General features: G+C 48.6%; 9 protein-coding genes across 26 annotated transcripts in view; 4 read left to right on the forward strand and 5 right to left on the reverse strand.

Moving 5' to 3' along the window:
* Positions 1 to 18,244: 18,244 nt before the first annotated feature.
* On the reverse strand, positions 18,245 to 20,908 carry LOC137604185 (carbonyl reductase [NADPH] 1-like). Of its 2 annotated transcripts, none has more exons than XM_068328149.1 (7): positions 20,806 to 20,908; positions 19,754 to 19,868; positions 19,519 to 19,688; positions 19,052 to 19,159; positions 18,749 to 18,957; positions 18,561 to 18,614; positions 18,245 to 18,493 (listed from the first exon to the last, which is right to left on the reverse strand). In XM_068328149.1, the coding sequence occupies exons 2-7, from the start codon at positions 19,864 to 19,866 to the stop codon at positions 18,320 to 18,322; spliced, it is 828 nt and encodes a 275-aa protein (XP_068184250.1). In that variant the 5' UTR covers positions 19,867 to 19,868; positions 20,806 to 20,908; the 3' UTR covers positions 18,245 to 18,319. The 2 variants fall into 2 exon arrangements, with proteins under 2 accessions (XP_068184250.1, XP_068184249.1); XM_068328148.1 differs by lacking the exon at positions 20,806 to 20,908 and adding an exon at positions 20,225 to 20,380 and having other exon boundaries at positions 19,754 to 19,894.
* Positions 20,909 to 21,198: 290 nt separating this feature from the next.
* LOC137604184 (carbonyl reductase [NADPH] 1-like) lies at positions 21,199 to 24,623 on the reverse strand. 3 transcript variants are annotated; one of them, XM_068328147.1, is made up of 8 exons: positions 24,506 to 24,528; positions 24,170 to 24,210; positions 22,593 to 22,707; positions 22,358 to 22,527; positions 22,148 to 22,255; positions 21,792 to 22,000; positions 21,586 to 21,639; positions 21,199 to 21,518 (listed from the first exon to the last, which is right to left on the reverse strand). In XM_068328147.1, exons 3-8 carry the CDS (start codon positions 22,703 to 22,705, stop codon positions 21,345 to 21,347), a joined length of 828 nt encoding a protein of 275 aa, XP_068184248.1. In that variant the 5' UTR covers positions 22,706 to 22,707; positions 24,170 to 24,210; positions 24,506 to 24,528; the 3' UTR covers positions 21,199 to 21,344. The 3 variants fall into 3 exon arrangements, with proteins under 3 accessions (XP_068184248.1, XP_068184246.1, XP_068184247.1); XM_068328145.1 differs by lacking the exon at positions 24,170 to 24,210 and having other exon boundaries at positions 24,506 to 24,623; XM_068328146.1 differs by lacking the exon at positions 24,170 to 24,210 and having other exon boundaries at positions 22,593 to 22,733; positions 24,506 to 24,623.
* A 6,047-nt stretch (positions 24,624 to 30,670) lies between these two features.
* Positions 30,671 to 36,030, reverse strand: LOC137604182 (E3 ubiquitin-protein ligase parkin-like). Its single transcript, XM_068328142.1, has 11 exons — positions 35,879 to 36,030; positions 34,344 to 34,507; positions 32,646 to 32,889; positions 32,263 to 32,378; positions 32,088 to 32,171; positions 31,868 to 31,983; positions 31,648 to 31,784; positions 31,507 to 31,568; positions 31,208 to 31,438; positions 31,002 to 31,119; positions 30,671 to 30,895 (listed from the first exon to the last, which is right to left on the reverse strand). Exons 1-11 carry the CDS (start codon positions 35,883 to 35,885, stop codon positions 30,792 to 30,794), a joined length of 1,383 nt encoding a protein of 460 aa, XP_068184243.1. The 5' UTR covers positions 35,886 to 36,030; the 3' UTR covers positions 30,671 to 30,791.
* Positions 36,031 to 36,047: 17 nt separating this feature from the next.
* On the forward strand, positions 36,048 to 40,307 carry LOC137604183 (uncharacterized). Its single transcript, XM_068328143.1, has 5 exons — positions 36,048 to 36,251; positions 37,453 to 37,609; positions 37,937 to 38,289; positions 38,686 to 38,914; positions 39,067 to 40,307. Exons 1-5 carry the CDS (start codon positions 36,183 to 36,185, stop codon positions 39,186 to 39,188), a joined length of 930 nt encoding a protein of 309 aa, XP_068184244.1. The 5' UTR covers positions 36,048 to 36,182; the 3' UTR covers positions 39,189 to 40,307.
* Positions 40,308 to 41,670: 1,363 nt separating this feature from the next.
* LOC137603703 (protein quaking-B-like) lies at positions 41,671 to 51,203 on the forward strand. 4 transcript variants are annotated; one of them, XM_068327412.1, is made up of 8 exons: positions 41,671 to 42,420; positions 43,927 to 44,063; positions 44,170 to 44,286; positions 44,365 to 44,508; positions 46,238 to 46,340; positions 46,470 to 49,522; positions 50,280 to 50,578; positions 50,686 to 51,203. In XM_068327412.1, the coding sequence occupies exons 1-6, from the start codon at positions 42,282 to 42,284 to the stop codon at positions 46,811 to 46,813; spliced, it is 984 nt and encodes a 327-aa protein (XP_068183513.1). In that variant the 5' UTR covers positions 41,671 to 42,281; the 3' UTR covers positions 46,814 to 49,522; positions 50,280 to 50,578; positions 50,686 to 51,203. The 4 variants fall into 4 exon arrangements, with proteins under 4 accessions (XP_068183513.1, XP_068183511.1, XP_068183514.1 ...); XM_068327410.1 differs by having other exon boundaries at positions 41,674 to 42,420; positions 46,425 to 49,522; positions 50,686 to 51,202; XM_068327413.1 differs by having other exon boundaries at positions 41,676 to 42,420; positions 46,253 to 46,340; positions 50,686 to 51,202.
* Positions 51,204 to 52,095: 892 nt separating this feature from the next.
* On the reverse strand, positions 52,096 to 55,416 carry LOC137603619 (carbonyl reductase [NADPH] 1-like). Of its 2 annotated transcripts, none has more exons than XM_068327249.1 (7): positions 55,337 to 55,416; positions 53,878 to 54,023; positions 53,643 to 53,812; positions 53,453 to 53,560; positions 53,044 to 53,252; positions 52,894 to 52,947; positions 52,096 to 52,826 (listed from the first exon to the last, which is right to left on the reverse strand). In XM_068327249.1, exons 2-7 carry the CDS (start codon positions 53,988 to 53,990, stop codon positions 52,653 to 52,655), a joined length of 828 nt encoding a protein of 275 aa, XP_068183350.1. In that variant the 5' UTR covers positions 53,991 to 54,023; positions 55,337 to 55,416; the 3' UTR covers positions 52,096 to 52,652. The 2 variants fall into 2 exon arrangements, with proteins under 2 accessions (XP_068183350.1, XP_068183351.1); XM_068327250.1 differs by lacking the exon at positions 55,337 to 55,416 and adding an exon at positions 54,680 to 54,845.
* A 46-nt stretch (positions 55,417 to 55,462) lies between these two features.
* setd4 (SET domain containing 4) lies at positions 55,463 to 60,696 on the forward strand. Of its 2 annotated transcripts, none has more exons than XM_068327195.1 (13): positions 55,463 to 55,516; positions 55,980 to 56,081; positions 56,170 to 56,265; positions 56,480 to 56,517; positions 57,070 to 57,158; positions 57,416 to 57,652; positions 57,745 to 57,804; positions 57,926 to 58,055; positions 59,665 to 59,839; positions 59,912 to 59,990; positions 60,085 to 60,165; positions 60,286 to 60,436; positions 60,520 to 60,696. In XM_068327195.1, exons 2-13 carry the CDS (start codon positions 56,003 to 56,005, stop codon positions 60,694 to 60,696), a joined length of 1,392 nt encoding a protein of 463 aa, XP_068183296.1. In that variant the 5' UTR covers positions 55,463 to 55,516; positions 55,980 to 56,002. The 2 variants fall into 2 exon arrangements, with proteins under 2 accessions (XP_068183296.1, XP_068183297.1); XM_068327196.1 differs by having other exon boundaries at positions 60,286 to 60,412.
* A 296-nt stretch (positions 60,697 to 60,992) lies between these two features.
* cryzl1 (crystallin, zeta (quinone reductase)-like 1) lies at positions 60,993 to 64,145 on the reverse strand. Of its 10 annotated transcripts, XM_068327201.1 has the most exons (13): positions 63,708 to 64,142; positions 63,371 to 63,448; positions 63,223 to 63,295; positions 63,095 to 63,139; positions 62,900 to 62,968; positions 62,629 to 62,762; positions 62,434 to 62,545; positions 62,299 to 62,319; positions 61,851 to 61,934; positions 61,659 to 61,765; positions 61,444 to 61,549; positions 61,261 to 61,306; positions 60,993 to 61,129 (listed from the first exon to the last, which is right to left on the reverse strand). In XM_068327201.1, exons 1-13 carry the CDS (start codon positions 63,771 to 63,773, stop codon positions 61,033 to 61,035), a joined length of 1,038 nt encoding a protein of 345 aa, XP_068183302.1. In that variant the 5' UTR covers positions 63,774 to 64,142; the 3' UTR covers positions 60,993 to 61,032. The 10 variants fall into 10 exon arrangements, 6 of the variants coding, with proteins under 6 accessions (XP_068183302.1, XP_068183299.1, XP_068183304.1 ...); XM_068327198.1 differs by having other exon boundaries at positions 62,900 to 63,139; positions 63,708 to 64,145; XM_068327203.1 differs by lacking the exon at positions 62,299 to 62,319 and having other exon boundaries at positions 63,708 to 64,139.
* Positions 64,146 to 64,474: 329 nt separating this feature from the next.
* The window catches only part of itsn1 (intersectin 1 (SH3 domain protein)), a 31,367-nt gene continuing 29,205 nt past the window's right edge, over positions 64,475 to 66,636 (forward strand). Inside the window, exon 1 of the mRNA XM_068328294.1 lies at positions 64,475 to 64,799. The gene's annotated coding sequence lies outside the window, so the exon portion shown is untranslated. The remainder of the gene's footprint in view (positions 64,800 to 66,636) is intronic.

Below are 66,636 nucleotides of genomic sequence, written 5' to 3' on the forward strand. Positions count from 1 at the left end.
GACACCTGTAGGGACACCTGTAAGAACACATGATGACACCTGCACTGTGCCCCTCCCCGCGGCCCGTGGGGGCGGGGCCAGAGCGCTGCGGCGGCTCCTCTTCCATTATTCCAGCTCAGAGACTCGTTACATTAAACTCTGATAAAATGTGTCTGAAATTGAAATTTTATTGCCGTGAATTTAATTTTATTAAACCAAGACTCGCTGCGATTGAAGCAGCTCGGCTGCTGATGGGTCGTTTCAGAGCCGGGGTCACATTATGGATCGTACCCCCGTTAGTACTGGAGACATGAAGGGATAAAACAGGGGGGTATTTAGATGTGGTGAAACACAAACAGACAGGAGGGGTTGAGGAGGCGTGTCCTCCTGGGTGTCTCAGCTGGTCCACACGTCCTGGAGGCGCTCCTCCAGTTTGAGGGTTACATCCCATAATAGTCCCGCCGCCGCTGGGAGCGGCCCACATCTGCTGATGCTTCTGCTCGCCTCCTCCTGAAGCCCCCACCAGCAGGGAGACACACATCTGTCGGGACTCCCCCCCACCCCCCCACCCCCGTCTCCACCAGGTCGGGTTTCCAGCAGCTGTTGGTCGGTCCTGATCCTGGAGTCCCTCAGGACCCTGATCCTGGGGTCCCTCAGGACCCTGATCCTGGGGTCCCTCAGGATCCTGATCCTGGAGTCCCTCAGGACCCTGTTCCTGGAGTCCCTCAGGACCCTGATCCTGGGCGGTCTCGGGGGACCCCTTACCCATCATCACACAGATGTTCCAGCTCATAGCTTCCATCCTGGCCGTCGCAGTGGACTCCACCTCGTTCCTGGTCCTGATCTACAGATCTGGTGCTGGGGGGTTGCTCTTGTTCTGCATGATGTCCTTTGGGCCAGCCTTCGTCTCTCTGCTCCCCTGGGGGGTTCGGTCTTCGTCCCCCCTCCCGAGGCGTCTCTTATTGGTTCGTCCCAGAGCTCCGTCTTCTGGACTCGGTTCCATCCTGACCACCCAGAGTCCAGCCGTCCCTCTTTTGTTTGCTCCGGGCTGGACTCTGGGTGGAACCTTCTGTCCGTTGTGATGGTCTTACCAGCTGTCCTACCCTCTGGGGGGGTTTGAGGTCCTCATCATGGCTCCCCCAGGATACACAGGTAGTCCTGACGCCTCCTGGTGGCCAATCGATGCTTCAGGCCTGATGACCTTCAATCAATGACGCCAACAGGCTAGTATCCCTCTGGCGCTACGTAAGAGTGTCCCCCGGCTCCTGGGGGGAGGTGGGTGAGGGGGGGGTTAGCGGTTGGAATCGCACTGGCTTCAAAGGAATCAAGTGAAAGTTAGCGTGTCCTTATTTAGCAGACGCTAATTAAAGCGAGGCAGCTTTGTTGGGGTCAGCACAATCTGAAACAACGGCTCCTTTATCGCCATCTATTGACTGAATTAATCAGCTCTATTTACATATAAAGTGAGACTCAGATAATCACATTTCCAGCCGACGGCGCGGCGCCGGATCCCCAGTTTGAGCTCGTTTAGTTTTGTGAGACGAACAGAGAAAAGTTGGTTGTCCCAGCTTTAAGCGTCTCCGTGTTGTTCAAGCTAAAGGACTCATTTAGAGCCGAGCGGCTGTTGGTGGTCATTTATCCTCCATTTGCAGCGAAACACAAGTTTAATCAGGAAACTCACTCCATTGTTCATTATGTCCCCAAAGCCACGCCCCCTCGCCGCCGCTGTCCCCTCATTAGTCCTACAGCCCCCTTCCTTTACCCTCACAGCGTCCAATCACGTCCACCTCGTCTCTCAGCTGCACCTCATTTGATTAGCGGTTAGCTGTAGCTGCCCCCGCCCACCCCCGAGCCCCACACCGACCAGCAGCATCACAGCTTCATCATAGCGCTGCTTCAGTTCATGACTGGAGCCGTTCAGGCGGTGATAAAGTGAAACCCCGGTCTGGGTGGGAGGTGTCGGTGGCAACCGGAGCTCCGGCCGAGTCAGCCAAGATTTTAATAACATGTTCTGTGTCGTTTTGGGTATTTGTCACATGCTAATTAGCAGAATTTTCTCATTGTGCTAATGCAGGGTTGCCACTCTGCTCTCCTTAAAAAGGTGTGATTAAAGTTTGGTGCTGCAGGGCTTCCAGGAGACGCGGTTGTAACCGGAGACAAAGGAAGTCGCTGGAAGTAGCAGCAAAGCTAGTTTTTCAAATGTGTCGGGTTCAAAGAGCCCAGTTCTCCAGAACCTGACGCACAATCTGCAAAGTTGTGCTTAGAATGAATAAAACGGACCCGTTGACAAGTAAAACTTTAGACAAGGGTGCTGGGAGATCTCACCGGTCTCTGATTGCTGCAGGGAAATTATTTTCATTTTCTGTTTTCAAGAGATTTGAGGAAAAACATGCTCAGAATAAAGGAACCGGAAGCAACGAGTGACGATTAAAGATTGATCACATACGTGGACCATCTGTTCCAGGGATCTGCTTTGGTGGTATTTAATTGGAATAATAACCAGAGGCCAGGACAGGATCTTCATGGGGGATGGTTGGCTTTCAGAAGAGCAGAAGCATGAAATGTTTCCGTAGGTGGAAGACTCTGAATATTTCTCTGTAGTAATTTAAAGGTTTTTATGGACGTGCAGGAAAATAAATCCACAGATAATCCAGAGTCCAGAACAAACGTTAGTCGGTTCAGTCGGTTCCACTTCCTGAAGTTATTCTACATCATTCACACAAGATCCAGAATGTTATGATGCTGGTCTTGCCTAGTCTAGCCCGTTTTGGTCTGGTCTGGCCTGGTCTGGTCTGGTCTAGCCTAGTCTGGTCTGGACTGGCATGCTCTGATCTGGTCTAGCCTTGTCTGGTCTTGCCTAGATTGGTCTGGTCCAGTCTGGTCTGGTCTAGTCTGCACTGGTTAGCCTAGCCTGGTCTGGTCTGGTCTGGTCTAGCCTAGAGAGGTCTGGACTGGTCTAGTCTGGTCTGGTCTAGCCTAGAGAGGTCTGGACTGGTCTAGTCTGGTCTGGTCTAGCCTTGCATAAAGGTTTCTGATGAGTTCAGCCTTCATCCTTCAGCATCTGAGTCCTGGTCCCAGAGGAAGTTTGGATGGATTCTCCTGTTCCTGCATTGGTGCTGAACCTCCAGGGAGGACAGAGAGGTAAGCGTCACAGATAACCCCACGTTTGTAGCTCCATCAGTCACATGACCGAGGCTGTCCTCGGTCATGTGACCGTCCTCTCGTGTAGCTGTGCTCTTGGACGTGAACATGAAGAACACACTCAAAGTGTTTTTACTCTTTACTGTTTTATGAGATTCAGATGTTTTATTGCCCCCCCCTCCAAATGAAACCATTTGAAGTTGCGCGGCAGCGATTCATTTTACCAGCTAGATGAAATGTGCATTATGTTCGTCCGTCCAAACACGCATTAATCATCAGGAATAATCTCAACAAGTAATCCCCCCTCCCCCAACGAGCTTTGGAAAGAGATAAATATACTTAGAGCGCCGTCAAGGGGGGAGTCGGCCTCCTTACAAAATGATGTCATTAGCGCTGAGCGATCGCTCCCACCACGGCTGTTCGCCGCCGAAACAACAAGCCGCTTGTCCAATAAGCCGCCGCTCAAGATCCCAATCAATAATAATATTCTGGGGCAAAGCGGTCCAATGGCTGGAGAACCCTCCACCTGCTGGAGGCCTCCGGGCGTTGTTGTGAACGTCACCACGGTGTGAGGCACACACACACACACACACACACACACACACACACACACACACACACACACACACACACACACACAGTACGAGAGTCCAAATAAGCCTTGTTTTATTACGAGACAATTCCTGGAAAGCGATTAGGAATGGATCCATCAACCCGGCTCTGTCTCCCAGGAGGTTGGACTAACCCCCCATGATGACGGCTCAGACGCTCCGGCTCAAACTCTAACACCTCACCTGGATCGGCTGTGGGAGTCCATCACGACGCCGGCCAATGAGACGCAAGCAGACGTTTCCACATCGCGTTTTAGTTATTTAAAGCCTCACTTTAGTCACTTCTTCACTAATGAACGAGTGACTTCACTAATGAACGAGTGACTTCTTGTTGCCCTCAGATCATGGAAGCCAATCATCTTCCAGGCTTCAGGAGGCGAGCAGAGCTTCCTCCTCCTCCTCCTCTTCCTCCTCCTCCTCCTCCTCCTCCTCCTCCTCCTCCTCCTCCTCCTCCTCCTCCTCCTCCTCTTCCTCCTGTACTAACACCTTCACCACCTTCCTCACTCATCACTGTGTTGGTGCAGAGCTCTGAGGGGGGGGGTTGACCAGTGAAACCCCTGCCGGTGCAGGTTCCAGGTTGCGTTGGGGCGTTGGGGTCGTGATGAACGTCGCCTCCGATCAGCTGATTAGCACACGGTGCGGCGCTAGCGTAGCATCGCCGCTGACGTCTCGCTAATTGTTAGCTGTCTGACAGAAGATCATACTTATCGATGGGGTTGTTATGCCTCCACCGCGCCGGAGGAACCGGATCGTCTGATTGGTTCCAGCCGGGGGAACGTGGATCATTAATCCAGTGGAGTTTCTCCTCCTCCATGTTTCTATCTGGAGGCCGATGGATGCGTCAGACGCAGCTGCCTCGGCCCTGCAGCACACGTCCTGTTGGCGCTGACCTTCTTCCTGCTCTCTTTGCCTCCGTTAATTGAGCGTCCGCTCCAGTGAGAGCTCTTCTCCTGAGCCCGGCGCGGGGCTCCGCCTCCAGGCGCTCCTTCTCTTCACGGCCGTGAGCGCTGCAGATTTGACATCTCCTAAATTGTGTTCCGTCGTGGGCCGCTCCACGTGAAGCCTCCGCTCTCCGTGTTCTGACAGCGGAGTCGACGGGGGGGGGCGCCGGGGGTCTGGGCGGATTAGCATCACGACCTCGCTTCTTCCTCTTTCCTTCCCTTTTAACGCGCATCGATCACTCTTCTCGTGTTTTCCCGTCCCTCCACATCCTCCTGCGCTCCTCCGGTTCCCTCGCTTCCTCTGCCCCGCCCTCATGAAGGCCCCCCCCCGTCTCCTTCTCTTTGTACGGCCTGATGCTCAGGGACTGATGCTACTTCAGGGGATAAAAAACCACTGCCATGAAAAGAAGACAAGTCTCCATAGTTGAGGAACCCACGGGGTGGGGGGGTTGGAAAGGCGGAAACACCAGCCTAACAATCCGAGATGCTTTGTTCCGGGTTGGGGTCCTCCGGGGGGGGGGGCAGGGAAACCCTAGATCACTGCCGATGGGCAGGAATCAATACTAGTACAGGAGTGGAAATGCTCTTCACTCGTCACAGAACAGAGAACCGCAAAGAGGTCAGAACGTGTTCCTGGGGGGTTGGGGGGGTTCATTTCTTCTTGACTTGATTCACAGGAAGCCGGCGCCGGTCCAGAGGTAAACTGGATCTAAAGAACGTCACGTTCAGACTGGAATATCTGTAATTCTGGATGGAGACATTAATAATCCAGCTTCAGCTCCAGAAAGGCTTCAGTTCCTCATTCTGGTGTAATTAATCCTGTCCCCTGTTCATGTCCTCCAGACCTCCTTCAGAACAAGAGTAACTCTTTTATTTTGGAGGAGCGGGGGTGTATTGATCAGCACTCGCCTTGATTGATCACTTTTAGAGATTTCTCTCTATTTGTTTGCTTGAATTGATCAAAACTCTTCTTTTGAGGGAAACAGACTGAACGGGGCACCAGCTGGGAGGCGGAGCCTCCTCTGGTCACGGGTGTGTGTGTGTGTGTGTGTGTGTGTGTGTGTGTGTGTGTGTGTGTGTGTGTGTGTGTGTGTGTGTGTGTGTGTCCATCTGGGTTCAGTGTGTTAGAATCTGGTCTCTGTGTCTACTGGTTCCCATTCCATTTTAGTTCTGGTTCTGGTTCCAGTTTGGTTCGGGTTCCCGTTCCAGTTTGGTTCTAGTTCCAGTTTCAGTTTGGTTCTGGTTCCGGTTTGGTTCTGGTTCCGGTTTGGTTCTGGTTCCAGTTTGGTTCTAGTTCCAGTTTCAGTTTGGTTCTGGTTCCGGTTTGGTTCTGGTTCTGGTTCTGGTTCCGGTTTGGTTCTGGTTCCGGTTTGGTTCTGGTTCTGGTTCCGGTTTGGTTCTGGTTCCAGTTTGGTTCTAGTTCCAGTTTCAGTTTGGTTCTGGTTCTGGTTTGGTTCTGGTTCCAGTTTGGTTCTGGTTTGGTTCTGGTTCCGGTTTGGTTCTGGTTCTGGTTCCCGCTGCAGAGGGGTGTTCTGCTGATGTCACACGTAGATTTATCCGGCGTTCTGAGTCTTGATCCAGGAGCTCTGGTGAAAACTCTAAACCCCACGTTTCGCCGTCGCTGGAATGATCCGGACTGCATTAATCAGGGGAATGGAACGCGGCCCCAGCAGTACATCAGTTCCATTACAGCGGGGCGGCGAGCGGACGTCAGCGGCGTTTGGTGCTTCTGGGGGGGTTTTATGGTGGAATAAAGCAGAAGCCAACAGGATGTTTGTAAATCAGAACTCCCCAGGAGTCAGAGACGTCTGCAGAACGTCCAGATTGAAACTAAGTGTTTCTGCTGCGGGCGGGGCCACAAACACAGAAGAAATGTCTGACGCCCCCCCCCAGCATCACGGGTCAGGAGATGATGGAGATCAACTCATCAATAATTCACCGCCGTAAACACTTTCACTTTTCACAACGCAGCTTCACGGGGGCTGGGGGGGCCGTTAATCACCGGCTCACGCCGCCGTGGGGATCGACTGGCGGCGCCGATCGTCCCGTTCGCCGCCGCCGCCAACAGGTGGGATTACATCCTGAGAAATATTACAGTAATACAGAACGCATCTGCTGGGGGGGCCTAATGATCACCTGGAGACGGGGATTTGAATAGTCGCTCCCCCAGGAGGAAGACAATCACTGCTATTACACACACACACACACACACACACACACACACACACACACACACACACACACACACACACACACACACACACACACACACACACACACACACACGATGATGAACCATCATCTGTCACCTTCATGGACTCAACCCCAGAACCAAATCGTTCTGCCTCCAGCGTGGGGCAACAAACGGCACCTGAACGTTCCATCAGAGGTAACCACGGCAACCGTCAGGATGAGGCGGGTGGAACCCATCTGATGAAGAAAAACCAGGTCAGAACCGGACCGACTCCAGCTGGTCATCCTGGAACTCTCATGGATGAGGTTGTCATGGTTACTGAATGTTTCTTCAGTCTCAGCAGAGTCATCAGCCACCGCCACCATCCCCCTGGAGCGTTCAGAGAGACGCCTCAAGAAAGGAACACACACACACACACACACACACACACACACACACACACACACACACAGACACACACACACACACACACACACACACACACACACACACACACACACACGTTCTCTGCTAACAGGCTGAAGGGAATGGAGTAACAAATCAAAGCGAGTCTTTCAAAGGTCGCCGTATCGACAGTTTCCCAGCATGCTCAGCGGCCCACTCGATACCCATCTGGGTGGAGAACACAAACCCTTCGGGCACCGATCGCAGTAGCCGCTCAATCCATCACCGGGGGCGGGAACGAAAACCCATCGGGGGGGGCAGCGAACCAGGATCACGTCTAACAGAAGCCCCCCCCCCCCCCCCCCATCAAGCGTGACGTCTGAGTGGATCACATGACCAACACCAGATCAGCTCCTGCTGGTCGTTCACCGTCCCGATACTTTTGTCCACATCCTGTGTGTAAACAAGCAGACAGGTGACGGCGCCCTAAAATAGCTTCTCTCTGGGGGGGGGGGGGGGGGCGTGCCATATGGGACACAGGTCCAGGTTTAAGGTGTGTATGTGGGGGGGCACCTGCTGCAGGAGCATATGGACCAGGCTGTGATGAGATCGGGGGTGACAGCGAGTCCCGTCCCCGGAGATCACCTGAGCCCAGGTCCTGCCCCTCTGGGGGGGGGGGTGACGGGGGGGTGACGGGGGGGCAGAAGGAGTCCGCTGGTGTCGCCTCCATATGTTCACACACTCAGGTGTGACTTGAACACAGACGGTTTGGAACCACACCCAGAGGATAGACGGGCGGGGCCAGGACCGGGACCAGGACCAGGACCAGGACCGGGACCAGGACCAGGACCAGGGCCAGGGCCAGGGCCAGGACCAGGACCGGGACCAGGACCAGGGCCAGGGCCAGGGCCAGGACCAGGACCGGGACCAGGACCAGGACCAGGGCCAGGGCCAGGACCAGGACCAGGGCCAGGACCAGGGCCAGGTTTAGATCCAGATCCAGCTCCAGGGGGGGGTGTCCTGCTTGTATGACAGTATGTCGATGTTGGACAGACAAGCCCCGCCCCCCTGATGGAGGACACTCGCCTTCATCGCCGTGGCGACCTGCCTCCCCCTCCAACGTCTTCCTCAGGACGGGATAATGTGAAGTCTTGAAATTCATCCACTTCCTCCTGGGGTGTGTGTGTGTGTGGGGGGGGGGGGGGGCTGATTTAAATATTCCACTGGCTTTATCCCCTCTAATGAGGGGGGGGCTGTCAGACTTCCTGCCACCGCTCCAGAACCGGCCCCCGGTGATCCGGTGTCGGCGCCGCAGGCTAATGGGCGCCGTGTGGAACAGCAGCTCAACCCCCCCCCCCGGTGTGACAGACGCTGATCCTTCCTGACACACACCCCCCACCCCCCACCCCCCAGAGAGGAAGTGGGACCCGGGTGGACGGTGGCGGTCTCCTAACGAGACGCGGCCTGAATAATCGGACGGCTCCACCTCACGTACGGGTCAGCAGGTGTTCTCTGATTGGCCGGTCAGTGTTCCTGCTTAGCTTTGGCCACGCCTCCTTTCTGTGGCTCATAAAACCTTTATTTTATTTTATTTCATCACCACGTTCCCCACAGCGATGCTGTGTGGAGCCGTCGTTTCCCATCATGCCTCTGGATGTCAGCTGGATGCTGAGTCATTCCACAGATGGCGACTCATCATTTTTTTCTTCGACTGCAGGGTTTCCTTGGAGTTCTGCCACAAACGTGAAGATCATCAATGTTCACCGAGGTGTGAGAAGAACGAACCGGCGCCCGTCCAACAGAACTGGTTTCGCCCCGGGGGGCGTCGACCAGGGACGGGGCAACGGCTTCAGTTACAGAAGGAAACGTGACTGAAGCAGCAGTCAGGAGTTTAGAATTCTGGAAAAACTCCCAAATTCCCACGGATTGATTTGGATTCTCATGGTTTCCCAGAATTCCCCTGGAGGAGCGGCGCTCCTTTTCCCAGAGAGTCTGAAGGAGTTTTATCTCCGCTGGAATCAGAGCGCTGGTCCAGGAACCCCCCAGCTCCAGGTTCTGACTTCTGTCGTCGCTTCTATCGCTGCTGGTGCCGGGTTCAGAACCCGTTTCACTGATGGGTTCAGAACCCGTTTCACTGATGGGTTCAGAACCCGTTTCACTGGACAGGTTCAGAACCCGTTTCACTGATGGGTTCAGAACCCGTTTCACTGGACGGCTTCAGAACCCGTTTCACTGATGGGTTCAGAACCCGTTTCTCTGGACGGCTTCAGAACCCGTTTCACTGGACGGGTTCAGAACCCGTTTCACTGATGGGTTCAGAACCCGTTTCACTGATGGGTTCAGAACCCGTTTCACTGAACAGGTTCAGAACCCGTTTCACAGAACCCGTTTCACTGGACGGGTTCAGAACCCGTTTCACTGATGGGTTCAGAACCCGTTTCACTGAACAGGTTCAGAACCCGTTTCACTGATGGGTTCAGAACCCGTTTCACCGGGCGTCACACAGACAGATGATTTGATTCTGAGTCAGAGCAGTGAAACGTTTCTTTGCTCTACAACAGTACTGGTGGTTCCTCTGCTGATGTTCCTGTTTCAATGCGTTTTGTTCCTATTTTAATGCGTTTCGTTCCTGTTTTAATGCGTTTTGTTCCTGTTTTGATGTGTTTCGTTCCTGTTTTAATGCATTTTGTTCCTGTTTTAATGCGTTTTGTTCCTGTTTTAGTGAGTTTTGTTCCTGTTTTAGTGCATTTTGTTCCTGTTTTAGTATGTGTCGTTCCTGTTTTAATGCGTTTTGTTCCTGTTTTAGTGTGTTTCATTCCTGTTTTAATGCATTTTGTTCCTGTTTTAATGCATTTTGTTCCTGTTTTAGTGCATTTTGTTCCTGTTTTAGTGTGTTTCGTTCCTGTTTTAATGCGTTTCGTTCCTGTTTTAGTGAGTTTTGTTCCTGTTTTAATGCGTTTCATTCCTGTTTTAATGCGTTTCGTTCCTGTTTTAATGCGTTTTGTTCCTGTTTTAGTGCGTTTCGTTCCTGTTTTAATGCGTTTCGTTCCTGTTTTAATGAGTTTTGTTCCTGTTTTGATGTGTTTCGTTCCTGTTTTAATGCGTTTCTGGGCTGCAGCTCATTAACAGTTCAGCCTCGCTGCAGGTGGGTGTCGGCGCTCCAGTAAATAACGGATGAATCTCAGCTGTTTGTTGCTGCGTAAAGCGAGTTTATTGGAGTCTCTCTCTGAACACATAATGATGATTAGAGCGCCAAGAGTCCAAAGCAGCGACGCCTGGGGCCGCAAAACAACGTGTTTGTGGAAACGCTCAGTCGAGATGAGAAAATGCACGTTTGAGAGTCGCTCGTCTGGGGGTTTACCTCCAACTGTGACCCGCTTTGGATTCACGTCGGCGTTTGATCCATTGTTAGCGCTAAATATTGATTAGAGCTCCTGTTTAATGGCAGCCTGGATGTCGGTCCGGTGTAACATCTGTTCTGTTTCTACCCTCCAGAAAAGTAAACTGGAAAAGAACATAAAGAGTGGAAGGCCTGCTGGTGGAACATCTGCACCTTCAGTGCAGCGTGTCACATGACCCGCTGTCACCACGGAAACGGTCACATGCCAAACTACAGGTGGGATTATTATTATTATGAGGGATAGTAATCAGAGTTAATCCTCGTTACAGCTGCTCTGTTTCAGGACGAAGTCAGAATAAGAATAAAGAGCTGAGAATGGAGACAAAGGACTAAAGGAAGTCATGAACGTACAGGAGAGTAAATAGAAGATCAACAGACACAGAAACCAGCTTCACGCCTTCACTGACTGTCAACGTGAAGCATTGAACAACAACAACACTCCATGTCCCTACCTTCATCCACTGGGGGGCATCGTCCCCCTCCAACCTCAGTCATGTAGAAACATCGTGTTTTATGTAACCCCCCCTCCCTGCTGTGTGTTTTACACTGAAGTGTGCCCCCTCCCAGTCGGGCCCTTAGAAGAACTCGAAAACGATGTGAATGTGATCTGCTCCTGGGGGGACGGGGCCCTGGAGTCCTCGTGCACCCCCCCCCATCATTCAGGTCGATGTTCCTTCATGCACACAGACTGACTCCGTGTTGTGTTTGCAGACGCTGCAAAAGGGTCGGAAAAACCAGTTTGTGTGAGCAGGAAGAAAAGATCTGACGTTTAAAAAACCTTCACCCCCCCCTGCAACCGTAAGATGACTCGATCCTGAGATTCCTCTTCTGGTTCCCACCCCCCCACCCCCTTGGAGCCCCCCAGCCCCCGTCCGCCTCTCATCCATTTATATTAATGAGCCGTTGGCTTCAGCGATCACAGTGACAAAATGGAGGAAGCAGGAGGATCATGTGGAGACCTCGGATGAAGCAGGAGAGGCTCGGAACGCCGCCAGCAGGATGCTGCAACGAGGCGGCGCCGCGCTGCTTCACTGACACCTGGTGGCCGCTGCAGGAACTGCAGCATGGGCAGGCGGAGCGGCCCAGGCGGGGTCGGAGTAAGGCCAGCCGAGTACTGAGGGGGCAAATAGATGAACGGGTGGGGCAGAATGGAGGGGACCCCCCCTTGAGACCAGATCTAACACGTGGGACACCAGAGTGTGTGCTATTTTCTGGAAGTCTGTTGTGATGCAAATGTTTCGTCATGAAACTAACTGGATTGATCTGCACATCAATACGATCTGCAGCCGGCTGACGTTAATATAAAGGATCAGTCCGTTTCAGTGTATTGATATATCGTTATCGTTAATCAGGTGACGCCGTCTGAGCCTCGGCTGTGATTGGACGACATCCGTGAGGGACTTCTGTCCACACCTGGATCGGATCAGACGTGCAGCAGCTGCTTCAGATCGGATAAATTAGTATGTTTAACATTCTGCAGGGCGAACGCTGCAGCTATTGATCACTCTATCGATCGCCGCTTTCTTCCACACTGCAGGATCAATAGTGTAATTATATATATAATGCTAATGCTGCAATTACAACTAGTGATAATTAGCCCCCGTGATGACACACAGAAGGGATTGAACTTAATCCACGCTGTTCGCATCTCCTCCAGTGGGAGTGGACCGGCTCGTATCTCCACACGTCTGTGTGACTGAAGAACACCTGGACACCTTTAATCAGAGCTCAGGGTACCTCCAGGAAGCACTGCGTCCTGTGATGCGCTTCAAGACAAACATGTGCATCCCAACATGACGTGTATGCATCCCAAAAGTAACAACAGAATATATGGTTGGAGTGTATTCAAGGACTGAGTTTAGCCAATAGTACAACATAAAACTAAACAGTTCATTTAAATGGTTTTATTAATTACATTATAATTTAGTAAAAAGAAGAAAAAAATTAAAATGGTATATTTTATCAAAATGTTAAAGTCTGGTAGTCATTTAACAAAACAGTTTTAGAAATAAAGAGGTAATACAGGTTTTTTACTTGTTTTTTCACTCAATAGGTTTAGTTTCCTTTAATTCATGTTTTCTCCTGTGGGCACTGAACCAAGAACCTTCACACACATTTAGTACTATCTGTAGTAATATCTGTAGTAACATCTGTAGTAATATCTGTAGTAATATCTGTAGTAATATCTGTAGTAATATCTGTAGTAATACCTGTAGTAATACCTGTAGTAATATCTGTAGTAATATCTGTAGTAATACCTGTAGTAATATCTGTAGTAATATCTGTAGTAATATCTGTAGTAATATCTGTAATAATATCTGTAGTAATACCTGTAGTAATATCTGTAGTAATATCTGTAGTAATACCGTAGTAATATCTGTAGTAGTATCTGTAGTAATATCTGTAGTAATACCTGTAGTAATATCTGTAGTAGTATCTGTAGTAGTATCTGTAGTAATATCTGTAGTAATATCTGTAGTAATATCTGTAGTAATACCTGTAGTAATACCTGTAGTAATATCTGTAGTAATATCTGTAGTAATATCTGTAATAATATCTGTAGTAATACCTGTAGTAATATCTGTAGTAATATCTGTAGTACTATCTGTAGTAATATCTGTAGTACTATCTGTAGTAATATCTGTAGTAATATCTGTAGTAATATCTGTAGTAATATCTGTAGTAATATCTGTAGTAATACCTGTAGTAATATCTGTAGTAATATCTGTAGTAATATCTGTAATAATATCTGTAGTAATACCTGTAGTAATATCTGTAGTAATATCTGTAGTAATACCGTAGTAATATCTGTAGTAGTATCTGTAGTAATATCTGTAGTAATATCTGCAGTAATATCTGTAGTAATATCTGTAGTAATACCTGTAGTAATATCTGTAGTAATATCTGTAGTAATATCTGTAGAAATACTTGTAGTAATATCTGTAGTAATATCTTTAGTAATATCTGTAGTAATATCTGTAGAAATACCTGTAGTAATATCTGTAGTAATATCTGTAGTAATACCTGTAGTAATATCTGTAGTAGTATCTGCAGTAGTATCTGTAGTAATAAATGTAGTAATATCTGCAGTAATATCTGCAGTAATATCTGCAGTCATATCTGTAGTAATATCTGTAGTAATATCTGTAGTAATACCTGTAGTAATATCTGTAGTAATATCTGTAGTAATATCTGCAGTAATATCTGCAGTAATATCTGCAGTCATATCTGTAGTAATATCTGTAGTAATATCTGTAGTAATATCTGTAGTAATACCTGTAGTAATATCTGTAGTAATATCTGTAGTAATATCTTTAGTAATATGTGTAGTAATATCTGTAGTAATATCTGTAGTACTATCTGTAGTAATATCTGTAGTAATATCTGTAGTAATACCTGTAGTAATATCTGTAGTAATATCTGTAGTAATATCTGTAGTAATACCTGTAGTAATATCTGTAGTAATATCTGTAGTACTATCTGTAGTAATATCTGTAGTGATACCTGTAGTAATACCTGTAGTGATATCTGTAGTAATATCTGTAGTAATACCTGTGGTAATACCTGTAGTAATATCTGTAGTAATATCTGTAGTAATACCTGTAGTAATATATGTAGTAATACCTGTGGTAATACCTGTAGTAATATCTGTAGTAATACCTGTAGTAATATCTGTAGTACTATCTGTAGTAATATCTGTAGTAATACCTGTAGTAATATATGTAGTAATATCTGTAGTAATATCTGTAGTAATACCTGTAGTAATATCTGTAGTAATACCTGTAGTAATATCTGTAGTAATATCTGTAGTACTATCTGTAGTACTATCTGTAGTAATATCTGTAGTAATATCTGTAGTAATATCTGTAGTAATATCTGTAGTAATACCTGTAGTAATATCTGTAGTACTATCTGTAGTAATATCTGTAGTAATATCTGTAGTAATACCTGTAGTAATATCTGTAGTAATATCTGTAGTACTATCTGTAGTAATATCTGTAGTAATACCTGTAGTAATACCTGTAGTGATATCTGTAGTAATACCTGTGGTAATACCTGTAGTAATATCTGTAGTAATATCTGTAGTAATACCTGTAGTAATATATGTAGTAATACCTGTGGTAATACCTGTAGTAATATCTGTAGTAATACCTGTAGTAATATCTGTAGTACTATCTGTAGTAATATCTGTAGTAATACCTGTAGTAATATATGTAGTAATATCTGTAGTAATATCTGTAGTAATACCTGTAGTAATATCTGTAGTAATACCTGTAGTAATATCTGTAGTAATATCTGTAGTACTATCTGTAGTACTATCTGTAGTAATATCTGTAGTAATATCTGTAGTAATATCTGTAGTAATACCTGTAGTAATACCTGTAGTAATATCTGTAGTAATATCTGTAGTAATACCTGTAGTAATATCTGTAGTAATATCTGTAGTACTATCTGTAGTAATATCTGTAGTAATACCTGTAGTAATACCTGTAGTGATATCTGTAGTAATACCTGTGGTAATACCTGTAGTAATATCTGTAGTAATATCTGTAGTAATACCTGTAGTAATATATGTAGTAATACCTGTGGTAATACCTGTAGTAATATCTGTAGTAATACCTGTAGTAATATCTGTAGTACTATCTGTAGTAATATCTGTAGTAATACCTGTAGTAATATATGTAGTAATATCTGTAGTAATATCTGTAGTAATACCTGTAGTAATATCTGTAGTAATACCTGTAGTAATATCTGTAGTAATATCTGTAGTACTATCTGTAGTACTATCTGTAGTAATATCTGTAGTAATATCTGTAGTAATATCTGTAGTAATACCTGTAGTAATACCTGTAGTAATATCTGTAGTACTATCTGTAGTAATATCTGTAGTAATATCTGTAGTAATACCTGTAGTAATATCTGTAGTAATACCTGTAGTAATATCTGTAGTACTATCTGTAGTACTATCTGTAGTAATATCTGTAGTAATATCTGTAGTAATACCTGTAGTAATATCTGTAGTAATACCTGTAGTAATATCTGTAGTAATACCTGTAGTAATATCTGTAGTAATACCTGTAGTAATATCTGTAGTAATATCTGTAGTAATATCTATAGTACTATATGTAGTAATATCTGTAGTAATACCTGTAGTAATATCTGTAGTAATATCTGTAGTAATATCTGTAGTAATATCTGTAGTAATATCTGTAGTAATATCTGTAGTAATACCTGTAGTAATATCTGTAGTAATATCTGTAGTAATATCTGTAGTAACATCTGTAGTAATACCTGTAGTAATATCTGTAGTAATATCTGTAGTAATATCTGTAGTAACATCTGTAGTAATACCTGTAGTAATACCTGTAGTAATATCTGTAGTAATACCTGTAGTAATATCTGTAGTACTATCTGTAGTAATATCTGTAGTAATACCTGTAGTAATATATGTAGTAATATCTGTAGTAATATCTGTAGTAATACCTGTAGTAATATCTGTAGTAATACCTGTAGTAATATCTGTAGTAATATCTGTAGTACTATCTGTAGTACTATCTGTAGTAATATCTGTAGTAATATCTGTAGTAATATCTGTAGTAATACCTGTAGTAATACCTGTAGTAATATCTGTAGTACTATCTGTAGTAATATCTGTAGTAATATCTGTAGTAATACCTGTAGTAATATCTGTAGTAATACCTGTAGTAATATCTGTAGTACTATCTGTAGTACTATCTGTAGTAATATCTGTAGTAATATCTGTAGTAATACCTGTAGTAATATCTGTAGTAATACCTGTAGTAATATCTGTAGTAATACCTGTAGTAATATCTGTAGTAATACCTGTAGTAATATCTGTAGTAATATCTGTAGTAATATCTGTAGTACTATATGTAGTAATATCTGTAGTAATACCTGTAGTAATATCTGTAGTAATATCTGTAGTAATATCTGTAGTAATATCTGTAGTAATATCTGTAGTAATATCTGTAGTAATACCTGTAGTAATATCTGTAGTAATATCTGTAGTAATATCTGTAGTAACATCTGTAGTAATACCTGTAGTAATATCTGTAGTAATATCTGTAGTAATATCTGTAGTAACATCTGTAGTAATACCTGTAGTAATATCTGTAGTAATATCTGTAGTAACATCTGCCTCTTTTTCTTCATTAACTTTTGGTTTTACATTTAAGAAAACACTCATTGTCTCTCGCTTTTTCTCCAACCAACTTTTGCATCTTCTTCAGGGGCACGGTGATAATCAATCCATCAATCAATCAATCAACCTTTGTTTGTATAGTGCTTAATCCCACCATCAGACGTTCCAAAGCGTTTTAACAGACAGACAAACCCAACAGGACTCTTCTTGTTCTCTGGGGGGTCGAACTAACTCCTCTCTCACTGCAGCTTAGAACCAGCACACCTGTTGCTGATTGGTCGATTTTAATAAGACTGAATCACACAGGTGAGTCACACAGGTGAATCACACAGGTGAGTCACACAGGTGAATCACACAGGTGAATCACACAGGTGAATCACACAGGTGAATCACACAGGTGAATCACACAGGTGAGTCACACAGGTGAATCACACAGGTGAATCACACAGGTGAATCACACAGGTGAATCACACAGGTGAGTCTCGTGACCAGAAAGTCAGGCGAGATCTAAACATAATAGAGATTTCCGGGTTTAATATTTAAGTGGAGAAATGGAAAACTTGTGAATATTTTCTTTGAATGGAGGTGTATTTAAAGCGTGTGTCTCAGGGACACGCGCTGTGTGACGATCGTGTGTCTGTCAAAAAATGTGTGTCAAAGGTGAAAGGACACACGCAGATGAGATCTCTGTTAAATGTGACTCAACTTTAAAGCGAACACATCTGTCATCATGTGCTTCTGGCTGTCAGGAAGTTTCCAGCCATGAGATCTATTTCTTGTGTAGTACCCACTTTGACCACCAGGGGTCAGTGAACGTCCACTGACCTCAGGCCTCGCGGCTACACAGATTCCACAGATGAATGATATTTCCTGTGAATGCGTCCCTTCTCAGACTTCTACGCAGACTGTGATGCCATGTTCGAGAACACCGGTATCCACAAGTCCACGGTACCGGACAGACCGGGGGGACTCCAACTTCCAATCAAAAGCCTTGAACATATTTCGGTCGTTCCACGCCACTGTTGCTGAGGCGGCTGAGTGGACAGGGTATGGTTGGTCCAGAGGCAGCTGACGAGAACCAGCAGGCAACAGGAGGTGCAGCTTCAGCCGTCAAGGAGGCAAATATCTGGTCGTGGGCAATGTTTGGTGGGGCAGACTTTCAGTCGGCGTGCTGGACACAGCTTTGGAGTTTGCCCAACTAGTCCACATGTGCTTCGTGGACCCCGAGAAGGCTTACAACAGGCATCGTTTTTGGGATGCTTGGACTGGGAACGCCTTGGGATCCCCCCCAGAGGAGTCACTGGGAGTGTCTGGTCTTCCCTGATCGGACCGCTGCCCCCAAACAGTCTTCATCTCCCCAACGTCTGTGACGACGCTTCATCACACTTCAACTTTGCTCTCGATAATTAATACTCTGACCAGGTCTTTCTGGCTTCAGGGCTCTTTTATTTTTAATGACAAAAACTTGTTTTTTTTGGCAATTTACTCATTTAATCTCTGACTTGTTCACCACTGCTGGACCTCCTTCTCAGACACAAACTTCCCATGGGGCTCGGTGGCATCGGGCGGCAGCAACGCCAGGTACACGGGCGTGACGGCGCCCTCATCAGGTGACTTGGGCGCCTTGGGGCCGGCCATGTCGGTGCGCACCCAACCTGGACAACAGGCGTTCAGCAGGATCTGGAAGAACCATCAGCAATGAGAACACAGCAGGAAACCGATCAGCAGATGAATATCGATTGATTACCCCGTCATTCGGTCGCTCTTTGGACAGACGGCGAGCCAGGATCATGGACAGCGTCTACAACACACACACACACACACACACACACGTACAATCAGCGTCTCTGTCAATGAGAACATCCACCCAAGCCCCTCCTCCTTGAGCCCCAGAGGCCAGTCAGCCAATCAGAAGCAGACACTGCCTGGTCGTACCGTCAGTCCGGTCTTGGACACTCCGTACGCCGTCTCAGGCCAGCCCCCCTGCTGGTGCTCGCCCTTCTGGGTCTGGAACACGAACTGCTGCATCAGTCCTGACAGCTCCTCCTCCGTGATGTCATCGCTACGGAAACGCTGCTGGAGGGCGGGGCTGCACTTATTCAGAGTACGGGAACCAACAAAGCTGGACACGTTCACCACGCGACCTGAACGTCACACCAACACCTGGTAAGTTCTCAACATCCTGAGTCCAACAAACCCAACGTCAAACCGGCGTCCAGTCCGGTGACGAGTCCTCACCTCCAGGTCTGACCAGCGGCAGGAAGTTGGTCAACATGTCTCTGGTGGAGAAGAAGTTGGTCCTGAGGGTCACCTCGGCCTGAATGTGGAACGGAGTCGTGTCGGCCACTGAGGAGAGTTCATGATGTCACCGTCAGTCCACCTGACGTGTTTTAATTCACGTCATTCAGCTGCAGACGTCCAGCTACACTGTCTTTGAAATGTCCTGGTCCAAACTGATCTGTGGTCCTCAAAGTCTGTGATTAAATATTGATCACATCACTTGGGAGGACCACTGCGTATATGTAGAACCCTGAAACGTGTGTTTTTCATCACAGGACCCCTTTAACAGCGTGTGTGTGTGTGTGTGTGTGTGTGTGTGTGTGTGTGTGTGTGTGTGTGTGTGTGTGTGTGTGTGTGTGTGTGTGTGTGTGTGTGTGTGTGTGTGTGTGTGTGTGTGTGTGTGTGAGAGACGTGCAACCTGACACCTTTGAACGCGATCCCAGCGTTGTTGATCAGGACGTCCACGCCTCCGTACGTCTCCTTGAAGAACGCAGCAGCGGTGGTGATGCTCTTCAGGTCGTCGATGTCCAGCTGGTGGAACTGGGCCGCCAGTCCTTCAGAGGCCAGAGACTGCACCGCCTCCTGGCCACGCCCCCTGGACACAGGTCAGAGGTCACTCTTTGTCCCGACGGAACCCGTGTCACCAGGTGAGCTACCTACTGGTCTCTGGCGGTGAGGAACACGTCTCCTTGGAACTGTTTGCAGAGCGCTCTGACGATGGCCAGACCGATGCCCTTGTTACCCCCCGTCACCACGGCAACCCTGGTGGCCATGTCTGTTGGGGTGGGTGAATGGCGTTACCTGGAGGTGAGATGGTACCAGTGTTACCCGTCACGGTAGTTTTCTGAGAAAACCCCCAAACAAAAGATGAGATCTGCTTCGTCATGCTAACTACAGTGCCCTGGTCTGAGCCTCAATGCGTTCCAGGAAGGATCAAATCTGCTTCGTCATGGTAACCATCTGTCGTCATGGTAACCATCTGAGGAAAACACCCGTGAACTGTCGTCCACCACCCTCGCGGTGACGCAGACGGCTGTTGTTGTTGTGACGTAACGTCGCGCTCCCGGGTTCCCGCGCGCGGCCACGAGCTGACCGTTTGAACTCTAGTAACCGCAGGAGGTAAAGAATCACCTTTAACGTCCGGGACCGGGAGCGCGAGCCGGAACGGAACGGAAGAAACACACTCCTCTGAGAACTCTTCGGAAACGGCTCCGGTGGTCGGGGGGGGGGTGGCAGCAGCCCGATGGGACGCTCCTCATTGGACAGCAGACCTGACGCCTGCGTCGTGACGTCACCGCCGGTTTGGAAACGACGCTGAATTCCTTCCGGCGTGAAACGGAAGGAAATAACGATTATATCCGGTTTTACTGCTTCAAGTTAGTAATTCATGAAATAATGTTTGAAAAGTGATATTTTTATTATTTCATTCTTTAAAAACAAACACAAAGAACGAGGACTTGACCTTTTTTATTGTTAACTTTAAACCAAACATGTTTAATTGATTTGGTGGTTCCTTCTAAACAAACTTTTTAGAAACTTAATAATTTCATGTTTCCTGTTTGTTTAAAACTTAATAATTTATTGTTTCCTGTGTGTTGAGGCTTCGGGTGAAAACCTTTAAATCATTTGCACACTAACCCCAGGTATCAGGTATAGATTTCTACCATTAAGCGTCACTATGACGTCATTGACGCGCCGACAGACGGTCTTACCTTCACCTGGTCTCCTGCAGATGGAACCAGTGACTGGACGTGCGAGGCGGGGACAGCTTTATGGGACCAGAACCAGACGCTGACGTCAGCGCGTCAGGACGTCCGCCTGCGTCCTCCGACCCGACCGACAGAAGACAATTCTGTTCTCATCAGTGTTTGTTATTTACCTTAGTAACGGACACAGGAAATGAAACTGGTATATCTGGTTCTGACGCGTCAGTGTGTGTGTGTGTGTCACTAAATGGGGTAAGGTCTAAACTTGTTTAGTTTGTCCATCAGGATCCATCAGCTGTGAGGAAGAGGAAGCAGAGTGAAGGTCAAGCCCCCCCCGCCCAGGTGGGGTCATCAGCTGCTGGACAGGTCAGACTCTGACACGGTCCCATTTGAACGTCGTTCACCTTTAAGAGGTCAAATGTTTTTTCTTGACCTCCGTACGTGAGGTGGTGACATCGCCGCCGCCGGAACACATTGTTCACGCTGACTCAGGTATTTTATCTTTATTCGTATATATTTTGAACACGTGCGTCCCGTTAACCCTTTCACCACTGCTGGACCTCCTTCTCAGACACAAACTTCCCATGGGGCTCGGTGGCATCGGGCGGCAGCAACGCCAGGTACACGGGCGTGACGGCGCCCTCATCAGGTGACTTGGGCGCCTTGGGGCCGGCCATGTCGGTGCGCACCCAACCTGGACAACAGGCGTTCAGCAGGATCTGGAAGAACCATCAGCAATGAGAACACAGCAGGAAACCGATCAGCAGATGAATATCGATTGATTACCCCGTCATTCGGTCGCTCTTTGGACAGACGGCGAGCCAGGATCATGGACAGCGTCTACAACACACACACACACACACACACACACACACACACACACACACACGTACAATCAGCGTCTCTGTCATTGAGAACATCCACCCAAGCCCCTCCTCCTTGAGCCCCAGAGGCCAGTCAGCCAATCAGAAGCAGACACTGCCTGGTCGTACCGTCAGTCCGGTCTTGGACACTCCGTACGCCGTCTCAGGCCAGCCCCCCTGCTGGTGCTCGCCCTTCTGGGTCTGGAACACGAACTGCTGCATCAGTCCTGACAGCTCCTCCTCCGTGATGTCATCGCTACGGAAACGCTGCTGGAGGGCGGGGCTGCACTTATTCAGTGTAGTGGCGCCGACAAAGCTGGACACGTTCACCACGCGACCTGAACGTCACACCAACACCCAGGAGGTTCAGGAGGGTTGATGGGACAGAAACCTCATTACCCATAAATCACCTGTGGCGTCTGGATTTTGCAGACTTATCAATATCGCTGTCACAGAGTGATTTTATCACGGGGGCGTGTCCTCACCTCCAGGTCTGACGAGCGGCAGGAAGTGGGTCAGCATGTTTCTGGTGGAGAAGAAGTTGGTCCTGAGGGTCACCTCGGCCTGAGTTGCGAACGGCGTCTTGTCGGCGCCTGGGGGGTTCAATAGAAGCTTTTATGTCACAGACCATCACCCAGGAGCCCTGACGGGTGCCCGCAGTCACGTGACGGCAAATCACGATCACGTGATCACACCTTTGAACGCGATCCCAGCGTTGTTGATCAGGACGTCCACGCCTCCGTACGTCTCCTTGAAGAACGCAGCAGCGGTGGTGATGCTCTTCAGGTCGTCGATGTCCAGCTGGTGGAACTGGGCCGCCAGTCCTTCAGAGGCCAGAGACTGCACCGCCTCCTGGCCACGCCCCCTGGACACAGGTCAGAGGTCACTCTTTGTCCCGACGGAACCCGTGTCACCAGGTGAGCTACCTACTGGTCTCTGGCGGTGAGGAACACGTCTCCTTGGAACTGTTTGCAGAGCGCTCTGACGATGGCCAGACCGATGCCCTTGTTACCCCCCGTCACCACGGCAACCCTGGTGGCCATGTCTGTTGGGATGGGTGAATGGCGTTACCTGGTGATGTTAGGAAGAAGTGCTCTTCTTTTTAAATTAATAATGTTTGTTTTCATTCATAACTGATTCTGATGAAAATATTCTGCAGATGAATTGATAATGAGGATCTGGAGTGTGATTGTAAACCACACGTGTCAAACTCAAGGCCCGGGGGCCAAATGTGGCCCTCCACATCATTTAATGTGGCCCACGAGAGCATAAAGGGTCAGAGTGTCTAAAAATAAATAGGTCAGAAGTGTGCTTTGAGCAAACTACATTTCCCACCATGCAGTTCAGACCATTTTAACTCTGACAGATAGTTTGATCCTTGATTGATGGAGTTCTGTGGGTTTAATAACCTGACAAATGAAAAGGATTTATGTTAGAACAGAGAAACAAACAAACATGTTTTTTCTGTCTAACTGTAATGTTTGGAACTAGAATCAGTCAGAAATTCAGTTATTTAACATTAAGGAGTAGTTACATTTAGTTACATTACACTGAGTTACATTTAGTTACATTTATTAGTTACATTAAGGAGTAGTTACATTTAGTTACATTACACTGAGTTACATTTAGTTACATTTATTAGTTACATTAAGGAGTAGTTACATTTAGTTACATTACACTGAGTTACATTTAGTTACATTTATTAGTTACATTAAGGAGTAGTTACATTTAGTTACATTACACTGAGTTACATTTAGTTACATTTATTAGTTACATTAAGGAGTAGTTACATTTAGTTACATTACACTGAGTTACATTTAGTTACATTTATTAGTTACATTAAGGAGTAGTTACATTTAGTTACATTACACTGAGTTACATTTAGTTACATTTATTAGTTACATTAAGGAGTAGTTACATTTAGTTACATTACACTGAGTTACATTTAGTTACATTTATTAGTTACATTAAGGAGTAGTTACATTTAGTTACATTACACTGAGTTACATTTAGTTACATTTATTAGTTACATTAAGGAGTAGTTACATTTAGTTACATTACACTGAGTTACATTTAGTTACATTTATTAGTTACATTAAGGAGTAGTTACATTTAGTTACATTACACTGAGTTACATTTAGTTACATTTATTAGTTACATTAAGGAGTAGTTACATTTAGTTACATTACACTGAGTTACATTTAGTTACATTTATTAGTTACATTAAGGAGTAGTTACATTTAGTTACATTACACTGAGTTACATTTAGTTACATTTATTAGTTACATTAAGGAGTAGTTACATTTAGTTACATTACACTGAGTTACATTTAGTTACATTTATTAGTTACATTAAGGAGTAGTTACATTTAGTTACATTACACTGAGTTACATTTAGTTACATTTATTAATTACGTCTGGCCCTTTGAGGACAGTCATGAAGCTGATGTGGCCCTCAGTGAATGTTTGCTAAAGGCTTTGGATCCTGAACAGCCAATAGTTTCTCACCTGTCCGGATCACCTGGGTGGGGCAGCAGGAAGGAGAAAATCTGCTGAGTCATAGCAAAGATTTCAGCTCTAGAGCTGTGAACTGTGGGTATTATTGATCTAAGTGGATTTAGACGTCGATCACAAACAGTTGTCTAATAGAAAACATTAGAAACAGGAAGTTAATGATTTAATGTTTCCTGTTTGTTTAAAACTTAATAATTTCATGTTTCCTGTGTGTTGAGGCTTGGGGTGAAAACCTTTAAATCATTTGCACACTAACCCCAGGTATCAGGTATAGATTTCTACCATTAAGCGTCACTATGACGTCATTAACGCGCCGACAGACGGTCTTACCTTCACCTGGTCTCCTGCAGATGGAACCAGTGACTGGACGTGCGAGGCGGGGACAGCTTTATGGGACCAGAACCAGACGCTGACGTCAGCGCGTCAGGACGTCCGCCTGCGGGCGCACCTTGACCACGTGACCATACGATCGGCCAGCTGTTGGATGAGGAGGACGCTACATTTTGATGACGTAAGCATCCTCCGACCCGACCGATGGAAGTGAATTCTGTGATCGACAGTGTGATCAGACACAGGAAGTGGAACAGGTAGATCCGGACCTGACGCGCGCGCGCACGTGTGTGTGTGTTTGGGGGAGGAGGGTGTACCCCCCCCCCCAGGAACACGACAGATAGGACACAGCTGGTTAGAAAGGAACTACTGTAATAATAATAGGCATAGTATTATAATAGTATTATCTGCACTTTTACAGATAATACTGCTTTTCGTCACTGAACAACAATAATCATCAACAGTGGAACCAGCAGTATCAGCTGTCCTCCTACAGTAAACACACCTGAAACAACAGGTAACCATGAACATGACACACACCCAGAGTCAACAACTGTTTCAGTCTGTAGCCCTCAGTCCTCCTTCGTGCCCCGTGCCATCAGGGGGTACAATGACTCTCAGGAGGAGCGGGGGGAGGTGGGAGGTCAGCACGGGGTTAAATGGATAAAATTTAATTTTATACTGTTTATATTTTATTTTTTTTAGTATATGTACAGTTAATGCTACATGTGTCTGTTAGTGTAGTGTATATCTATCTCTATATCTATAATCTCTTTCTATAATCTCTATTTATCTCTCTGGTCTCAGCTCCAGGTCCAGTTCAACAACAGGCTTTCTGACCTGCGTAGCTTCATAGGTTGTTCCATCATGTTGGATGTGTCCTTTACCGTCACATCAGCATCACCTTGGACTTCCGTCACACGGTCACTACTGTGTTCTTCATCTCGTTGGCCCCTAGTTCCCATTAGATAGACAGATACTTTAATATTATTATACTTTATTAATCCCGGAGGAAATTGTATATATCCACTGCTCAGGCATTACATCACGAATAATACTGGATAAACACCAGGAGAAAAAGAAGCACTGACATCACAGGACATACCACAAGACATACACTACACCACACTAAACGGTATAAAACTAAATTAAATCCATTCAACCCCGTGCTGACCTCCCACCTCCCCCCCGCTCCTCCTGAGAGAGTCATTGTACCCCCTGATGGCACGGGGCACGAAGGAGGACCTCAGCCTCTCTGTGGAGGCGCTGTGTGACAGCAGTCTGTCGCTGAAGGTGCTTCTCTGCTGGGAGAAGGTGGTGTGTAGGGGGGGGCTGGTGTTGTTCATGATGGCCTTAATTTTAGACATGGTCCTGCTCTCCAGAAGCATATCCACAGAGTCCAGGCTCAGCCCGACCACTGAGCCCGCTCTGCGGATGAGTCTGTTCAGACGGTCCATATCTCTTTTCCTGGCCCCCCCACCCCAACACACAATGGCGTATGACAGCACACTGGAGACTACGGACTGATAGAACATGAGAAGGAGCTTAGGACAGATGTTGAAGGAGGCCAGCCTCCTTAGGAAGTACATCCTGCTCTGCCCCTTCTTGTACACACAGTCCCAGTTGAGTGACCAGTCCAGTCTGCTGTCTAGCTGCAGTCCCAGGTACTGATAGTTTCCTACCACCCCCACCTCACTGCCATTGATGATCACCGGCTGTGGAGAGGGAGGTGCCCGCCGGAAATCCAGAACCATCTCCTTTGTCTTGGAGACATTGAGCTGGAGCTGGTTCTGTTGGCACCACTCCACGAAGTCAGCCACCAATGCCCTGTACCCCCCCTCATACAGCCACCAATGCCCTGTTCCCCCCCTCATCACCCTCCCAGATACATGCCACTATCGCAGTGTCATCGGAGTACTTCTGTATGTGGCATGTATCCGAGTTGTGCTTGAAGTCTGATGTGTAGAGGGTGAAGAGAATGGGGGAGAGAACGGTCCCTTGTGGCGCCCCCGTGCTGCTGGTCACCATAGAAGAAAAACTGTCCCCCATACGGACGTACTGGGGTCTGTCCGTTAGGTAGTCCGTGATCCAGCTCACAAGGTAGGGGTCCACAGCCATGGGGGTCAGTTTATCCTGCAGGAGCCGGGGCTGGATGGTGTTGAAGGCGCTCGAAAAGTCGCAGAAGAGCACCCTGATGGCTCCAGGTAGGAGAGCACAAGGTGGAGGAGGTACAAGACAGCGTCGTCAACCCCAACCTTGGCCTGATAGGCGAACTGGAGAGGGTCCATAGCACCCTGCACCTGTGGACGCATGAGCTCCAGGACCAGTCGCTCTAGGGTCTTCATTACGTGGGAGGTAAGAGCGACCGGTCGGTGGTCGTTGAGCTCAGTAGGACGATGCAGGAGGTCTTCCACAGTGACGGGACCCTCCCCAGCCGCAAACTGAACAATCGCTTCAGGGGGTCCCCTAGTTCCGAAGCACAGGCTTGGAGGAGTCTTGGGGAGACCTTATCTGGTCCAGCCACCTTATAGGGACAAGCCTCCTCAGCGTTGTAGTCACCAGGTCTGCAGTGATGACGGTCTCGGTCCTGGTGGGAGCAGGAGGACGTGGTGAGGTTGGAAGTCCAGTGGTTGAGGTGGGGCTGTTGAGCTTCACAGTTCTAGGAGTGGGCTCGGAAGGAGAGGAAGCACAGGAGGAGGGAGCATCAGTGGAGCGGTCTGCAAGGCCGGGAGAGGCCTGGGACGAGGAGCCGGGAGTGGTGGGGGAGCTGAAGTTTAGTTCATTCGCTTGTTCACTGTTCCCTCCAGTGCTGCGCCCTTTCCCGTGTCCGGTGATGGTTCTCATCCCATTCCAGACCTCCTGCACCTGGTTGCGCCCCAGCTGCTTCTCCAGCTTCCTCCTGTACGCCTCCTTGGCCCCCCTCAGACAGAGTCTCACTTCCTGCTGCATCGTGCAGCAGCGGAAGTGGAAGAATGCATGATTTTTAATAAAGTTGTTTTTTTTCTCTTTGTGTCTCCCGAGCGGCGGCTGCACCGGAGGTTTGGGGCCGGAGGTTCGGGGCCAGAGGTTCAGGGCCGGAGGTTCGGGGCCAGAGGTTCAGGGCCGGAGGTTCGGGGCCAGAGGTTCAGGGCCGGAGGTTCGGGGCCAGAGGTTCAGGGCCGGAGGTTCGGGGCCAGAGGTTCAGGGCCAGAGGTTCGGGGCCAGAGGTTCAGGGCCAGAGGTTCAGGGCCGGAGGTTCGGGGCCGGAGGTTCGGGGCCGGAGGTTCGGGGCCCAAGTTCGGGGCCGGAGGTTCGGGTCGGTAGCGGGACTTCTCCACAGCAGCGGCCCGGTTCAGGCTCCAGATGACGGACCGACCGGACGGCGGTGGCGGCCTGCAGCGGACACCGAGCCGCGGCACCGGACCGACGGTGGTAAGACACACCGAGCACCGATCGGCCTGTGTGTGTGTGTGTGTGTGTGTGTGTGTGTGTGTGTGTGTGTGTGTGTGTGTGTGTGTGTGTGTGTGTGTGTGTGTGTGTGTGTGTGTGGTTACCAACACCAGGGGCTGTTTTTGTATTACTGATGAATTACTACCAATAATCACGTGTTGATTGAATTATCATCAGCTGTAATGATGATGTCACTGTTAGAAGCGCTGACGTCATGGAGAGCTAAAGCTGATGAAGATAATGATGAATGAATCGGGCCACAATCTTCATCCTCAAAAATAAATAAAATCATTATTTTCAGTGTGAGATTAAAATCAACCAATCAATTGATCAATGAATAGTAATATTTATCAAATGGTGAATGTGAACTGCTGATGATGGCTTATTGATCATCACTCAGATTGATTAGTATTTTAATGAATAAATCAGTAATATTAAATCAGTAGCTAAAATATACTATAATCAACATTATTAAATTATTTTGTCGATTGTCTTCCTGCTTCATCTTAAATAAAACATTTTCATATACATTAACCCCTCATTACTCACGGTTAATGCGTTCCAGGAACCACACGCACAGATGAAATATAGTGATATAGTGACAAACTATTTACTTTAATTTAATTTTTGTATTATCACATGACTCTTAAAAATCAGCCATTTTGCGCATGTTGATGCGTGAATACACACAACTGAGTGGAAATTAAAAAAGACATAAACAGGATAAAATATGTGGGAAAAACAGGAATAAAGTTTACAAATAAAAGAGAAACAGAATCGACCCGGCGGGGAGGGTCGATTCTGTTTCAACAAACAAACAAATAACAGACAACAGATAAATAAACAACCTGTTGATGCAGTGTGTCAGTCTGACCAGCAGGCGGCAGTGCAGGCTACATTCTGCTGATGCTGCTGAAAACTCAGATTCAAGTTAAGGAGGTAAATCAGGTAATGGCTTTCGACCAATTAGGACTGTTCATTTCAAAGGGTGACACCTGACTCCTCCCTCCTACAGGTGGTGAAGGTGGAGTCAAGCGAGTTTGGGGCGTCGGTCTTGACTCCAGCTCAGACCACTGAGCTTCACTTCCTGCGTTCTCAAGTTGTTGAGCTGCAGAGGGGGAAGGCGGAGTTAGCGGCAGAGAACCAGCGTCTGAAGAACATGCTGGTCCAGGGTGAGTCCGGATCCGGGTTCTGGTCTGTCCACACGCAACAGACCACGGACCAATCATCTTCAGGCAGGACGTCTCGTCTGTTGCCTCTGATTGGTTAATTGAGTAATCAATTGAACCACGACAGGTAATACAGATAGAAGGTGGTTTAATATCAGTATGGGGGGGTTCAGAAACATCTAAAGTGATTGGGAGGAATGGCCTCCCTGACCTAAACCCTAGTGGTGTTATGTTGTTGGACTTCTGTGCTAGTCACGGATGGTTCATAACTAACACCATGTTTGAACACAAGGATGCTCATAATTGTACCTGGTACCAGAGCACCCTGGGTCGGAGGTCAATGATTGATCTTGTGATCGTATCATCTGACCTTCGACCGTGTGTTTTGGACTCTCGGGTGAAGAGAGGGGCAGAGCTGTCAACTGATCACCACCTGGTGGTGAGTTGGGTCCGTTGGCGGAGGAAACCTTTGGATAGACCTGGTACGCCCAAACAAGTAGTGCGGGTGACTGGGAACATCTGGAGGAGGACTCTGTCCACGAGGCCTTCAACTCACACCTCCGGAAGAGCTTCTCGTGCATCCCTGTGGAGGCTGGGGGCATTGAACCTGAATGGTCGATGTTCAAGCTGAAGCTGCAGCTGAGAGCTGTGGTCTCAAGGTCTTGGGTGCCTCAAGGGGCGGTAACCCTCAAACACCGTGGTGGACCCCGGTGGTCAGGGAAGCCGTCCGATTGAAGAAGGAGGCCTTCAGGGGCATGTTGTCCCTGGGGAGTCCTGAAGCAGTTGCAGGGTACCGACAGGCCAGAAGAACTGCAGCCTCGGCTGTGATGGAGGCAAAACAGAGGGTGTGGGAGGAGTTCGGAGAGGCCATGGAGAAGGACTATCGGACGGCACCAAAGTTGTTCTGGAGGACTGTCCGACACCTCAGGAGGGAGAAACGGGGGACCGTCCAAGCTGTATACAGCAAAGATGGGACACTGTTGACCTCGACTGAGGAGGTTGTCGGTTGGTGGAAGGAACACTTTGAGGAACTCCTGAATCCAACTACCCCAGCTGACCCGTCCTCTGTTGCAGAGGCAGAGCTGGAGGATGACGGGGGATCAGAGTCAATCTCTCGGGGCGAAGTCACCGAGGTAGTTAAACAACTTCACGGTGGCAAAGCCCCGGGTGTTGATGAGATTCGCCCGGAAATGCTGAAGGCTCTGGCTGTTGAGGGGCTGTCGTGGATGACACGCCTCTTTAACATTGTGTGGAAGTCTGGGACAGTGCTGAAAGAGTGGCAGACTGGGGTGGTGGTTCCTCTTTTTAAAAAGGGGGACCAGAGGGTGTGTGCCAATTACAGGGGCATCACACTCCTCAGCCTCCCTGGGAAAGTTTACTCCAAGGTGCTGGAAAGGAGGGTCCGGCCGATTGTGGAGCCTCAGATTGGGGAGGAACAATGTGGGTTCCGTCCTGGTGGTGGAACAACGGACCAGCTTTTTACTCTCACAGGGATCCATAATTCATTCACATTTTGCTTCAGGTTTAAATAAAGCAGTGTTTGAAAAACGATCAATCAGACTAATAATCACTGTTTAAAAAATAAATATTTATTGAACACAGAATCAGGAACTCTGGTTTAACTTTAAGTGCAGTTCTCTTCAGCTTCCGGGGTTTAAAACCACATTTCCCACAATCCTCTGGGGTTGCTAGCCAAACCAGTGGTTTCCCATACACTCCCTATTCCAGGTGACCCCACAGAGCCAGCACCACTCGGCTCCACACAGAGGACACTGCATGTGCATGCATCCGCCTGCAGGGGGAGACAAACCCGTTACACCCCCCTCGGGTTCTTCTTCAGGTGTTTGCTGAGTCAGCGAGTGAAGAAACGACAACTAGATTAAACCAGTTGGTCTCACCGTTTTTCTCCACAGGGACGGAACACTGAGGACACGGTTTGGTCGTCTGCTGGAGGAGGAGCAACGAGGCTCCATCCCACCTCCCCCGGAGACACGCCCCCTCCTCCAGCACGAAGCGCTGAGGAAGAGGAGGAGGAGGAAGAGGGGAGGGTCATTCAGCTCATCCGTCCAGTTATCATTCACCTGATCTGCTTTTGATTGGTCACCTGTGACGTTTCACTGGTGGGCGGGGCTGCGGCACTGTGACACGCCCCTTCGTGGAACTCCTCCTTGCAGTCTTTACAGAAGACGAAGCCACACCCCAGCTGTCTGTCGCACTCCACCCTCCTGAGGTCGTCGGAGGGAATAAGCCCCGCCCCACAGCCGGGTGACGGACACATGACCCCTCCGGCCGTCAGCAGGCATTGCTCCGCCCCGTAGCGCTGGTACCGCCCATACTGACAGACAGAACCCGGGTCAGCTGACCAGCTCCAGGTGAGTCCGCCGTGCGACAGGTAAAACTCACCTGGTCGTTACCCAGAATCCTGAAGTGATGCAGCTCCTTAATCAGAGAATCCTCACAGTTGGCTGAAAAGATAGTGATTGATTATTGATCAGCTGATTGAGGCGACTCCAGTGTGACATCCCTCTGACATCACGCCCTCACCTGCACACGGCAGCGAGTAGCCGACCTCAGGCTGGTAAACGAACCGGCGCTCTTCCAGTCGGGTTTGACAGTAACCACGGAAACAGTCCAGACAGATCACATGACGCTCGGAGCACTGGAAGACCAGGACCACGCCCCTAGAAGTGTGAGTGAGTCAGTGTGTGTGTGTGTGTGTGTGTGTGTGTGTGTGTGTGTGTGTGTGTGTGTGTGTGTGCGTTACATGACGTCGGTGCAGGCGATGCAGGGGACGCCTCTGCTGTTGGTCATGATGAGGTCGAGGGCCACCGACAGGTCATCGTCTGAGGTCGGATGGGACGCGCACTTCATGTAGAACTCCTGCAGGCACAGCAGAGACTGCATCTCCCAGAATGCCTCTGGATGGACTGACACAAGCTCACTCACACACACACAATAACCGGTGAGCGTAACGCTCTCCTTACCGCTTCGTTTCCGTGACAACCATCGGAGAGACACATGCCATGGATGCGACCTCGGAGGAGAACATCCTCCCAACAGGACGGCCCCTGATGGAGAGAGGGGGGTCATCATTATCATCATCATCATCATCATCATGTCAGGTACTGATGTCACGTGACCAGATGTCACATGACTCACCCTGCTGAGCATCAGCGTCGTCTGTCTGCAGCTTCGACAGCGAACTCTGAGTTTTCCTGGTTGGACCGAATGGCAGGTTTTACAGTAGACGAAGAAAGAACCGCGACTACGTAACCCTGGAAACGCAGAACACAGTCTGAGTAAGACACCTACTGACAGTATACAGTGTTGTGGTAGTACTACAGTAGTACTACCAACAAAGCTGTTTAAATCGATCCACTGTACGTTAAAAGAGTATAAGAAATGTAAGAAAGTTTCTTGAAGACGTTTCAACTCTCATCTAAGTGTCTTCTTCAGTTCTACTGGTACTAGTACTACTGTAGTAGTACAGTAGTACATCTGTAGTACATCAGTAGTTCTGTGGTTTCTCAGACCTTTCATACCTGCAGCCTGTGTCTCCTCTCTCTGGTCGTCCTCTTCTCTGTCCCCGCCCTCCAGGATCCCCCCCAGGCCAGAGGTTGTTGAGTGAAGACGTGAGGAGCTGAGGTCCAGCCTGGTCAGACTGTCCCGCTCCTCCTCCTTTCCTCCCCGGGACAGACGCTCCTGAAGGAGGAGCAGCTGGGAGGAAGAGGAGCTTGAAGGAGGGAGGATGACGTGGACGGTGCTTTGCTCCGTGAGATCACAACCCTGAGAGGAGGAGGAGGAGGACAGTTAGATATTCAGACGGAGTCACCATGATTCCGGTGGACTCGCAACCTGCCGAGGAAACCGTAGGGCACGAGTGTAATGTGGATTCCCCAGACAAACAGACTGTCTCTTGGGACATGGAATGTCACCTCGCATGGGCGAAAGGAGCCGGTGTTTCTGACAGAGGATGAGAGGTACCAACACTCCTCACCGAAACTCCAGTGAAATTGGAGGTCTTTGAAGGGTCCTGGAGAGGAGGATTAGACCAATAGTCCAACCGCGGATTCAGGAGGAACAATGTGGTTTTGGTCCCGGTCGTGGAACACTGGACCAGCTCTTGCTCGAGGGTTCATGGGAGTTTGCCCAACCAGTCCACATTTGCCTTGTGGATCTGGAGAAGGCATTCGATCGTGTCCCTCGTGGTACCTTGTGGGGAGTGCTTTGGGAGTATGGGGTACGAGGCCCTTTGCTGAGGGCTGTCCGGTCCCTGTATGACCAAAGCCAGAGCCTGGTTCGCATTGCCGAAAGTAAGTCATACCTGTTCCAGGTGCATGTTGGACTTCAGCAGGGCTGCCCTCTATCACCGGTTCTGTTCATGATCTTTATGGACAGAATGTCATCTCTGCTTTTTGCAGACGATGTTGTCCTGTTGGCCTCATCAAACCTGGACCTTCAGCTGCACTGGGACGCGAGTGGGATGAGGATCAGCACCTCTAAATCCGAGGCCATGGTTCTCCACCGGAAAAGGGTGGTGTGCCCTCTTCAGGTCGGTGGAGAGTCTTTGCCCCAAGTGGAGGAGTTTAAGTATCTTGGGGTCTTGTTCACAAGTGAGGGAAGGATGGAACATGAGATTGACAGACGGATCGGTGCAGCTTCTGCAGTGATGCAGTCGCTGTAGGTCTGTGGTGGTGAAGAAGGAGCTGAGTCGTAGGACGAAGCTCTGGATTTACCGGTCAATCAACGTTCCTACTCTCACCTGTGGTCAGGAGCTTTGGGTCATGACCGAAAGGACAAGATCCCGGATACAAGCGGCTGAAATGAGTTTCCTCCGTAGAGTGGGGGGGGGCACCCTGAGAGATAGGGTGAGGAGCTCAGTCACCAGGGAGGAGCTCGGAGTAGAGCTGCTGCTCCTCCCCCTCGAGCGGAGCCAGTTGACGTAGCTCGGGCATCTGTTCTGGATGCCTTCTGGACGCCTCCCTGGGGAGGTGTTCCAGGCATGTCCTATCAGGAGGAGACCTCAACGAAGACCTAGGACATGCTGGAGGGACTATGTCTCTGGGCTGGCCTGGGAACGCCTCGGGATCCCCCCAGAGGAGCTGGAAGAGATAAGTATGGGCATCCCTCCTAAGACTGTTGCGTCAGCAACCCAGCCCTGGATAAGCGGTCGACGATGGATGATGGATGGATGGATAAAGTCACCAGGATGAAGTGAGTTCTACTGTTGCGTCTCTCACCTGCAGGGTGGAGCTGCTCCTCAGCTCTCGTCCAGCAAACAGAACCCTGAGCTGCTCCGGTCGGACCCCCTGCTGGCTCCCCACCACCTCCTTCAGCTCGGCGACGCTCGCCTCCTGCTGCACCTCCACCGGCACGCCGGGGCCCTGGTTGTACCGCACAAACACTGCAGGTGCACAAAGTGAGAGGTCACACGTGGGTCAGAAGTCACACACAGGTGAGCGGTGGTGGTGGTGTTGGTGGTGGTGGGGGGTTGGTGCTCAGTTCACCCTCCAGACTTTGGTTCATGTGGGTTTTGAACCAACAACCCTCTGGGCCCCGAGCCGAGTGGAGCTACTGCCCCCCCTTCAGTCATGGTCACTACAATACTACAATACTACAATACCACAGTAAAACTACAATACCATTACTGTAGTAGTAGTACAATAGTAGTAGTATTGTAGTCCTACTACTCCACTACTGTTGTACTATTATAGCATTACTGTAGTACTGCAACAGTAGCAATGTGTGTGCTGCTGTAGTAGTACTGCTGTGGTATAACTGTAGTACTACAGTAGTACTGATGTTGTAGTATTACCGTAGTATCGTTGTAGTATTACTGTAATATTACTGTAGTACAGTATAATTATATTATATATAAATAGTAGTAATATAGTAATAGTAACATTTTACTGTAGTATTGTTGTAGAATTACTGTAGTATTACTCTAGCATTACTGTATTACTGCTATATTATATACTGTTGTAATACAACTGTAGCATTACTCTAGCATTATTATAGTATTACTACAGTATTACTCTAGTATTACTATAGTACTACTGTATTATTACTGTTGTATTGTAGTACTACTCTAGCATTGCTGTATTACTGCTGTATTATTACTGTTGTATTGTACTACTGTAGTACTACTCTAGCATTGCTGTATTACTGCTGTATTATTACTGTTGTATTGTAGTACTACTGTAGTACTACTCTAGCATTGCTGTATTACTGCTGTATTATTACTGTTGTATTGTTGTAATATTACTGTAGTGTTATTATAGTATTGCTGTAGTACTGCTGTATTATTACTGCTGTAGTACTGCTGTATTATTACTGCTGTAGTACTGCTGTATTATTACTGCTGTAGTACTGCTGTATTATTACTGCTGTAGTACTGCTGTATTATTACTGCTGTAGTACTGCTGTATTATTACTGCTGTAGTACTGCTGTATTATTACTGCTGTAGTACTGCTGTATTATTACTGCTGTAGTACTGCTGTATTATTACTGCTGTAGTACTGCTGTATTATTACTGCTGTAGTACTGCTGTATTATTACTGCTGTAGTACTGCTGTATTATTACTGCTGTAGTACTGCTGTATTATTACTGCTGTAGTACTGCTGTATTATTACTGCTGTAGTACTGCTGTATTATTACTGCTGTAGTACTGCTGTATTATTACTGCTGTAGTACTGCTGTATTATTACTGCTGTAGTACTGCTGTATTATTACTGCTGTAGTACTACGGTAACACTGTGTAGAGCAGGACTCACCGATCATCCGTCTTTCTGTCCTTCAAGCGCAAAGCTGTTTACAGTCTGCGGGCCGCAAGGCATTCTGGGTATTTCAGTGTCACAAGACAACAGGGCGCCGACACAATACCTCTGCAAAACTACATCGTAGTCGCGCCGTCATGACGTCATCGTGCAGCAGCGGAAGTGGAAGAATGCATGAATTTTAATAAAGTTGTTTTTTTTCCCTTTGTGTCCCGAGCGGCGGCTGCACCGGAGGTTCGGGGCCGGAGGTTCGGGTCGGTAGCGGGACTTCTCCACAGCAGCGGCCCGGTTCAGGCTCCAGATGACGGACCGACCGGACGGCGGTGGCGGCCTGCAGCGGACACCGAGCCGCGGCACCGGACCGACGGTGGTAAGACACACCGAGCACCGATCGGCCTGTGTGTGTGTGTGTGTGTGTGTGTGTGTGTGTGTGTGTGTGTGTGTGTGTGTGTGTGTGTGTGTGTGTGTGTGTGTGTGTGTGTGTGTGTGGTTACCAACACCAGGGGCTGTTTTTGTATTACTGATGAATTACTACCAATAATCACGTGTTGATTGAATTATCATCAGCTGTAATGATGATGTCACTGTTAGAAGCGCTGACGTCATGGAGAGCTAAAGCTGATGAAGATAATGATGGATGAATCAGGCCACAATCTTCATCCTCAAAAATAAATCAATAAATAATAAAATCATTATTTTCAGTGTGAGATTAAAATCACCCAATCGATGAATAGTAATATTGATCAAATGCTGAATGTGAACTGCTGATGATGGCTTATTGATTATCACACAGATTGATTATAATTTTACTGCTGAATAAATTAGTAATTAATAAATATTATAATCAACATTATTAAATTGTTTTGTCGATTGTCTTCCTGCTCATCTTAAATAAAACATTTTCATATACATTAACCCCTCATTACTCACGGTTAATGTGTTCCAGGAACCACCCGCAAAGATGAAATTCCAAATGTAGCGACAAACTATTTAATTTTAGTATTTATGGTAATTTAAACGTTTCTGCCCCCCCCCCCAATACTGATATTTAACCACCTTCTATCTGTATTACCTTTAAAACTCTCTGATAGACTGTTTAAAACGCTTTTTTGTGTCTCAGGGAAGTGCGCTGCTTTCTGATACTCACGGAACGTAGCGTACTTCCGGATACCGTCAGCCAATAGAATGCATGTACGGTATCACGTGACTATGTAGTAAAAATCAGCCATGTAGTGACGCGGCGCGTGTTGATGCGTGAATGCACGATGCATTACTGTACACACAACTGAGTGGAAATTAAAAAAGACATAAACGTTATAAAATATGTGGGAAAAACAGGAATAAAGTTTACAAATAAAACAGAAACAACAAACAAATAACAAACAATCAAAAGTCAAATAACAGATGTTGATGCAGTGTGTCAGTCTGACCAGCAGGCGGCAGTGCAGGCTACATTCTGCTGATGCTGCTGAAAATTCAGATCAAAGTTCAGGAAGTTAATCAGGTGATGGCTTTCAACCAATCAGGACTGTTCATTTCAAAGGGTGACACCTGACTCCTCCCTCCTGCAGGTGGTGAAGGTGGAATCAGGCGAGTTTGGGGCGTCGGTCTTGACTCCAGCTCAGACCACTGAGCTTCACTTCCTGCGTTCTCAAGTTGTTGAGCTGCAGAGGGAGAAGGCGGAGTTAGCGGCGGAGAACCAGCGTCTGAAGAACATGCTGGTCCAGGGTGAGTCCGGATCCGGGTTCTGGTCTGTCCACACGCAACAGACCACGGACCAATCATCTTCAGGCAGGACGTCTCGTCTGTTGCCGCTGATTGGTTCATTTGATTACTCAAATAAAAAAATCTGATATAATACAAACTCGTTTGAAATAATCTGGTTTTCTATAATACGGTTCAAACAAGTCTGGTTTAATTTAACCAGATTTCAACTCCACTTTGATCTAATCAGGTTCTGGTCTGAACTGGTTTGATCTGAGATATTCTGTTTTAATCCAGTTTCAGTTAAACTGATATGGATTAATTCGACTCTGTTTATACTACATTTCCCAGAGATCCCTGGGCTCCTGTCCACCATGTGGCAGACGCTGGGCCAGCCCAACAGTCACCCCTCGGTCTCCACCACAAGTTCCGTTCCGTATTCGCACCACCAGAACCCGACCAATCCGGGCGCAGAGTTCCGTCACCATGGCTACTGCCAGCCGTTGCAGGAGGACCTGAGTGGGGACATGTTGGACTCCTGGGGGCCGCTGGGCTCCGAGGATGAGGAGCTGTCAGGGGGGGCGGACCTGGGCCTGGGGAGCCACATGGGGGAGGAGGCGCCGCTCTGCAGCCAGACCGACATGGAGGAGCTGAGGAGGAGCTGCTCCGAGAGCCAGTGCACCGCCGGACACGTGAACGGACACGTGAGAACGGCCCGATCCGGTTTACCCTCATTACGGTTCACACTGAAACTGGTTTCATCGTAGCTGGTTTATACTGAATCTGGTTTGTTTACAACAGGTTTATACGTAAACCGGTTTACACATAAACCAGTTTACTCATCAAGTGGTTTACACATGAACCGGTTCATACATCAACCAGTTTACACATGAACCGGTTTACAGAGAAGCAAGTTTACACATTTACTGGTTTACTTGTGAACCCCTTTGCACATAAACCGGTTTACTCGTAAACAGGTTTATACGTAAACCGGTTTCCACATAAACTGGTTTACTCTGGTCTCGTTTGGTTTAAACTGTTCACACCTGCTTCACACTGGAACCAGTTTCCTCTCATCCCTGCTGTGTTTCCCGCTCCAGATGACTCAGGTGGAGGTGTACCCGGGTTCCGGTGTTCTCTGTGAGGTCCGCTCCTGGCAGGCAGCCAATCAGGCGCAGTCTCCCACGGCGATGGCACGGACGCTGCTGATGGGTGTGTTTGACATGAACACCCTGATGAACAGCAACCTGCGAGGTGGGCGGAGCCGCAGGCCCGCCTTCCAACCACAGCGCAGCGCTTTGGACCCACACAAGATCAACGCCATCTTCAGTAGGTCCAGTGTGACATCACATCAGTGTGACATCACATCAGTGTGACATCACATCACTGACATCACATCAGTGTGACATCACATCACTGTGACATCACATCAGTGTGACATCACACGCTCTTCATTACTGCTCCTCTTCCTCTCTCCTCAGACGCCATCTTGGCTCGGTTTCCTCTCGCCAAGAAGGGCGTCATCGGCTCCGGCATTAACTCCAAACTGTCAGAGATCCGCTTCCGCTCCAGGAAAGTCAATCGAGATCCACGATTCCTCTGAAGGACAGGAAGTCAACACCCGCTGGACAAACCGACCAATGAGAACACAGCAGTCCATCCAGAGCTGCTGGACCAATCAGCTGTCAGGAAGGATGGCACTTCAATTCAAGCCTTCTTCAGTTTCAAGACAGAACCGCTGATGTCGCCCGTCAGCGTCTCAATCGCCACGGGGACCAGACTGGCTGTCGTTGTGTTGCTATAGCAACCAAGTAAGCTAAAGCAAAACAAAGAGACCAAATAAACAACCAAGAGACAAAAAATGACAACAAATGGACAGAAAAAGACAACAAGGAGACTGAAAACAACAACAAAACAACAACAAAACAGACAGAAAATGAAAACAGAGACAGAAAATATCAACAAAGAAACAAAACAACCACAGGGACAAAAAAACAACAATGACAGGAAATAATAACGATAGGAAACAACAACAAAGAGACGGGAAAACAGCAACAAAGAAACAACAAACAATAAATAACAAAAATGGGAAAATATCATTGATATTAAAAGCAAAGAGATAAGATAGAAGAAAGAGGCACAAAACAACATCAAAGAGACAGGAAACAACAACCTTCACTAGATAGGAAACAACAACATGAAAGACACAAAACAATAACAACAAAGAGGCACAAAACAACATCAAATAAACAGGAAACAATAACATTAAAAGAGACAGGAAATAACAGTGACAACAAAGACACAGGACACAAGATCAAAGACACAGGACACAAGATCAAAGACACAGGACACAAGATCAAAGACACAGGACACAAGATCAAAGACACAGGACACAAGATCAAAGACACAGGACACAAGATCAAAGACACAGGACACAAGATCAAAGACACAGGACACAAGATCAAAGACACAGGACACAACAGGAAACAAAAGAACAGACAGGAAACACCTTCACAGAGAAGCTGCTCACTTGTGGTTTTTTGTGTCCACAGCTGGACGGCGTCCAGCTTTCAGTCTTTGTTTTGAAGGTGCTTTTGTTTATTTAGGACATTTTGTTTGTTATTGACATTTTGTGACATCATGTTCGACTCTTTTCCATATAGTTGATACTTTATGACATCATCGCGCCACACGTTCTCGTCTAATAAAAGTCATGTGTGGACATGAGTCTGTCAGCCTCCTTCTTGGTCCCACGCCTCCTCCTGCGATGACATCACACAATGACATCATTGTATCAGTAAACGCCGCATTTGTGTGTGAGCCTCCATTCAGAGCCGCCATTTGAATATGAATCAGCCGTCGCCGGGCGAAAAACACCCGACACAAAGACATTTGTCTTGACATTCTGCCTCACCTCCCCTCTCCCCCCTCTCTGCCCCCCACCCAACCCCATCCAACCCCACCCCCTCCGCGCCGCCTGGACTTCCTGAAACAAGGGCTTCTCCGTGATGAAGACAATCTGCTATTCTTCACTTCTGAAAGACGCTCAGAGGACTCGGAGAGACTGCCAAGAACAGAGACAAAGACTGCAAGCGGGGGAGGAAGAGGGAGGAGGAGGGAGGAGGAGTGAAAAGGGGGGGGTCAGACCTCTGTTTTGAGAAAACATGGAGTTCTGGACTCGACCCACAGCGGAGGAAGAACTCTTTAAAGGTTGGAGAAGAAAGTTTAAACCAGAGGAGAACATTTGGGTCGGGGCCTCGAACTCATCTGGGAACAGAGGAGGAGGAGGAGGAGGAGGAGGAGGAGGAGGAGGCTCTTCTTCACAGGACAGGACATGAACTATTCCTTTAATGAAATCTCCTTCAGAATAAAAGCGTCTGTTTCTGGTTGATTTGTGGAGCCTGTGCTGCTTCATTTGTCCAGACCTGGACCAGAACCAGGAAGGACCTTTCCCAGGACCTCCTCAATCCATCACACCAGAGGGAAAACAGCACCCGCGGGGATGAAGCACAGAACCTGAAGATGAGGACGAGGAGGAAGATGAGGACGAGGAGGAAGATGAGGATGGAGGAAAAGGGCTGAAGAAGAAGAGAAGGCAGGAGAGGAAGTTGTTTATTCTTCCTCTCCTTTCTTTCATCCTGTGTGGCTCTGAGGAGGAAGAGGAGGATGAAGATGAAGAGGAGGAGGAGGAGGATGAAGGTCGTTACCATATGAAAGAGAACTTAAGACCATTAAACCCATTCAAGCCAAACGAGACATTCAAACTCAGAAGCTTTATTGACACCAACGGCTCCTGATGGGAACTCCATACCAGACGGCCACGCCCCCTTGGGTCACACCTCCAGACTCATCAACAAGTGTGATCAGCGTCCAATCAGAATCCAATACCTCCGGAGTCAACGACCTCCAAACGCCTCACTGACCATCGGCTGCTTCGATCTGATTGGACAATCAGTCAGTTCAAATATGATCCAATCAGCTGATCAGAGAGAAAATCTAAGTGGAGCTGTGTGTGTGTGTGTGTGTGTGTGTGTGTGTGTGTGTGTGTGTGTGTGTGTGTGTGTGTGTGTGTGTGTGTGTGTGTGTGTGTGTGTCAGAGCAGAAGAAGTGCTCTGACTCACACAGGAAATCAAATGATAATTTCAAAATAAAATGTCAAACACTAGTGTAGACGATGAGGAATAAACGACTGAAAGAACTGATCTACTGATCAGTCTGCAGATCAATATGAATGATTATTTGATATGATGTGACACCATCATCTGTAAGGATTATGGGATAGCTAGGGAGATGTGACCAGATGGCTTCCCCATGCTTTTATTGTGTAAGGTGCAGCAGGAAGTTGTGTGCTTCCTGTTGAGCTTGACGGACTTCTGGTCTCTGTCAGTCTGAGTGTGGAGGAGCTGCTGGACGCCACAGGCAGACCCGGACCGGTTCTCCTCAGATCTGGACTGGTTCTCTTCGGATCTGGACCCGTTCTCCTCGGAATCTGGAACAGTTCTCCTAGGATCTGGACCGGTTCTTTGATCTGGACCAGTCCACTAACTGGAGGACAGTTTCTAAGTTGTGGGATTGCAACGGAGGAGACGGAAGCAGTTCTGGGAGCTGCTCCAGGACCAGGTCTGGATTCATGTCCTGGACCTAGACTCAGAAGGTCCTTCGTGATCCAGATCTTAGACTGGGACGGAGCTGGACCATGGTGGGGGACATGGAGGGGAAGGACAGAAGACCTGGTCCAGATTATCTGATGCAGCTCATGAACGACAAGAAGGTGATGAACAATCTGCCCAACTTCAGCGGAGTCTTCCAGCACCTGGACCGCCTGCTGGAGGAGGGTGAGACCCCGACCCTGACCCTGACCCTGATCTTGACCCTGACTGACCCTGTACCTGTTGATTCTGTAGGATTATATTCTGGTCAAGTATCCAAATACTTGAGCAGAAGTACTGCAGTGCAGTAATCTGGTAAACCTGTAGGTGAACCTCAGTAGTTTTGTCGGTGAAATGTCCTTCAGGTGATTCAAATACTGCAGCAGAAATACTTCATTAACTGCAGTTCTGTTACAACATTAAGGTTTTACTGTGACACTAAATGTGTTCAACCAGCAGCAGAAGGATCAACTAGTGGAAGAATCAGTCCACCTTAACAGGCCAACAATCTACCCTAACACAGATAGTCCACCTTAAACAATAGACTGCCAACTTCAAAAAACAGACAGTCTACCTTAACAGGCTAACAGTCCACCTTAAAACAGATTGTCCACCTTAAACAAGTCTACCAGGTAGACTGTCTACCTGACCCTATACCTGGTAGACTGTAGACTCTACCTTAACAGGCTAACAGTCCACCTTAAGACAGACAGTTGACAATGAACAACAGACAGTCCACCTTAACAGTCTTGCAGTTCACCAACAATCTACCTTAACACAGGTATTCTTTAATTCATTCATTTTCTTGCAGGGGTCACAGGGGTCGCTGGGGTCGCTGGGGTCCATCCCAGTGGACTTACAGCACTAGGCAGGGAGACGCTCTGGACATGTTGTTAGCACGTCACGGATAGTCCATCTTAAACAACAGACAGTCCACCTTAAACAATGCACTGCCGACCTCAAACAAGACAGTCCACCTTAACAGTCCACCTTAGGAGAGATAGTTCACTTGAACAAACACTTGGTCCACCTTAAACAACATACAGTCCACCTTAACAAGCAAACAGACAGACATGTGTGACATCATTGTCATCACGTCGCTTCAGGTGAGCTGGTGGTTTGTGTGACCTTTGCGGTTTCCCAGCAGCACCTGAACGCACCGCCGGTCCATTCCTCGTTTAATTCCGTCCGTGTCTCTCATTCCACTAAGTGCAGCGATTCATCATCGGATTGGTTGAAGTCATTCATTCAGAGGCCAGTGTGTGTGTGTGTGTGTGTGTGTGTGTGTGTGTGTGTGTGTGTGTGTGTGTGTGTGTGTGTAAGCAAAATCAATTTAGCCATAATTCCCTTTGGCTGGCGTCCTGCTGTAACAGTCTGAGTGTCTCAGACAGGCAGTAAAAGCATCAGACGTGTGTGTGTGTGTGTGTGTGTGTGTGTGTGTGTGTGTGTGTGTGTGTGTGTGTGTGTGTGTGTGTGATGACATTCAGACCCTGAAGCAGCTTCTTAATCTATATTCTCTCCGTAACGCGTCAGAGGATAGAACAGAACACAGTGAAGCTCACATGACGGACGTGCCGATGTGGGCGGTTCTTAAGGTGCAGCCCGTCAAATCAGCAGCAGCGCCACCTCCTGTCCAGGTGGAGGTGACGTCGTGGCGTTAACCCCTTCCCGTGTCTTCCTGTGTCGCTCCAGAGATCTACCGGGTGCGGCGGGACCTGTACACCCCCACCCTGAAGGGGGCGGAGCGGAGCGGCGAGCTGCCGGACGCCGTCGGGCCGAACGTCCAGCTGCAGGAGAAGCTATTCGTCCCCACGAAGGAGCACCCCGATGTCAGTGTTCGTGTGTCTGAATCCTATCTAAGCACCGCCCACTTTTGGACGTGACCTTTCCTTTCACCTGGTTGCTATGGTAATCGCACCTGTCGCTTAATTTCAGTTTAACTTTGTGGGGAGGATTCTGGGTCCGCGTGGCCTGACGGCCAAGCAGCTGGAGGCGGAGACAGGATGTAAGATCATGGTGAGAGGGCGTGGCTCCATGAGAGACAGGAAGAAGGTAACGTCCACAGAGAAACACGGTCCTGCTCCCCGTCTTGCTACCTGTCTGACAACCCGTCTCTCTCCACCCGTCCAGGAGGACCAGAACCGGGGGCGCCCCAACTGGGAGCACCTGAACGAGGAGCTCCACGTCCTCCTGACGGTGGACGACGCCCAGAACCGAGCTGAGATCAAGCTGCGGCGCGCCGTGGAAGAGGTGACCCGGCTGCTGGTGCCGGCGGTGAGTCAGCTGACCTCAGCACAGCTGTAGAGAGGGACTTAAGGCCTCAGGTGCGCCCATGTGACCAGATCACCTGTGGTGGAGGCGGAGCTAAGGCCTCAGGTGCGCCCATGTGACCAGATCACCTGTGGTGGAGGCGGAGCTAAGGCCTCAGGTGCGCCCATGTGACCAGATCACCTGTGGTGGAGGCGGAGCTAAGGCCTCAGGTGCGCCCATGTGACCAGATCACCTGTGGTGGAGGCGGAGCTAAGGCCTCAGGTGCGCCCATGTGACCAGATCACCTGTGGTGGAGGCGGAGCTAAGGCCTCAGGTGCGCCCATGTGACCAGATCACCTGTGGTGGAGGCGGAGCTAAGGCCTCAGGTGCGCCCATGTGACCAGATCACCTGTGGTGGAGGCGGAGCTAAGGCCTCAGGTGCGCCCATGTGACCAGATCACCTGTGGTGGAGGCGGAGCTAAGGCCTCAGGTGCGCCCATGTGACCAGATCACCTGTGGTGGAGGCGGAGCTAAGGCCTCAGGTGCGCCCATGTGACCAGATCACCTGTGGTGGAGGCGGAGCTAAGGCCTCAGGTGCGCCCATGTGACCAGATCACCTGTGGTGGAGGCGGAGCTAAGGCCTCAGGTGCGCCCATGTGACCAGATCACCTGTGGTGGAGGCGGAGCTAAGGCCTCAGGTGCACCCATGTGACCAGATCACCTGTGGTGGAGGCGGAGCTAAGGCCTCAGGTGCACCCATGTGACCAGATCACCTGTGGTGGAGGCGGAGCTAAGGCCTCAGGTGCACCCATGTGACCAGATCACCTGTGGTGGAGGCGGAGCTAAGGCCTCAGGTGCACCCATGTGACCAGATCACCTGTGGTGGAGGCGGAGCTAAGGCCTCAGGTGCACCCATGTGACCAGATCACCTGTGGTGGAGGCGGAGCTAAGGCCTCAGGTGCACCCATGTGACCAGATCACCTGTGGTGGAGGCGGAGCTAAGGCCTCAGGTGCACCCATGTGACCAGATCACCTGTGGTGGAGGCGGAGCTAAGGCCTCAGGTGCACCCATGTGACCAGATCACCTGTGGTGGAGGCGGAGCTAAGGCCTCAGGTGCACCCATGTGACCAGATCACCTGTGGTGGAGGCGGAGCTAAGGCCTCAGGTGCACCCATGTGACCAGATCACCTGTGGTGGAGGCGGAGCTAAGGCCTCAGGTGCACCCATGTGACCAGATCACCTGTGGTGGAGGCGGAGCTAAGGCCTCAGGTGCACCCATGTGACCAGATCACCTGTGGTGGAGGCGGAGCTAAGGCCTCAGGTGCACCCATGTGACCCGACTGGTTCACCTGGACAGTCTCCCAGCAGGGACACCAAGCTAACGGTCGTCTGTGTGACTTCCTGTCTGTCAGACAGGAAGTCAGACAGACAGGAAGTTGTGCTCGTCTGCTGACGCTCACGTCCTTCACTCTCACTTCTTTGATTTCAGCCAATGAGAAAAAGGAGATTCTGCTGCTGGTTGGGAAAACAGGAAGTGAATGACTGAAGACCTACTGGGTCATGTGTTCAAACAGGAAGTTGGTCTTATGGGGGGGGTGTAATTCATAATTGAAGTATTTAGGTTTTTATGTTTCTCTTTACTACTTAACTAAAATACACTGAAATATCTGAAGTGAACAGAAGTGGTGCCTTAGTATTATTAGTACTACTAGTACTGGTAGTTTATAGCTCCGCCCACATCCCCGCCCACAGCAGCGTGTCTTGCAGATGGACGGCGAGGACAGCCTGAAGAAGATGCAGCTGATGGAGCTCGCCATCCTCAACGGGACGTACAGAGACGCCAGCATCAAATCAGGTGAGACCAGGCCGACCAATCACAGCCCAGCTCCGCCTCTGCCACGAACCAGCTTGACCAATCGTCTCTCGTCCTCCTCCTCAGTCTTTTCTCTAACAGGCTCATCTCAGACGTCTCGTTTCCTCGCAGGCCCCAGTCCTGTCGTGGCCCCGCCCATCGCTCTGCGTGCACCTGCGCCCACAGGCCCCGCCCTCATGCCTCTGATTCGTCAGATCCAGACGATCCTGCCCAGCGGGACGCCCCACCCGGCGGCTTTGATGTCGGCGTCGGGGCCCGAGTCGGGTTTGTTCTACGCGGCGCCGTACGACTACCAGTACGCCGTGGCGCCCGCCTCCATCCTGGAGTACCCCCTGGAGGCAGGGGGGGTTATGGGTAAGACCGCCCCCCCCTGCTCCTGTGACTGCTCCCCAACTCCTCACCATCACGGCCAGTGGAGCCCCGCCCCCACATTACTGCTGAGACACGCCTCCTAAAGATGCTCAAACACACTGACTGCCGGCGCAGGACGAGCGACGACATCATCAGCGGCGTTGTGATATAAAAGATCAATAATCAATGTGATCGACTGTCACTGGACGAAGTGAGCGCTCAGCATTCGTCCACCGGAGGGCGCTGCTGCTCCAACACGTTGTATTTGAACCGCCTCCTCGTGTCTTGATGCTAATGGGGGTTCACGTTGATGTTAGCTGCTAGCGCTAAATGCTGAGTCATCAGAGCTGCCGTTGGCTGTCGGGGGTGGATGGTGTTAGAAAACTAATAATTAATACGATTATTAAACGGTAGAAAATGTGGCATGAAAATGATCTGTAATTTTACTCCAAACACAAAAGCCTTTAAACCTGATCAGAAAATAGACGATATTTTAACGGAAGTTAACCCTTTGTTCAAATTAGTCAGAATGATGGAGGAGGGGTTCTGGTAAAAAAAAAGTTTTGATATTTACAGAAGATTAACAGAAAAATAAAAAAGTCCCCCATGACAGATTGAAACCTTTTAATATCTAGAAGAACTTTATTTTAAAAATGCCAGAAATGACTTGTAAAATTTTCCAGAATTTTTTCTCAAAAGTATTTGATTTTTTTAGTTTTATTTATTTTTGTCTTTTAAATTTCACAATTTTCTTTTTCTATTTGATTTATTTTTTCTGCTCCTCGCGGTGAAATCACCTCCAAACCTCTCAGGTTCCCCCCTTTGCTTTTGTGCCTTAGATACAACCGTTACACAAACGAGCAGGTTCAACTGACCAATCACTGCTCAGCTCCATCAGTAACAGGTATTGATTGCCGATTAAAAAAAAAAAATCAATGAAGGGATTGAAGACATCTCCACACATCAGACACGACCCTGGTGCGATAACATATCAATCCTCTTGTCCTCCTGACAAGGTGGGAAGTCAGCCCGCAGGTGACAGCACAGGTGCATGCTGGGGAAAAATCGTTTATTCTTTTAGCGGAAAGTTAAACGTTATTAAAACGTGAATGTTTGAAGAGTGAGATCACGTCCATCTGTGTGTACGGAGACAGTCAAGACTAGCCTAGCTTAGCACGATGGCTGGAGCAAACTGCTAGCCTCAAAAGAAATGGGATTTGATGCTAATGTCTGTCCACACAGTGTTTCTACACCCATAAGATAGGCTTACTGCTGTTCTATGTGCTAAGCTAGGCTAGCAGTTTTCTCCTGTTCCAAGACTGTGTGCTACGATAGGCTAAAGCATCCCCCTGCGTTGAGACTGTGTGCTACGCTAGGCTAACTGTTTCTTCCTGTTCTGAGCCTGAATGCTAAGCTACGCTGAAAGTGTCCAATGTTTTTTATCCATGCTCAGAAAGTGAAGCCATTGGAAAAGAAACGCAAGTTGTGATTGGTCGATGGTAATGACAGTTTGACACAGACTGATGTCATTAAACGAATCCAGGTGTTGTCCAGCAAGGAGACTCGTGATTGGTCAGACTTTTAAGGTCAAGACCCTCCCACACATCTGTCGGAGTCGTACGACAGCAGCGACATGATTGATCTGTGGTTGGACGTTATGATTGGATGTCGTCCGTCTGCAGCCGATTGCGTTCAGGTGTGATTGGAAATCCTAGCACTTGGTGTTATTTGGTAGTGGACAGGTAGAAGACAGGTGTGAGGTGATGTCGACAAATAAACAATAATGTTTTCAACACTATTGTTGTAAATTCTTCTAATAAAAACCATCATTATCATCGGTAAGGCGTTAGTTACAGGGCTATTGTCAAATACAGCTTTTAGGAGACATAAAGTACCACAAAATATGGGACTACAATATCAGACTGAAACCAGAAACATATAAATATTTAATTTGATGACTTTGGAGAGGTTGATACTGTTTTCAGGTCTGGAAGCCACAAATATTTTTTGTAACATTTATTTATAAAAACATTTGTTTTCTTTCATTTTGATGTTTTTAAAAAAAGATTTTCATGAAACACATTGTTCTGAAGTGCATTGGTCACAAAAGTATAAAGAAATGTTCTGAGAATTCCCCTTAAAGAAACATGGAAGTCTCTACGTACGCTGATGATGCGCTCCTTTATGTTTAAAGAGGAATTGAACTTCATCAAGTTCCTTGAAGAGAAAATTATTATTGAACAGAAACTTTTTTGTGCTTCAAAAAGGGAGAAAATTAGCCAACAAAATGTTTCCATTTGATGAAAAACCAGGAGAATTCAGTTCTTCAAAGACAACATAACTTGTGCATATTGATCTATAATTGATTACGTTTATTATTGATGAAAAAAATAAACATAAAGGAGTGCATCATCAGCGTACATAGAGGGTTTTATTCTGACAGACTGAAGCTTTGACAAATGATTGATAGCTGATCATGAAAACCGAAATATGAAAGAAGGGAACTCCCTTTATGTTTGAAGTCAGATTAAAATGATAAAACTATTGATAGAGTTGATATGAAGCTCAGAGTAAATTGACCCGCAGTTTAACAGACGCCACAACTCGAAAAAAGCCCCCATCAATGGAGCCCCGAGGGGACGAGTCACCATGACGACGGAGGAGACGCTCCGCAGAGCTTTACAGCCGTCGGAGTACAGATTGTAATTTATGAATAGAAAGACTTTGAGGACATTTCCAGGGGAAACAGAACAGCGTTCAGCTGCAGAGAAGAGCGACATGTCGGGGGGGGGGACCGCTGCTCAAGTCGATGCGTAAGTTTAAACGTAGTCCGTTAAAGTCACGGTAAAAATACGGAAGTAAACGGCTTCAAGAATAGTTTATTAATTCATTTTATTTAGGTGTGATCCAGTGGGGGGGGGGGGGCACATCAGCAGCTGAGAATGAAAATAAAAACATCGTTCACACAGGTCAGACTTCATCATCTCATTAGGATCCTCCTCATCCTCATTATGTTTGATATTAAATATTAAGTGGACGTTTGACTGTTCGGTTGTTTTATCCCAACATAACGCTCTTTTCAGTTCATAAATGAGCTCTCATCTATATCAGGTTCTGTTAAATAATGAAATACATTAAAACGTTTTATTGTTGTGTAAATGAAACAGTCAATCGACATATGAACGTTACAAAAACAGTTGAAGGATATTCACACCACTGCGTACACTGATATTATCTAAGAACTGAATTCAAGAGCTGACATTAGCTCGTTTCATAGTCATAGCCAGAACTGCTTTAGTTCATACAGCAGTGGCCGTGACATTGTACTGCTTATAACCGCTTTAAGGTATTCCAGGTTTTATTTTCTGTCTGTTTTAGTCACATGATACACACAGGAGTTAATAATCAATAAAAACAAAAATAAATTAACAAGGGATAGAGGAAAACAAAGGTGGGATAATATTTAATGTTACTGATTGTTCTCTTCCCATTGCTTCACATTCTGGTGGAACACGGAGTGACATTCATCCTCCACTGAAGTATTAACACATTCTCATCCCTTTTTAACAGGTCATGGGTGGACAGTAGCAGAAGGGTCCCAACTCCACAGACTATCACAGTGAAGTAGACCCTCAGTGACCACCAGGGGTTCATTCTGTGGAATGCATGTGTACCTGTGTGTCACAGGATTGTTCATGTGTTTGAAGTACGTCAAAATTACTTTGTATTATGGTTAATCTATGCAAGGCTCTATGCGATGTTCCCTCTGGTGTGATGTGGTGTGATGTCGCCCTCTGGTGGCAGCTGGGGTCTCTATAACGGACAGGAAACGGGCAGCGCGTCCTCTGCGATGCCCGTTTCCTGTTAAGGTAGGCTACAAACATTTGTCTTGTCTTGTATTGAGCTAAAACACGCTAATTTCACTCAAATCAAAGCACACGTTGAGTTTTATGAATGTTGTGGGCTTTTTTTACAGCTGGCATCACGTCGAAATGTCTACAGTTCTCTCTTCCGCCCTGACGGGACAAGTTGCAGGATTGAGCACGTTGTTGTAGGATAGTGACGGATCAGCCCGTTGAGATGTCCTGATGTCTCCGTCCTGATGTGTAGGAGCTGTGTCCCAGGAGCCACAGTCACCCCCAAACACCTGTGTTGTTGTTGATCAGCACAGTTGGCAATGAACCCTATCGACCTGAGAGAAGTTGTGCTGTCATCAGTCTCCTGAGTGGGCCAGATAGAGGGTTACATATGTTTAAATGTCCTCCTCATGTATTCCATCAATCTGCTGAAGACGTTTATAGAATTTACTTCCTAAAAAAGTACAGAAAATAGAAATGCTTTACTAGGACCTCCAGATTAGGACAGATGTGGACAGAGATACTGGAGCACAAGTCAGAGGTGGGTGATGGTCACAGGTGACTCATGTTAACTAGTAGAATGTTAAGTATTGTAACGATACAAAAACTACTTTGTATTTTTCAGAAATAAAGATGCCCAGAGGACATGTGTATTGTATGATTTTATTGCCCGCTGTGATGGTGGTGATGGTGACTCTGAAATGATTCTGGCAGATGGAGTCACTGCTCTGCCGTCCTGGATAGCAGGAGTCATCCTGGGGTGTCGTAGGCTCTCTCCTGTAATGTATAGTGGATTCATTGGACTGGATTACACAATGAAGACGAGTGAATTATTGTGTAAATCTGTAGGTTACTGACCACCAGACAGTCTGCTGCTCTGGTGAGACTATATGTCCAAGAGCTCCACATCAGAAATGTAGTCTGCAGCATCACATGATCTGGACAGATGTTTGTCTATAATGCAGTCTTAAACATGTTAAAACAATGTTCAGTCTACAAGTACCTGGATGGGGATGTGGTACCATCTGTGCAGCCATTTACATTGGGAAATCCTAAAAGAAATTGAAGTTAATAATCCAATTCTGAGGTTGGAGCACAATGTCATTAAGAGAATATCATTTGAAATTCATTTATCAGATTTCTACATTCTTCACCTGCAATCCTGTGGAGCCTCTCCTGATTCTGTCGGGTTTATCTCCAGGGAAATAGAAAAATTGGGGTAAAAGTTTCAAGGCGAGGCGCACTGAACATCTCTCACGTTATATAGAAAAAATACCGTTTGCAAATATAAAATAAAAAAGTGACCGGACCACTACCTACACACAGCACTGCTGCAGATGTGAGGAGGGATCAGGTCGTGGATGTGTGTGATGGATGGACAGGAATCAGTCGGTACCGATCAGAAAGACAACTGACCGGGCTGTGACTGTACATCTGAACGCGATCCAAACCAAATTTAAAATCTCTGTGAATTAATGTGGAAACGCCATCAAGGGGCTCCTCGTCAAACGGACACGCCATGTTCACCTGGTCTCCTGCAGATGGAACCAGTGACTGGACGTGCGAGGCGGGGACAGCTTTATGGGACCAGAACCAGACGCTGACGTCAGCGCGTCAGGACGTCTGCCTGCGTCCTCCGACCCGACCGACAGAAGACAATTCTGTTCTCATCAGTGTTTGTTATTTACCGTAGTAACGGACACAGGAAATGAAACTGGTATATCTGGTTCTGACGCGTCAGTGTGTGTGTGTGTGTGTGTGTGTGTGTGTGTGTGTGTGTGTCACTAAATGGGGTAAGGTCTAAACTTGTTTAGTTTGTCCATCAGGATCCATCAGCTGTGAGGAAGAGGAAGCAGAGTGAAGGTCAAGCCCCCCCCGCCCAGGTGGGGTCATCAGCTGCTGGACAGGTCAGACTCTGACACGGTCCCATTTGAACGTCGTTCACCTTTAAGAGGTCAAATGTTTTTTCTTGACCTCCGTACGTGAGGTGGTGACATCGCCGCCGCCGGAACACATTGTTCACGCTGACTCAGGTATTTTATCTTTATTCGTATATATTTTGAACATGTGCGTCCCGTTAACCCTTTCACCACTGCTGGACCTCCTTCTCAGACACAAACTTCCCATGGGGCTCGGTGGCATCGGGCGGCAGCAACGCCAGGTACACGGGCGTGACGGCGCCCTCATCAGGTGACTTGGGCGCCTTGGGGCCGGCCATGTCGGTGCGCACCCAACCTGGACAACAGGCGTTCAGCAGGATCTGGAAGAACCATCAGCAATGAGAACACAGCAGGAAACCGATCAGCAGATGAATATCGATTGATTACCCCGTCATTCGGTCGCTCTTTGGACAGACGGCGAGCCAGGATCATGGACAGCGTCTACGACACACACACACACACACACACACACACACACACAATCAGTGTGTGTGGAGCCCGTTTGAGCGGCGCCGTCTGGCGGTCTCCTGGCCGTACCGTCAGTCCGATGTGGGACACGCCGTACGCCGACTCTGCCCAGCCCCCCTGCTGGTGCTCGCCCCTCTTGGCCTCGTCGAGAAATCGGTGCATCAGTTCCAGCACCTCCTCTTCTGTGATGTCATCACTACGGAAACGCTGCTGGAGGGCGGGGCTGCACTGGTTCAAAACGCGCTGACCGAGCAGGCTGCAGAGGTTCACCACCCTGCCTGACACACACACACACACACACACACACACACACACACACACACACACACACACACACACACACACACACACACACACTGAATCCTGTGTGTTCAGTTTATTTGTGTTAGTCTAAAGCTTTTCATGCTGCTTTAACTCGCTGCGTCATGTTCTGTGAACACGCTAAGGGCTACATGCTAACAGCTGGTTGTGTCCTCACCTCCAGGTCTGACGAGCGGCAGGAAGTTGATCAGCATCTCTCTGGTGGAGAAGAAGTTGGTCCTGAGGGTCGCCTCGGCCTGAGTGGCAAACGGCGTTGGGTCGGCCACTGGGGAGAAACGGTTAGTGTGACATCATCATGCCGGTGTCCACGTGTCTGACGACACGTCCAGAGGGTCACGTGATCACACCTTTGAACGCGATCCCAGCGTTGTTGATCAGGACGTCCACGCCTCCGTACGTCTCCTTGAAGAACGCAGCAGCGGTGGTGATGCTCTTCAGGTCGTCGATGTCCAGCTGGTGGAACTGGGCCGCCAGTCCTTCAGAGGCCAGAGACTTCATGGTCTCCTGGCCACGCCCCCTGGACACAGGTCAGAGGTCACTCTTTGTCCCGACCGAACCCGTGTCACCAGGTGAGCTACCTACTGGTCTCTGGCGGTGAGGAACACGTCTCCTTGGAACAGTTTGCAGAGCGCTCTGACGATGGCCAGACCGATGCCCTTGTTACCCCCCGTCACCACGGCAACCCTGGTGGCCATGTCTGTTGGGATGGGTGAATGACGACGTGCCTCCTGGTGGAAGAAGAAGGAAAATGGCTGCAAATATATAAAACATATCAACACGTATGTAGATAAAACACCAGAACTATCCAGAGCCGTTCTCCAGGAGGACTTGTGGACGTTCAGGGTCTCACACGATCCTGGTTCTCCAGCCTCAGAGGCTGAGTCAGCGAATTCCAGATTCTGGTCATGGAGCTGACTGAAGCAGCTGTGTGACATGTGTGTGACATGTGTGTGACATGTGTGTGACATGTGTGTGACATGTGTGTGACATGTGTGTGACATGTGAGACCCGTTTCTGGTTCCACCTGAAAAACAGCAGCTTAATTCTGAATCCTTAACCTCAGGAACAACCAGCACAAGTTACTGTTTACACACACACACACACACACACACACACACACACACACACACACACACACACACACCTCAGCGTCAAACATTTGATCATTAACAGGTGGTTGAACTGGGATTGATCATAAAGCCAGATTTTAAAATAACAGACATTTTTTCTTTCTCAATAAATCAATAAATCCAATCAGAGCGTTCACCAGCGGGTCGATCAATGGAGAAATGAAGCTGACGACCCAAAAACTGGGCTTCTATTCTGGGTCTGAGGACGTGGTGACACCCGAGACAACTGGAGGAACACCGAGAACCTTAAATACCTGGAAGTCACACACAGAAAGAGAAGGAACGAAACGTTCTGGAGGTCACCGGGTCACCGGGTCCCCTTCTGACGTCATCGTTAGAGCATTTCTGTCTCGTCGGGTTTTAGTTTTAAAACACCATGTTGTTGTTAGCTTCGTGCTAACTTCATCTAGCATGCTACCTGAGACGCACGCGCCGATTTACACACACACACACACACACACACACACAGACTCACACACACACACACACACACACAAACTCTCACACACGCACACACACACACACACACATACGCACACACACACACACACACACACATACGCACACACACACACACACACACACACACACACACATACACACACACACACACACAAACTCTCACACACGCACACACACACACACACACACACATACGCACACACACACACACATACACACACACAGACTCTCTCTCACACAGACACACACACACACACACACACACACACACACACACACACACACACACACACACACACACACACACACAGACTCTCTCTCACACAGACACACACACACACACACACACACACACACACACACACACACACACACACACACACACACACACACACACACACACACACACACACACACACACACACACACACACACACACACACACACACCTGTAATCCCGTTGGATTAAAACCGGTAGTCTCCAGCCCTCACGTCGTGTCCCGCTGCTGGACGGAGCGTCGTGACGCTGCAGCCCGAGTGGGAGGGGCTTTAAACGGCGTGATGACGTCAACGCGCAAACCCGGAAGGAGAAAAGTCAACACGAGAGTAGGAGAGTAGGAGTCCATCCGGTCAGGATTAATGCGTTTTACTCAATGTTTGTTAGCAAAATCAATCTTTGTTTTCTACTCTGTGCGTGTTATTAACGTATCCATGGTTACCGTTTGTTGGTAACAATAAATAAACAACAGCATTTTTTGATGTGGTTTTGATTCCACACCGTAACAGTGATCGATAGCTAACAGTGATCGATAGCTAACAGTGATCGATAGCTAACAGCGATCGATAGCTAACAGTGATCGATAGCTAACAGTGATCGATAGCTAACAGTGATCGATAGCTAACAGTGATCGATAGCTAACAGTGATCGATAGCTAACAGTGATCGATAGCTAACATTGAGATGTTTATAACATGACAGGATGGATTTTAGCCACCATGAGGTGTGTTTACGGTGTGTGTGTGTGTGTGTGTGTGTGTGTGTGTGTGTGTGTGTGTGTGTGTGTGTGTGTGTGTGTGTGTGTGTGTGTGTCAGGTGCCTCGGGTCCTGGTGGGGTCATGACGGGTCACAGGCGTCAGGCTGGACGCGCTGGGAGGAAGAGGAAGAGGCAGAAACAGGAAGGCACCGTCCGGTCCGGTCAGTAAGACCCCCCCACCTTGAAGTGTTCCACTGCACCGCGTCAGCAGAACTCATCCTGGTTCTGGTTCTGGTTCTGGTTCTGCAGCCTCTCTGTGCCATCAGCCCGTGTTTGTGAGGATGAGGAGGTTTCTTCACCGACGGGGATTCACCTCCACGCTGCTGCGGCCAGCCGTCTTCACCGGTGTGTGTGCCCCCGCGCCGCGTGAACGGTGACGTACTGTAGGTTTGCAGCGGTTGTCATCTCCGTTGCCATGACAACAAGTAGTTACATCGTATAAGTGATCATTCCAGAATTGGCTGTGTGTGAGCGTACGTGGGGAACGGGTTAGAGACGACCTGCGTGTTTGGTTCATGCTGTGATTTAACATCTTGGTTCTGTGGTTCTGGTGGTCCAGATACGGGCAGAGGACTCCAAACCCTCAGGACCATCAAGGTCAGTCTGCACACACACTGTGTGTGTGACGTGTGGGCTGCCTGTGTGTGTGTGTGTGTGTACAGGACAGGCCGAAAGTTAGGACACACCTTCATTCATTATTATTAGGTCACACCTGATTGTTAGGTCAAGGTCAAAGTTCAACTTTTGTACATTTTTTTCCACATATCTCAGGAACCGGATAAGATAGAAAAACGAAACACAAGGCGTCATCTTCAGGGGGGCAAGGGGATGAAAACTAGATCTAGACCTTGACCTTGAAAAACTAGTTCAGGGTCAGTCTCTGAAACCTGATGAGATAGAATCACAAAACAAAAAGCAACATTTTCAGGAAGCCGGAGGAACAAACATGATGATGTCACAGATGTTGGAGCGTCTGACTGAACAGTTACTTTGAAGAAACTAGAATATTATTTTTTTAATTCTATTTTATATACTAATTTGATCCCTGAAGGTACATTAAGAAAGCACACACACACACACACACACACACACACACACACACACACACACACACACACACACACACACAATGACTCTTCTGACCTCCAGCCCGGCCAGATCCTGATCTCCCTGCCGGAGTCGTGTCTCCTCACCACCGCGACCGTTCTGGACAGTTACCTGGGGCCGTACATCAAGAGGTAACACACACACACACACACACCTGAAACACACACACTCACACACACCTGAAACACACACACTCACACACACCTGAAACACACACACACACACCTGAAACACACACACACCTGAAACACACACACTCACACACACCTGTCTAAATCTAACAGGACGTGTGTGAGGTTTAAATCTCAGGTGTGTGTTCGTCTGGGTGGCGGTTGGCGGATCTCACTGAGGTGTGAAGTAACTCTGATTATTATTTCTGCCTGCACAGCTGGAAGCCCCGCCCCTCTCCCTCATTGGCTCTCTGCGTCTTCCTGGTGTGCGAGCGGCACCGAGGAGAGGCCTCCGATTGGTTCCCTTATATTGAGGTGCTGCCCACCTCTTACACCTGCCCCGCCTATTTCACCGATGATGTCATGGCTGTCCTGCCTATCAGCGTGCGGGGGCGGGCTTTAGAGCAGAGGGAGGCGGTGCTGGACATCCACTCCTCCAATCAGGACTTTTTCAGGTGGGCTCATAGGGTTGTGATGATGTGTGTGTGTGTGTGTGTGGGGGGGGGGTGTAACATGATTACATGTCAGTGATTGGTTCTCTGTTCAGGTCCCTGCAGCCAATCATGAGCCGGCCTGTGGAGGAGGTGCTAACGTACGAAGCGCTGAGGTACACACACATTTCTACACACAGACACGTGGAGTGGGATTGGACGACACTCCAGAGAGATCTGGGGGGGTTTTCACAGTTTAACCCTGACACGTCGCTTCTGCTGCCCCCTCCTGTCCAGGTGGGCATGGTGCAGCATCAACACGCGCTCCGTCTTCATGTCACGTCCGTCCAGCAGCTTCCTGTGCGGACAGGATGTTTACGCGTTAGCGCCCTACCTGGACCTCCTGAACCACCGTCCTGACGTTCAGGTGAGACGTCCAGGTGTTCAGGTGAGATGTCCAGGTGAGACGTCCAGGTGTTCAGGTGAGATGTCCAGGTGAGACGTTCAGGTGAGACGTTCAGGTGAGACGTTCAGGTGAGAAGTCCTGGTGTTCAGGTGAGACGTCCAGGTGAGACGTCCAGGTGTTCAGGTGAGACGTCCAGGTGAGACGTTCAGGTGTTCAGGTGAGACGTCAAGGGGAGCTGCGGCGGAGCTGGGACGGAGCGTCTGATTGTTACGATCGTCTGATTGTTAGGATCGTCTGATTGTTACGATCGTCTGATTGTTAGGATCGTCTGATTGTTAGGATCGTCTGATTGTTAGGATCGTCTGATTGTTAGGATCGTCTGATTATTACGATCGTCTGATTGTTAGGATCGTCTGATTGTTAGGATCGTCTGATTGTTAGGATCGTCTGATTGTTAGGATCGTCTGATTGTTACGATCGTCTGATTGTTACGATCGTCTGATTGTTAGGATCGTCTGATTGTTACGATCGTCTGATTGTTAGGATCGTCTGATTGTTAGGATCGTCTGATTGTTACGATCGTCTGATTGTTAGGATCGTCTGATTGTTAGGATCGTCTGATTGTTAGGATCGTCTGATTGTTAGGATCGTCTGATTATTACGATCGTCTGATTGTTAGGATCGTCTGATTGTTAGGATCGTCTGATTGTTAGGATCGTCTGATTGTTAGGATCGTCTGATTGTTACGATCGTCTGATTGTTACGATCGTCTGATTGTTACGATCGTCTGATTGTTAGGATCGTCTGATTGTTAGGATCGTCTGATTGTTACGATCGTCTGATTGTTAGGATCGTCTGATTGTTAGGATCGTCTGATTGTTAGGATTGTCTGATTGTTACGATCGTCTGATTGTTAGGATCGTCTGATTGTTAGGATCGTCTGATTGTTACGATCGTCTGATTGTTAGGATCGTCTGATTGTTAGGATCGTCTGATTGTTAGGATCGTCTGATTGTTAGGATCGTCTGATTGTTACGATCGTCTGATTGTTACGATCGTCTGATTGTTACGATCGTCTGATTGTTAGGATCGTCTGATTGTTAGGATCGTCTGATTGTTACGATCGTCTGATTGTTAGGATCGTCTGATTGTTAGGATCGTCTGATTGTTAGGATTGTCTGATTGTTACGATCGTCTGATTGTTAGGATCGTCTGATTGTTAGGATCGTCTGATTGTTACGATCGTCTGATTGTTAGGATCGTCTGATTGTTAGGATCGTCTGATTGTTACGATCGTCTGATTGTTACGATCGTCTGATTGTTACGATCGTCTGATTGTTAGGATCGTCTGATTGTTACGATCGTCTGATTGTTAGGATCGTCTGATTGTTAGGATCGTCTGATTGTTACGATCGTCTGATTGTTAGGATCGTCTGATTGTTAGGATCGTCTGATTGTTAGGATTGTCTGATTGTTACGATCGTCTGATTGTTAGGATCGTCTGATTGTTAGGATCGTCTGATTGTTACGATCGTCTGATTGTTAGGATCGTCTGATTGTTAGGATCGTCTGATTGTTACGATCGTCTGATTGTTACGATCGTCTCACGAATAAATGTTGTTTTTTTCAGGTCAAAGCGAGTTTCAACGACGTGACGCGATGCTATGAAATCAGGAGCGTTGGTGTGACGCTCCGCTACCAGCAGGTCTTCATCAACTACGGTTCCCATGACAACCAACGCCTGATGCTGGAGTACGGATTTGTCGCCCCTTGTAACCCCCACAGTGTGGTCTACGTGGATCCAGGTGACCTCTGGGGTTGGGGGGGGTTTGGTGTAAAAACACCGGTTTGGGATTTGAACTGTTTTGTTTCCTCAGATCTCCTCGCCGACGTGTTGAGAGGCGACGGCGGTTTGGATCAGAAGATCAGGTTCCTCAGAGAGAATGACTTCCTCCAGTAAGCATGAGTGTGTGTGTGTGTGTGTGTGAACGTTCACGATCGTCGTACGATAGCGGATCAATAGTGAATCGCACGTCCGTGTGTTCCTCAGGAACCTCACCGTGTCCACGGAGGGGCCCGGCTGGAGGCTGATGACGGCTCTCAGACTGTTAGCCCTGCCACAGACCATGTAGTAAGACCACACACACACACACACACACACACACACACACACACACACACACACACACACACACACACACACAGTTCTTTAAAGCTGTTCAGGTTAGAAATGATTGGGATGTTCTCACAGCCGCCACTGGAGGGCGGTGTTGCTCGGTCGGCGGGTGTGTGAGAAGGAAGAGGAGCGCTGGAGCCTCCAGACGGCGAAGGTCCTCTGTCACAGACTGCTGACGGACACACACACGGCCCTGGACAAGGTGTGTGTGTGTGTGTGTGTGTGTGTGTGAGTGAGCGCCATCCCCCAATCACCCGACTCCGCCTCCACACCTGACCTGACCGCCCTCCTGTGTGTGTGTGTGTTCAGATCTCCCACCTCCTCCAGCGCTGTGAGCCGTCGGTCAGGGAGCAGCTCCACGTGGTCAAGTCACTGCGGGAGGAGGAGAGGTGCATTCTGGGAAGCAGCCTGGAGGCACTGGGGGACACCCTGAAGCAGCCAGACCAACTGTTGCCATGCCAACCCACCGTGGAGGAATTGGGCTGACGTGATTGGTCCGGTAGGTGTGTGTGGCCGCCGGGAGACGACCTGGAGGCAGGTGTGTGAAGGCCTGAGCTCGTCTAATCCCTGAGTTGTGACTGACAGGAGGCTCAGACTTTATCGCTACGCAGCGTCGAAAAACGAGACAGGACGCGTCACCGAGGGTGGACACGTTTATTACCTGGAAAGACGAGACACTCTGACAGATTATAATACAGATTATAATTCAAATGCTTCATGGATCAGGCGTCGTCTGAGCCCGTCAGTTCGTCTGAGTGGACGTCACAGCGTTCCTCTGGCCGCCCCGAGCCAATCAGGCTCAGCGACGCCTCCGTGTGTGAGTCACAGCTGAACCACCGCCTTCGTCTTCTGGCCACGCTGGACCGTCTCCATAGCAACCGTGGCTTCGTAGAGCGGGACCGCCACCTCGGGCCGAGGCCTGCGGGGTGACGAAACCAAACCACTGCGATTAGATACGACGTCTCCATGACAACCGCGCCAGCATCTTTTAGGGACGGAGCCCCGCCCCCTCACCCACCTGCACCCCCCCACCCCCCATGTGTGGGTTACCTGAGGACTCCAGCTGACATCTTCTCCACAATGTCCTTCAGGATATCTGGCAGTCAGTTCAGGAATGTGTGTGTGTGTGTGTGTGTGTGTGTGTGTGTGTGTGTGTGTGTGTGTGTGTGTGTGTGTGTGTGTGTGTGTGTGTGTGTGTGTGTGTGTGTGTGTGTGTGTGTGTGTAAAGGATACGGAGGTACCGCCCCTGCTGCGCTGATGAAGCCGTCCACACCTCGTGGTTGAGGAACGTCACCGAGGCGGATTTCAGGTTCAGGGATCGACAGTCTGGAGGGTCAAGCTGTGAACACACACACACACACACACACACACACACACACACACACACACCATCTGATGACACACACCCAACCCTGACATCCCCCAGCCTCTGTCCGACCCCCCCTCACCTGGAGGTCTCTGTGGGACGTGACCCAGTGCCCCCCCACCCCCAGCACACTGATGATGTCGTGTTTGTGGGGGGGTTTGTTCTCCTCCTGTTCCTCCTGCAGACTGACTGGAGACAAACATCGTGTTAAAGTCAGGGTGAACCCCCACCATGGAGGGGTGGTGGGGGTTCACCCCACAGGAAACACTCTCACCTCCAGAGTCGACTACGATGTCCACCCCCAGCCCCCCCGTCTCCTCCAGGACCGCCGGCAGCAGGTCTGATGGGATCACCCTGGCTTCAGGCAGAAACGTGACGTCGGCATTTACAAACGTGACGTCGGCGTTTAGAAACGTGACGTCGGCGTTTACAAACGTGACGTCGGCGTTTAGAAACGTGACGTCGGCATTTACAAACGTGACGTCGGCGTTTAGAAACGTGACGTCGGCGTTTACAAACGTGACGTCGGCGTTTAGAAACGTGACGTCGGCGTTTACAAACGTGACGTCGGCGTTTAGAAACGTGACGTCGGCGTTTACAAACGTGACGTCGGCGTTTAGAACAAAAAAGGTGACGGGATGGGGAGATCAGACAGGAAATCAAACAGAGAGACAGGAAGTCAGCGTGAACCTCCAACAGATGGAAACCAAAGACGTCCTCACCTACTAACGGGTCCTGAACACCTGAGGACGGCGTGGAAGAGGGGGCGGGGCAAGAGAAGGCAGGAAACAGAAGAAGGTGAAAGGGTGAGGAAAGAGGAGCGTCCCATTCCTGAGGGAATGTGGGCGTGTACCAACCGACGCCGGGGCGGAGCTGCTCCAGGAGGGCGTGTTGTTCCGGCGAGCGTGACGTCGTCAGGACCTTGACGCCGTGGTAACCAGCCAGCTGGATGCACATGAGGCCGAAGGACTGAGGAGGAAGTAGAGCGTTTAAACGACAGGAAGCGCTCCTGCATCGTCCCGTAGACGTGTGTGTGTGTGTTAGCGACATACGCTAGCGCCGTCCAGCACCAGGAGTGTGTGTCCCGCCGCCATACGAGCGTGTGTGTGCAGCGCTGTGTATGCGCAGAGGCCGTCACGTATCGCCCCGGCAACACACACCGAGCTGAGCTTCTCTGGCTTCTGGACTGAAGGACAGACACACACACACACACACACACACACACACACACACACATGATGGAAGCTGCTTGTTGCAGGGACACTGTGTGTGTGTGTGTGTGTGTGTGTGTGTGTGTGTGTGTGTGTGTGTGTGTGTGTGTACCTAGATAGTGCTCCTCTATGTCGATGACCTCACACAGTCCGGAGCAGGGGGAGTCCAGGGGGAGGATACCTGGAGACAGGAAGCAGAGCAACACGGACAGAATGACCACACAACATTGAACACGATGGGATGTAACGCTCACACACACACACACACACACACACACACACACACACACACACACACACACCCTACCTACAACCTCGTCCTCTGCCTGGAAGAAGGACACCTTGTCGCCGACTGCAGGAGAGACACACAATGCGTTTAAAGTGACGACACGTCGGGGGTGTGAGGAGGTTGTTGGTTCTAATCCTCACACACACCTTGGAGGACGACCCCCGACACCTCCCGACCCACGGGGATCAGGTCACGGAGGAGCCCCACGTCATCCAGCAGCTGGAGGAGAGGAGACATGAGTGATGGGTCACGACCCTACAGGTATGACTCCCCACCCCCGGGGGGGTTCAGTACCTGGACGTTCAGGGGGCTGAGTCCACACGCCTTCACCTGAACCCGCACCACGTGACTGCCTAACACCTCCGGAAGGCACTGCAGGGAAAACACACACACACACACACACACACACACAGAGTCAGCTGGACATCAGCTGCAAACACACCCATGAAGCTGTGGTCACACACGCACACACACACACACACACAGATGTGTGTGTGTGTGTGTGTGTCTTCCTTTAGACACAACACACACCTGACTAATCATTAATATAATAAATCAATAAGACTACTGTCTGTTTCTGGGACATGATGGTTCGTTTTTAATGTACTTGAATAAATCGGGAGCGTCTCACCGTTTCCTGGATGACGAACTTTGGCTCCGCCCCTTTGTCAGCGGCTCGGCAGTACAAACCTTTCATGTTTTTATTCACGGTAATGAAATGTTGAATTTATTCTGATTAAATCATTAGTTTTCCTCTTCGCGCTCACAGACCGCTGCACCGGCTAGTCTGTGTCAGCTGACCTGTTCTTCTTCTTCGTTGGTAATCTGTCGGAACGGAGTTACTGTAGCAACGCCCTCCCCTGGATGGAGTGATTACTACATCCTTAACATACAAGAAACACCTGACCATGGTGAAAAACAGTTTAAAATAAAGTATAAACTGCATATTCTTAACTATTCACTGCTCTGTATCGTTTTTATCCTCTCAGGATTTTACTCTCTACTTTTAATTCTAATAATTATATATCCTGTCATATTGATTTAATGAGCCACTCATAAATATTCCTCCACTCAGCTCTGATTCCACAGTTATCAAGTAGTTTGGACTACTGTATAGTACCTTAGGATGTGGTGGTGATAAATCCTATATCTAAATGATTTGATTATATGTTGGCTTTTGTTTTTGGAAGGGGTGATTAGTATTTATTATTAGTTCTTTACCTACATTTATTGTTTGCGTGTTCGCTGATATATAACAATTACTGCTCTGTGTGGATTAAAATACTTATTTACTGTGGTGCATTATGTTAGTCTGGTAATTTCACACATGTATTTTAATTTTTTTCCCAATTAATTATTTAAATTAATTTAATTATATGTTTTATGTTTACTCGTTTACGTGTGTCTTGTTTTGATTCTTGTTCAAAGCAGTTATTGTTTGTTTGTTTGTTTGTTTGTTTGTTGTTGAAGGATGAAGGAGTCCCACTAATTCCACACTCTAACCTTAATCCAGCCAGGCGAGGGGTTTTCAAGTCTCGCGATATTACCCCGTACTGAAGGGCAGGGAGCGAGATCTCGCGATATCTCAGGAACGTTACCCCATTTTCCAACCGTCCCTCAATCGGTCGGGATTGTGTGACCACAGCGGTGCTAACGGAGGCTATCTGCGGGAAGCTAACGCGCTACACGGGCCGGTGTTCACCAATGGAAGCCGAGCTATGAGGTAAGCCCCCAGTGGAGTGTGTGTGTGTGTGTGTGTGTGTGTGTGTGTCTGTGTGTGTGTCTGTGTGTGTGTCTGTGTGTGTGTGTGTGTGTGTGTGTGTGTGTGAGAATGTCCTGAGCGGGTGATGCTAGCGCTGGTTAGCCTGCTTGCTAGCTGCAGTGACATCTCTAGCTGTTAGCTGTGCTTATAGCCCGGTGTCCGTTAGCACTGCGCTACGTTAGCACAGCGTGTGCACTGCTGGCCTCCACGCGTGATATTAAGCTGCGTGAGGCGCGTTGAGTTGTGTTTGCAACACGAACCGCAACGCCACGCAAATGCGAGACGGTGCACCGCAGCGGCCAGCAGCAGCTAGCCAGCATGCTAACGGGAAATCAGTGCGTCCGCCCTGTCAGCGCGAGCCCCCGGTAGATGAGCGCGGCCCGGTGGGCATCCCGGTGGGCATCCCGGTGGGCATCCCGGTGGGCATCCCGGTGGGCATCCCGGTCGGGACGTCCCGGTCGGGACGTCCCGGTCGGGTGGGTTTGGGGTTGGGGGCCAGGGGGTAGCAGTAGCTTCAGGCTGCTAGCATTGGACTTGATGAAGTCAGGGCTACACGGCTAGCTAAACCAACACCACTGACCCACCCGCCCTCCCCCGTTAAGTCATCTCCGTGACACCGACAAGAGGTCGGGACCGTGGACCCCCCCGCCAGAGAAGAGCGAACTCATACAGGAAGTGACCAACAGCCGGTAAAGTCCCGGTAAAGAGGTGAAGCCCTGGTCCCGCCTCAGCGGATCCAAACCAGTCATTGAACGGGTTTAACGAGCCTCACCGGAACGCGCTGGTTCCCATGGCAACGGGGATGCCGGTAGACCCCCCCTCTAACGACCTGACTGGACTGTTGTGTTCCTGTGAGAACACCTGGAAACACCAGAGCCAACATCTGCTGTTCCACCAGGGAGGTGTTCATTCGGGCCCCTGTGTGTGTGTGTGTGTGTGTGTGTGTGTGTGTGTGTGTGTGTGTGTGTAACTGGCTCTGCCCTGAATGTGCTGTTGGTTACCCGACTGGACTGTTCAGTTCTAGTGTTTTTGATCACCACATCCTGAATGGACTACAAACAGCAAACCTGTTGAGGGTTAAACTACAAATCCCAGCTGGACTTGACCCTCACGTTGCTGGTAGGCTGTAGGCTGTGTTCATTGGTGTGTGTGGGGGGGTGCAAATGCAGACACAAGTCAACATGAACTTCGAACACGACATCATGGATGTTGATGTTAGCATGTAAACATTAGCATGTAAACATTAGCATGTAAACATTAGCGTTAGCATGTGTGTCTCCAGTTGTCTTAAATTAGGAGACGAAAAAATGATCAGGAAGCACAAAGACATTCTGAATCATAATCTCTAACATGATGTGGAGCTGCTTTTAGTGTGTGTGTGTGTGTGTGTGTGTGTGTGTGTGTGTGTGTGTGTGTGTGTGTGTGAGGGGCTTAAACTGGCATCTGCCACCAGCTTTGATAACAGACCAACACTCCAGTTTCATCCCAGTGCTCTCATCACACACTAATCCCACAAACACAATACATGAGGCCAGAAGGGCAGTGAAGTACAGGTCACAAACACACACACACACACACACACACACACACACACACACACACACACACACACACACACACACACACACACACACACATCCTGTAGATGATTGAAGCAGAATCGATACCTGCACCAAGGAAACAGCAGCTCAAAAGTAAATAATCATGATCCTCAACTGACAGGTTAGACTGATGGAAGAACACACACACACACACACACACACACACACACACACACACACACAGGAACACAGTTAGC

Source organism: Antennarius striatus, chromosome 11 (genome assembly GCF_040054535.1).
Source record: "Antennarius striatus isolate MH-2024 chromosome 11, ASM4005453v1, whole genome shotgun sequence".
Classification (NCBI taxonomy): Eukaryota; Metazoa; Chordata; class Actinopteri; order Lophiiformes; family Antennariidae; genus Antennarius; species Antennarius striatus.

Coding starts and splice junctions, on each gene's coding strand:
- LOC137604185 (XM_068328149.1), bottom strand. CDS start 19,866: ATGGCCACCAGGGTTGCCGTGGTGACGGGGGGTAACAAGGGCATCGGT. Junction 19,689..19,753: donor TTCCTCACCGCCAGAGACCA/GTAGGTAGCTCA, acceptor ACCTGTGTCCAG/GGGGCGTGGCCAGGAGGCGG. Junction 18,615..18,748: donor TGTCCAAGACCGGACTGACG/GTACGACCAGGC, acceptor TGTGTGTTGTAG/ACGCTGTCCATGATCCTGGC.
- LOC137604184 (XM_068328145.1), bottom strand. CDS start 22,705: ATGGCCACCAGGGTTGCCGTGGTGACGGGGGGTAACAAGGGCATCGGT. Junction 22,001..22,147: donor GCCGCTCGTCAGACCTGGAG/GTGAGGACACGC, acceptor TGTGACGTTCAG/GTCGCGTGGTGAACGTGTCC. Junction 21,519..21,585: donor AAGAGCGACCGAATGACGGG/GTAATCAATCGA, acceptor TGGTTCTTCCAG/ATCCTGCTGAACGCCTGTTG.
- LOC137604182 (XM_068328142.1), bottom strand. Junction 31,785..31,867: donor ATCGCCTGCACCGACGTCAT/GTAACGCACACA, acceptor TCACACTTCTAG/GGGCGTGGTCCTGGTCTTCC. Junction 31,120..31,207: donor CCACCAGTGAAACGTCACAG/GTGACCAATCAA, acceptor CCTCTTCCTCAG/CGCTTCGTGCTGGAGGAGGG.
- LOC137604183 (XM_068328143.1), top strand. CDS start 36,183: ATGACGGACCGACCGGACGGCGGTGGCGGCCTGCAGCGGACACCGAGC. Junction 37,610..37,936: donor GAAGAACATGCTGGTCCAGG/GTGAGTCCGGAT, acceptor TACATTTCCCAG/AGATCCCTGGGCTCCTGTCC. Junction 38,290..38,685: donor CCGGACACGTGAACGGACAC/GTGAGAACGGCC, acceptor TTCCCGCTCCAG/ATGACTCAGGTGGAGGTGTA.
- LOC137603703 (XM_068327410.1), top strand. CDS start 42,282: ATGGTGGGGGACATGGAGGGGAAGGACAGAAGACCTGGTCCAGATTAT. Junction 44,064..44,169: donor CCACGAAGGAGCACCCCGAT/GTCAGTGTTCGT, acceptor GCTTAATTTCAG/TTTAACTTTGTGGGGAGGAT. Junction 44,287..44,364: donor CCATGAGAGACAGGAAGAAG/GTAACGTCCACA, acceptor CCACCCGTCCAG/GAGGACCAGAACCGGGGGCG.
- LOC137603619 (XM_068327249.1), bottom strand. CDS start 53,990: ATGGCCACCAGGGTTGCCGTGGTGACGGGGGGTAACAAGGGCATCGGT. Junction 53,561..53,642: donor CGCTGGGATCGCGTTCAAAG/GTGTGATCACGT, acceptor GTTTCTCCCCAG/TGGCCGACCCAACGCCGTTT. Junction 52,827..52,893: donor AAGAGCGACCGAATGACGGG/GTAATCAATCGA, acceptor TGGTTCTTCCAG/ATCCTGCTGAACGCCTGTTG.
- setd4 (XM_068327195.1), top strand. CDS start 56,003: ATGACGGGTCACAGGCGTCAGGCTGGACGCGCTGGGAGGAAGAGGAAG. Junction 56,082..56,169: donor GGAAGGCACCGTCCGGTCCG/GTCAGTAAGACC, acceptor CTGGTTCTGCAG/CCTCTCTGTGCCATCAGCCC. Junction 57,159..57,415: donor CTGGGGCCGTACATCAAGAG/GTAACACACACA, acceptor CTGCCTGCACAG/CTGGAAGCCCCGCCCCTCTC.
- cryzl1 (XM_068327197.1), bottom strand. CDS start 63,773: ATGAAAGGTTTGTACTGCCGAGCCGCTGACAAAGGGGCGGAGCCAAAG. Junction 63,449..63,707: donor AGTTCGTCATCCAGGAAACG/GTGAGACGCTCC, acceptor TTTTCCCTGCAG/TGCCTTCCGGAGGTGTTAGG. Junction 61,130..61,260: donor ATGTCAGCTGGAGTCCTCAG/GTAACCCACACA, acceptor GTCACCCCGCAG/GCCTCGGCCCGAGGTGGCGG.